This window comes from Mesoplodon mirus (genome assembly GCF_964341445.2).
Source record: "Mesoplodon mirus genome assembly, chromosome: 15".
NCBI lineage: Eukaryota > Metazoa > Chordata > Mammalia > Artiodactyla > Ziphiidae > Mesoplodon > Mesoplodon mirus.
In genome coordinates this window covers 82,538,344-82,591,517 of record NC_138991.1, presented here as the reverse complement: position 1 = coordinate 82,591,517, position 53,174 = coordinate 82,538,344, and the positions used below count along the sequence as shown (strand labels likewise).

The following is a 53,174-nucleotide window of genomic DNA, read 5'->3' as shown; positions in this document are numbered from 1 at the left end:
AGGGGCAGGCTGACTATCTGTATCTCCACCGTTGGCGCTTGAAATTGGTTACTACTGATGGATCCAGAAGGTTAGAGTCAACTTTTTCTTCGGTTTCTATTTAGGTATTTTTGTGAATAGGTTGGAACTGCAGTTATGCATACGTAGAAAGTAACATTTTTAGATCCAGGCTTTTCGCTTCAACAGGCTATAAAATTATTTTGTAAAGTAGTGTTGTTTGTAAAATATCATTTAAAACGATGTGATTTTCACATTCTGGAAGAATATTGCTAATGATTTGGCTGCAGTGACATTTCTGCCAAATACAAATTTGCTTAAATGTCTGATGGTGTGAAGTTTGCAATGTAAGTGAGGTTGGGCCGGTTCTGACACCTAATAAGACTCAGTTTCCTTAATGAATTCGCTCCTTCTCCAACCTCTGAAACGCACAGTTCACAGTCTGTTATCACACAAATATTTGGCCAAATCCAGATGTCAGGTACACTCCACCTGACCTACTAGATGTCCCCGCCTGTGTCTCCATGTGCCACAACAGTGCTCTGGAGGGAGAAACAGTTTCAAAATGTGAAAACAGTAGAAGACTGCTCTTTGGGAGACTAGCAGGTTCCCACCCTCTTGTTGCCATAGCATCCAGGAGCATTTTTATGTGAGTCTGAGATTGGTTGTGTGATTCATCTAAGAGAACTTTTTTTTTAAGTTTTTAACCTGTGGAAGTAAATGCTGCCCTCACAAAAGAAGTCACCTTGGGAGGCCAATCCAGGGGGATTACTGCTCAGACTCTTCCCTGAAGCACTGTCCCCCACAGGGTTCCTTAATCCAGGTAGATCCAGCTCCATTCTCGAAAGATTTGTCACCACGAGATACTGTTTTAAAATGGAAAGATACTTAAGGTAACAGACAAGTTACAACACTAAGTAACAGCAGGGTTTTTGAAATAAATTTCTTCCTGCTTAGAGATATTTGAGAAGTTTAATGTTCATTTGAACAATGCACATCCTGGTATATTGGAGCTGGCATAATTAAGTCACTTTCCTATGGTCACCCATCATTAGTAAGACAGAAAAGTTGTTAGAACCTTCCCAAACGGTTATGTTCAAGAATGTTAAGGGAAAGAAAAACTGAAACTGCCGTCATTTATTTAGAGTCATCCCGACCATCAGCCTTGACCCCTGGTGTCCCGCTTTCCTGCGTTTCCTGCACGGTGTTGTCTACAAGAATCATAACGCTCTTGGAGGCATTTCTAATGCTTTCCTTTTGTTTCTTTAGGTATTTCTGGGAAAAGCCAGCTTCTCTTTGCACTGGTCTTCACAACTCGTTACCTGGATCTTTTTACTTCATTTATTTCATTATATAATACGTCTATGAAGGTATGGTGTGGCATCCAATGGAATGTATTTTATCCATAATTCACAGACCTATGGAAACTGTTAAATTTATGTCACCTGTGCACTTAATTAAACATCTTCAAGAATAATGTCTAAATATGCTGTTCTTGATGTAAGCACTTTTAGACCACCTAGTACATATAACTAGGAATAGTTACCATTAAGCATAATTTTTTTCTATATCAAAGCAGTATCTATTTAATGAAAGTGCTTCACACTTAGAGATTTCCTAGTCTTAAGTTCCTCAACTATGATAAAGTTCTAAAGCTCTTGAAAACCTTATAAGAAAGAGCGGTGACTATTATGTTTTCAAGCAGTGGGAAATTATAGACTCCCTGGGAAACCCAGCAAGTTGGTTCAGAACGAGAAGCGAAAGCCGGGGCTTCTCGCCACACAGCCTTGTCCTGCTGCTCTGTGAGGGCCTGGGTGTGCCACCTGGGTGTTACTTTTGCTGTGCTTAAGCAACATCTGCACCATAATTTGCTTAATATGGACTTTAAACCTTTTAACTTGTCCTAAGTATTTATCCATGACACTTTGGTGTCATATATCCCCGCATGAAAACAAATGTCTAACTCTCAAAATACAAAATGTTTGTATACCACCTAGCCTCTTGCGTGCCACTGGTGGTACGCGCTCCACGCTTCGGGCAGCCTCAGTTCTTTCCCACGGGCACTGACCTCACACTTGGTGAGCACCGCCAGGGTGCAGTGAGGGCGGGGCAGAAAGCAGCAAGGAGCGCTCGGTCTGGCAGCGGAGAGCAGACTATCACAGCAGTCCTAAACGGATGACTGCGGTTTGTGATTGGTGCCATGAAGGAGAGTATGGGGCTCTCAGCATGTGTAAAGGATGTCTGATTTCATTCATTCATTCTTCAAATGCTTAACCACACCTGTGTGCTGGGCACTGTGGTAGGCACTTGGTTATTGGTACCCAGGGAAGCAACGTTCAAAGCCATGGGTGTGGTATTTAAAGCAACTCCCCCCGACACTTTGTGTTCAAAAGCATTTTTATAAGCACAGGTCAAAGTAGACAAAGCAAAATTTGAGCCTGTAGTCATTCTATTCTTTATTACTAAGTGATGGGAGCCTCATGATCAGGAAATAATTAGCTTCCTTACAGATGGCTGGGTCTGGGAATTCCCGGCAGTCCAGTGGCTAGGACCCTGCGCTTTCACCACCAAACTGCCAGGGGCCCGGGTTCGATCCCTGCTGGGGGACTAAGGTCCCACCAGCTGCATGGCGCTGCCCAAAACAGAAAGCCTGGGTCTTTGCTTGCTGTGCAGGCAAGTTAAAACTGTAGATACTGGAGGTGTATGAGTGAGAGTCCCCTTCCCCCCAGGACGCCTAGCTTTCAGAGGAATCCTTACTTGCTTAATTGTTGCTTCCAAACATAACGTCCTGAAAATCAGGGCAGTGAGAGCCAAGTTTTATGTGCTCATAGCTTTTTACTTTAAATGCCGAGCACTGGTGAGAGGAGAAAAGCAGCTGCTTTTCCCAGTGGCTGCGAAGCCTTTATGGGCGCAGTCTGGGCTGGCTGCAGGAGTGGGGCTGGGGAGGGACCCCCGGCTACCGTGTGCCTTCACAGGATGTGGGGGGGGGTTCTGTACATAGATGTGTGTGTATTTTGTTTATACATGTGGATTATGTGTTATTTTATTCATATACATATATGCATATATTTTCATGTGGAGAGAACTCCTCTGACAGTATGAGATATTGATCTTCCTTGATTTTGCATTGGGGAGGGGAGTGTGTGTATTACTTCTTGGTGTATGGGTGTGATCAACAATTTTAATATTGATACCGTGTTGACTATTTATTTGCAAATATAATTTCATGATAAGATGCCAGGGACAGTTTAGGTCTTTGTTTTGTTTTGTGTTTAAGCGTATGTGGACTGGATGGTTGCTCTCATTTTCCTCTGAAGTTGTTTTGCCCAAATGTTTTCCTAATCAGGTTTTACAAGTTGCCTTTCCTAGAGAGAAGTAGCACCAGGCCACGCGGCTGACATCCTGGTTGTGTATGTTTATAGGCTGGAATTGCCGCTTGCTTCTTGAGCCTAAAATTCTGCAGTCTGAAAATTGGTGTAATTTCAGAATATCAGATTTTTCCTTGGTTTCAGATGAATATATAGTGTTTTACCTTTTTTTTTTTTTTTTTTGCGGTACGTGGGCCTCTCACTGTTGTGGCCTCTCCCGTTGCGGAGCACAGGCTCCGGACGTGCAGGCTCAGCGGCCATGGCTCACGGGCCCAGCTGCTCCGCGACACGTGGGATCTTCCTGGAGCGGGGCACGAACCCGTGTCCCCTGCATCGGCAGGCAGACTCTCAACCACCGCGCCACCAGGGAAGCCCGTGTTTTACCTTTTGAATGTGAAAGACGAACATGTAGGCAGCAGTGTTTACAAATTACCACTTAGTTTGGTTTTGCTTTTGTTATGTTACCAGGCAAAATTTCATAGCAACAATATATAAGTTAAAACCATCATTGCAAAGTTTAACATGAGTTACATTGTTTATCTTATCTTTAGATAAAGCACTAGCTCAGAAATATCTTCATGCTGTAAGGAAGTGCCTTGGTTTTGAACTGCATTGAACTTCCCCTTCACTTTTTTTCTAAAGCTACTATCTAATAGTTTAAAATGAGATTAAAAATACATTCTTTGCAGTCTCTTATGTAAAGTTAAACTTAACACTTAACATATGATCCAGCAGTCCTACTCGTAGGTATTTACCCAAGAGAAATGAAAACTTACGTTCACACAAAAGCCTGTACACAAATGTTCACAGCAGCTCTACCCACCATCCCCCAAGCTGGGAACAACCCACCTGTCCTTTAACTGCTGGGTGGATGAACAGCTATGGCACCCAGACATGGGCTGTTGCTTAGAAATATGGGGGGACCAGTTCTTAATACACAGGACAACACAGTTGGATCTCAAATCGTGCTAACTGAAAGAAGCTGATCTTAAAGTTGACATATGGTTATGATTCTATTTATGGAATGGAAGTCTAGAAAAGGCAAAAACTGCAGGGACCAAGAACACATCAGTGATTGCCAGAGGTTAGGCTGGGGGAAAGGCTTGACTCTGCAGGGGCAGCATGAGGGAATTTGGGGTGGCGGAGGTGTTAGGACTGGTCTGTGTCTTGATTGTGGTGGTGGTTATATGACTTATAGAACGGTATATCCCAAAAAAGTATATATTTTAAATTAAAAAAATATATATATATATATACATATGTGTGTGTGTGTGTGTGTGTGCGTGTGTGTACATATGGATGATGTAGACAGCCAAGAGAGTTTGAGCAATTTTAAGATACTGATGACCCAGTATTTTTTTTTCTTTGTAGCTTATCTACATCGCCTGCTCCTATGCTACGGTGTACCTGATCTACATGAAATTTAAGGCAACCTACGACGGAAATCATGACACTTTCCGAGTGGAGTTTCTGGTGGTCCCTGTGGGAGGCCTCTCCTTTCTAGTCAATCATGACTTCTCTCCTCTTGAGGTTAGTTAAGAGGCTAGTTAGTAGTCCTGTCTGGTTCCCTAGGGAAATAGACCCGTTTGCAGGTAATGGGGCTCTGTTTCGGTTTGTTTTTTGGGGGGGGGCGGGGCGGTGGGTTGGCAGGCATACATGGTTTGGTGTAAATAAATCGTGGGCAGGAATTAAGCACCCAGGGTAGACACCCCTTTGGGTGTCTCTGACTCTCCTTTAGAATATAAACTTGGCTTCTGTGATTCCAAGCACAGTGTGCTGCCTGTCCGAGTGTCTGGAGCACACTGTCTTCTCCCCACTCCCACTCTTCGTGTGCGGGCTTCGCTCATTGATGCCATCTGCGAATCGCCTAAGCAGCGTTGCTTCAGTCCTCGTCTTTAGGAAGCGCAGTTTGCATGGTGCCCCAGTGCTCCTAAGCGCTCCGTCCACCCCTGAGCGTCCTGGGCTTGATTCAGTTACGCACTGATGGTGGTCTTCTGATGGTGCAGGGAGCGCCTGGGTTTTGAAACACTCCAGGGACTACTCACAAGTCCTCCTTTCATCAGCGTGAATAAAGTGCTGTGTTGGGCAGAGAGTTTGCACGATTACAACTCTGACTTCTTACCCCTTTGATTTAACCATGCTAACAAAGCCTGAAGGATAAGAAAAATAGTGAGACGATTTAAATAGCCTGGAAAGGAGACCCAGTTGGTGAGGAAAACCAGCAGTGAGGGAGTGGAAGGGCCCAGTCATCAGTCTTGTCAACCCTGGCAGAAAGCAGAAATTAGGGACCCTAGATTCGGAGTGGGATAAGCTGACGCAGGAGAAACAGCATATACATAGAGTCCCAGAAAATTGAAGAACGCAACGCTGGAGAGACAGGGTGATGCAAGTCCAAGAGGTAGAGGTGTCCAGGTTATCCAGCTTGTCACTGGGAGTGTCCGTGCCTTTTATCTGTGGCTGAAGTTTCTGTGATTTATTAAATTGCAGAGCTACTCTGTCCTGGGCTCTGATGCCAGATTCCCCTCTCTGTTTGTGCTACTTCATGGTAAAGCAAGAGTGTTTCCTGTGAACTCATGGCGGGCACTGGATGCTGACCAAAGCGTGCTGTTTCTCTTACAGATTTTGTGGACCTTCTCCATTTACCTCGAGTCAGTGGCTATCCTACCACAGCTCTTCATGATCAGCAAGACCGGGGAGGCTGAGACCATCACCACCCACTACCTGTTCTTCCTGGGCCTCTACCGTGCTTTGTATCTTGTCAACTGGATCTGGCGCTTCTACTTTGAGGGCTTCTTTGACCTCATCGCTGTGGTGGCCGGCGTTGTCCAGACCATCCTATACTGCGACTTCTTCTACTTGTACATTACAAAAGGTACATTGGGCTGTGTCCTGCCAGCTTTGTTCTACGGCCGTGTGTTCTTCTAGGGGCTCCCTTGCCTAGCATGCTGCTAATCTGACACTTGCTCAGAAAGCAGAACTGGCTTCAGAGAAACATTTTAATGACTGTCAAGTTAAATTCTGGGTCAGGGTTTTCAGTCTTTTTTTTTTTTCTTTTTCTGTAACTTTATTGTTTTCTACAATGGCACGTTTTCATTGTAAAATCAGTCAGAACTAATAATTCTGAAAACAATCACCCAGAATCCTACCACTCAGAGATAATCGTTGTTAATGCTTCAGTAAATGTAATGATTTAATGATACATGATTTCAACTGAACATGTTACTCTCTAATCTGCTCTTTTTCCCAGACACCTACATGATTTTTAATAGCGATAGAGTATTGTGTGGATTCCCATCATTTACTTACGCAGCCCTCTGTTCATGGGTGTTTGGGCTTAAAAATCCAGTGCTTAAATCAGCCTCCTTGTATGTGTATATTTTTGCATTTGTATGAATAGAGGGCGTGTGAACGTCACAGAAATCTGATGAAAGCCATGGTCCTTGCTGAGAAAAAAAATGCACAGTTAAACATATTCACACAAATATATGCGTAGAGTTTTAGGGAATTGAGGAGCTTCTGAAACCCAACCACAGATACCAGGCTAAGAATCCTGGCTATGCAGTAAAATTCCTAATGGTGGAATTGCTAGGTATAAGGGCATATGTATCTTATCTCCTTTTTTAACATCCAACATATCATAACAGTTCTATTTCAGTACATGTTAATTAGGGAAGAAAGTCATGATTAAAAATAAGCTGCTATGAATTTAGTGACAATTTCAATTGAATTACTATTTTTAAATTCAATTGCTGTGGCATCCAGATACATGAAGAAAATTCCAGTCTGTGTGTGCATGACATTTTCATAGTTCAGAGGGCTTTCTTTATTGACACCAAAATCAGATGCCTGTTGGTTGCCAGAAGCTTATTTCCTTGTACCTTACTATGTAGTATCTTGTATGACAGACTTCTGGGAATGGGAAGGAAGAAACTGTGAGCTTGTCAGGATCAGTAACCTTTTGTTTTTTCTCCCTCTCTTGAAAATTCTAGTACTCAAGGGAAAGAAGCTCAGTCTGCCAGCGTAAGTGCCAAAGACCATGACCAGCATCTGTCCTTCAGGGTGCTTGGACAGAATTCTTACCACAGCAAAGGCACAAGATGCTTCATATGGAAAATCAGAAACTTAACTCTTTTGTTGCAGATAGTCATCTATGGCTCTGTAAGAACCCAGAGGGAAAGAACCAGAAGGTTTCTGTTCAGTGCATCTTGCCTTATCTTTTTTTATTACTATGTACAAAGATTTTTTTACACAAAGAAACTTAATGCTGTATTAATAAAGTCAGTGTGTAGCTTCAATTGGGGTAGTTGCAAAAGTGAAGATTTTGTGAGGAATAAGTGCAAACTTTTTAAAAAATTCTTTGAAATTGTTGATTCTTTGTGTCTGCAATGAAATCATACTCCTTGACAGTTGGTAGATTATATATTCCTCCATCTATCAAACTTGCATTCCACTATATTTATTTTTTGCCAAAAGATGAGTTATCTTTGTTTGAAATCTGAGACACTGTGTCCAGTTTGGTACATCTGTTCAAATCACTTCCCACCTGATGTGGAAATCCTTCCTTGGACGTCACAACACTACATTTAAGGCTGGTAAGGGTGACTTGCAAGTCTTAGGTTTTCATTACCAAAATTTTAAGATTCTGAATGTCGATGGAGTCTCATTTAAGAGTCACCAAAGGTGCCTGCCCTCCTCCCCTGCTAAGAAGTGTCAGTTTGAGACTGTCCCAAGGCTGTTAAGGAACTCGGTGGGCAGGGGCTGTGGGCTGCCTGCTGTCCGAGCGTGAGGTGCAAGAAGCATTTGTGATTATTGTGGATCTAGGACTCCTCTGAGAAATGGAACACAAGTAGTTACCTATCACTTTAATTTATAGTTACAAAAGATGACTACAACCGTGTCTATGCTCAGATTCAATCGATTTTTCCTATCACTTTTGCATAGCAAAATGATTTACTTTTTTTTTTAACTGGCAGCACCAATTGCCATTCCTTTTACTCTTTTTTTGTTTTTTGTTTTGTTTTCACTGAGCTCTTGCATGATTTATCTTGTGTTACCATCCTAAATAAACATTTTACTAAGCATAGAATAAATTGTCCTTTTTCTGAATTAGGCTTTTGGAACATCCTATGTCAGGATGGGTTTTTATGTTTTTCGATTGGCAACAAAAGCTCTACATAGGGCTGCCAACATTTGTTCTCCACTTAATCTAAAACCCTCTGTATTTTTTAGAAAATTTGGAATTTTCCTCCTGATTTTGCCATTGTATTGGTTTGCTGTGTTTTTTTGATTTATGCAAAAGCATTTGACTTTGTTTTTATGTGACGCACCATAAATGTTAAAGTGTTGAATACTAACAGTGCTTACTACAAGAAGGATGTCGTCTTCTTGCTTGCTGCATTAAAATATCTTGTGGAATGCCGCGGAGCGGCTGGGCCCGTGAGCCGTGGCCGCTGAGCCTGCGCGTCCGGAGCCTGTGCTCTGCAACGGGAGAGGCCACAGCAGTGAGAGGCCCGCGTACAGCAAAAAAAAAAAAAAAAAATCTTGTGGAGGAAGGGAGCTGGATGGGTTTTACTTTTATCTAGTGTGTCTCGTAACATGTTTCCAAATAAGCAGTGTAACTGCCTAGTTTAACCTCCTGTCTTTCTCTCATTCCCACCCCCCGACCCGCCGCATGTCTTTGCTTTTGTGTATCAGAGTACCTTTCTTTCTGGCATCGTAGTTTTGTTTCTGTTTTCGTCCTCCTTGGAAGATTCTGATAGTGTGGAGGAAGGGTAGGAAGTAGTGTCCTCAGTGGAGCAGACTCCTTGCTGCCCGAGCTGGGGATGGGTGGGGGTCTCACACTTGTTTCTGGGCACGTAAATCAAACACAGGCTGGGATCATTCGTTGGAGAGCGCAGTGCGTAGAGCGAGGATCTGGGACTTCAGTGCCACCTGATTCATGAGTGTCAGTGCCTCCTGCGGTCATTCTGCCCAAGTAACTGTAAAGCTGGCTAAGATGCTGCCACCGCCTTGTGGCCCACCAGGATGACATCTTAACAGGTGCCTTAGGGGAGCACAGCACGGGGCAGCATCCTTGCACACGCTGGAAACAAAGGCATTGTCTGATGCGTCTCACGAAGCACTGTTTCAGAATTACTCTCACTTCCTGAATAAAGGTTATCAGGTAATTCATACTTTTTATCAAGCTGTTTTATTTGTGTGAATTTTTTTTTAATGTAAACATACAGAGAAATAAAGTTAACCAATTTGCCCACTAAGTAACTCTGAAAAGCCGCTGGCTGTTGGCTGCTTACAGACACCAATCCATTCCCTGTCCAGTTCAATCACAGGGTTTGAAGAACGTTTCCCAGGGAGTTCCCTGGTGGTCCACTGGTTAGGACTCGGTGCTTCACTTGTGGTGGCCTGGGTTCAATCCCTGGTTGGGGAACCAAGATCCTGAAAGCTGCCCAGCATGGCCAAAGAAAAGAAGAAGAAGAAGAGGAAGGTTTCCTGCTTCTTTATAGTCTGGTCAAAGAGAGAAATGGCTGGAGAAAACAAAAGTGGCAGGTGGACGGCCTTGCCAGGGAAGATCCAGCCCAGCCTTTCCAAAGATACCAGTTGGTTGGACAGTTTCCTGGAAAGATCAAGCAAAGATTCCATTTCAATAGAAATCGTAAGTGATCTGTGGGAACGCTAGGAAAAGCACAAGCTTTGGGGTCAGACTTGTGTTGAGTCGTGGCTCCCCCACACTCTAGCTCTGACCTTGGATTTAACGTGAGCCTTGGTCCCGCTCAGTTACCAGCAGAGACTCCTGCCACAGGACTTCTGTGAGGTGTAGATGAGCCCATGTCCTGAAGCTCAAAACACAGCGCTTGGGGTACATCAAGGGCTCAGGACCTCAGGGGCCGTCTTGCCCCTCCCGTTCTTTGTGCTTAACTTGGGACAGCTGCCTTGAAAGCTGGCTGGAACCAGTTCAGCCAGAGTTCCTTTGACCCATTTGATGACTTTAGTAGTTTTGCCCTTGTTAGAGAGCTTGCATCTTCAGAAACTGACTCCCAGGTACCTTGCAAAACCTGCTGTCAGGTCTGATGCGGGCTGATTGGATTGGGGCTCCATGTGGGTTTTTCTCCTGCGTGCTTCACCATGTGGTGGCTGAATGTAGAAACTCCAAGGAACCTGCACTCTGCCCAGCAACCACCGCTCCCTCCCCTGCCAGCTGATCTGGGTTAGCCTTTGCAGTGTGGAGTCTTGTGCAGGTGCTGGGCAGGGCATTCTCTTCCAGTTCTGAAACAATTCCCACTTTTGTCCCTGCAATTTAAAAGCAAGTTGCAGCATAATATAGCATAGCACTAGTCCTTTTAAACAATGACAAGGATACTTTTTTATACTACCAGAACATAATATTCCAGATTTCTGACCTAGTGTGACCTTGGGTACTTAAAAAGTGAGTCTTCAGGCAAACACTATATACTGACTCCATTACCAAAATGGAATGGAAATACAGAACCTATTTACTCATAAGTTTTCTAAGACAATAAATAGTTCTGTAATAGGAAAACTGGTGTGCCCTAAAACTAAGTGATGTGTTTACTTCAAGTTCTGAGAACTGAAGATCTCAGGACTTTAAAGATGCTCAGAGAAACAACTATCCAACTGATGGAAAGCTCACCTGGCTAAATCCCCCATCCCAACCCCTATCTGACACAGACAACAGAGCAAACATTAAATCCAAGGATATTAATCTTATCCAGAACACAGGGGTTTACTCAAAGAAAAGCCAGTCCTAAAGGGAGAAATAGAGGAAGATGTGAATCAGTTTGAAACACAGAGTAAAGATCAGTTTCTTCGAGTTAATATGAAGAGAAAATGAAATGCCAAGAAATCGCTGAAGAATACCTGCTGTTATTTGCAAATACATAGTGAAATTAACCTGAAAGAACAAGCAGGGAAGGATATCAAAGATCTCCCCCGCCACCACCAAATTCAAGATGAAGCAAATATGGCAGGATGTTATCCCTTGTTAAATCGGATGGTGGGGTCCTTAGGTATCAGACATCTCTGTATTTGAAAATTTTCATCATTTAGAAGTCATGATGGGTCATTCACCTTTTCAAGAGCTATGCTTGGACTTGGATATCTCATTTTGGAAGTAACAAAAAACAGTTATTTTTTAACGTTGATTTTTAAAAACTTTTAAAATAGCTATTTTTAATAGAAAACTTAAAAAAACTAAAATAAGGGGCTGTCTATGCTTTGTATGACATACCCACATGATGGCACAATATATTGTTTTAAAATAGCTCCAATTCAGGACTTCCCTGCTGGCACAGTGGATAAGACTCTGCGCTCCTGATGCAGGGGCCCTGGGTTCGATCCCTGGTCAGGGAACTAGATCCCATGTGCATGCCGCAACTAAGAGTTTACATGCCACGACTAAGGAGCCCACGTGCCGCAACTAAGGAGCCTGCCTTCCGCAACTAAGACCTGGTGCAACCAAATAAAACAAATATTAAGTAAATAAATACAATAGCTCTAATTCAATCAATGGAATACTGTTAACGTGGAAATGGCAGAATATACCTGCAGTGATTAGAACTACACAAAATACAGGGAATTCCCTGGTGGCGCAGTGGTTAAGAATCCTCCTGCCAATGCTGGGGACACGGGTTTGAGCCTTGGTCCAGGAAGATCCCACGTGCCGTGGAGCAACTAAGCCCCAGTGCCACAACTACTGAGCCCGTGTTCTAGAGCCCACGAGCCACAACTAATGAGCCTGCCTGCCACAACTACTGAAGGCGGTGCGCGTAGAGCCTGTGCTCTGCCACAAGAGAAGCCACTATAATGAGAAGCCCACGCACCACAACGAAGAGCAGCCCCTGCTCGCCGCAACTAGAGAAAGCCCGCACACAGCAACGGAGACCCAACACAGCCGAAAATAAACTAATTTTAAAAAATACATTTACCTTAAAAAAATTTGTTTACTCTTTTTTAAAATTAATTAATTTATTTTTGGCTGGATTGAAGACCCCAATGGCTGAAGACGAGAGGAAGACAGCCCTGGAAATGGTCCAGGCAGCTGGGACAGATAGACACTGTGTGACATTTGTATTGCACGAGGAGGACCATACCCTGGGAAATTCTCTTCGTTGCATGATCATGAAGAACCCGGAAGTGGAATTTTGTGGTTACACTACAATCCATCCTTCAGAGAGCAAAATTAATTTGCACATACAGACTCGAGGTGCCCTTCCAGCTGTCGAGCCCTTTCAGAGAGGCCTGACTGAGCTCATGAACAGACGTCTGCCAACATGTGCTTGACACGTTTGAAGCCAGCATAAAGGAACATAAGGATCAAAAAGCCAGCAGAAATGAAGCCACATTCTAGTCCCTTATGCACTATACAGGGAGGACTGACCTCTAAGATATTCTATTCATGTTCTTGCAAAACCCAGAAGTAAACGTTTGTGGTTACAACATTACCTGTCCTCCAGAAAGACTTCCTTCTAGCTCTTAACCCACTTCTGCTGTTGGAGTCCCCGTAAGAAACTGTATTCTTCTAATAAATTCCCTCTTTTATTTAAACTGGAAAAAAAAAGAATGTTTGTGATCACAGGCACAACATTCTAACTTCTGAATCACGCTTTTTCACCTTAATTGCTACTCTTCCTCCAGATCTCATTTTAATATCTTCTTCAGGGAAGTCTTCCCTGACCTCTCTAATTAAGTCACTTCTGGCCATACCAAGTGCCCAATAAATATTTATTTTATGAATGATTGAATGATTCTCTTTTTCTATAAAAATCTCATAACTTCCTTGTTTACAATTCCCTGTACCATTTTCACAACCGTCAATACAGTTTCATTATCATTTTTAACTCTGAAATTCTGCCCTTTAGAAGACCACTGACGGTCCTTCAGACTTGGAAAAATTTGACATTTAATGTTTGTCTGTTCATTAATCAAGTATTTAGTAAGTGCATTTAATGTGCTCTATTATGTGCATTGCAGTGAACAAGATGGACAAGGTTTCCAAGCTCAGGCAACTTAACACACTCAAGGTGGGAGGAGAGCGGTAACACACGTGATACAATGTCAGGGAGTGATTAAGAGCTGTGAAGGAAACAAGCTGGGCAAAGGAACGGGAAGCGATGGGTGGGCTGTTTTAGATAAAGTGGCCAGGGAAGGCTCTTGAGGCAGTGACACTTGAGCTGAGGGCTGAATGAAGTGAGAGTGACAGGGGAATAACCTGCAGGAGGAGCGTCCCTGGCAGAGGACACGGAGACTTTGAAAACCTCGGGGCGAGAATAAGCTTGATGTATTTCAGGGGAAAAAAGGTGGCAGGCAGTGGAGTGAAGGAGGGAGAAAGTAGTAACCCTAACCCGGGTAGGCAGATAATCACGCATTTACAGACTTATGCTGTATGACTACCAAGGAAAAGCTTCTCTAAGGGTTTGGAGTGCAGCCTTGCAAGATACTAAGCTGATGGGCCTGGTTTGACGGTTCAACAAGGTCACCCCAGCTGCTGTAGGGAGAACGCATCGTAGGTGGGGTGGCAGAGGTGGGGAGAGCAGTGTGGGGAGACCGGGTTAGGTACACGATGAAGGGCTCGGGCCAGGGTGGAGGGGAGTAGAGGGGCTGAGAAGTGGTCAGAACCTATGACCTGCTCGGGAGGAAGGAGGGCAGATCAGGCTATTCCCCACTCCCCAGCACAGAGCTGCCCTGTGGCTTCAGGCCCTGACCCAGGGAATGGTCCTAAAGAGGCACTCCTGACCCCAGGATCGGTCGGGGCTGGGAGCAACTTCGTCATAGGCTTGCAGCCCCACAGACCTGGGTATGAACTCCAGATCCGCCACTGACTGCTGGGGGTCTCTGGGCTAGCTAACCCTTCGGGTCAGGAAGACTCCTTATCTACAAAAAGAAAATAGAACAGACTTAACACCTGCGAAGACCCTACGAGGCCCACCTGCGTCTTCCGGGTCAGCTCATCTGCGCAGGCGCAGAAGCCCAGCGGCCGCTGCGTGGGGCTCAGTGCGCGTGCGCCGGTCTCGGTCTCTCACTCTCTCCCCCCGCCCCCACACGCACAGACAACCGCCCCCGCGTGCGCCTGCGCGGAGTCGCGGTTCAGCTGTGGAGACCGGAGGGCGCGGGGTTCTGAGTGGCAGCGCGCTCGCGGCGAGCCGGCCCGAGCCCGGGCGGCGGGTTCTTCGCCATGCCGGGGATGGTGCTGTTCGGCCGGCGCTGGGCCATCGCCAGCGACGACTTGGTGTTCCCGGGGGTCTTCGAGCTGTTCGTGCGAGTGCTGTGGTGAGGGCGGGCTCTGCGGGCAGCGGGCGGCCGGGGCGGAGGCGGGAGCGGGGCCGAGGCGGTCGAGGGCAGGGACGGTGTCGCCTGCCCTGCGTTCTTGTACCTGGTCCTCTCCACCGCCCGAGGAGGTGGGTGCCGCTGCCGTCCCCGTTTACTGACGGCACACGGCGGTCCAGAGCGGGAGCGCCATGCCCGGCGTCATGGGGTGGGCCCGCCGGCGGGACGTCGGCGCTGCAGGGCACGGGCACCCCTCCGAGGCGTCGGGACCCGGGCCAGGGAGCCGCCGGGACTGTGCTGCCGCCCAAAGCCATGGCCTCGGGACCTCCTGCCTCGAGCCGGGAACAGTCCAGCGTTCTGCATGGAAACGCACTGCATCTTGTCTGCCAAACGCAGGAATGGCAACAGTACCGTTCGTGCCGTTCCTGAGCCGGTTGTGGCTGAACCCCTCGACGAGCACACAGGACTGGCATTTTCTCTCTAGTCTTTCAAAATGTGGAATCCGTGGGAAGTGGAATTGGGTGCCTGAAAGTCAGTCCCAGAGGGTCTGGGCGAAGAGTACTATCATCGTCATTAAAAAGTAGATTCTTAAGGGGAGAGGAATTTAAAAACGTGAAATTATGAGCTGCTTCTTAGTTGTTTCATAGTTTTTAGAGCCAGTCTTTCTGAGATCATTTCCCGTTATTATTTCTAGACAAGGATGTAATATCACAAAACTGACAAAAGCATAAACAGTTATCTAGTCCAGTTCCTCTTCTGGCCTTGAGTCTCTAATACCGCGTTCTTGTGAAATGGTTCCCTGCCGGATTCTGAAATAACTAGTGAAGAATCATTGCTCTGTCCTGAATTACAAAATGTACTAATGAGTCTGCAATCCTTGTCCTTTCAAGTTGATCAGTGTTCACCACAGAACATCTTTCCGTAGCTTGCTTCCCATCCCCTTGTTTGTGTACTGCACCCAGCGGATTACGATGTGCGTTTGTCAGTTTCTTGTTAATCCACAGAAGTAAAAGTTCTCTTGCTGATGACTGAACAAGCATATACTTTGTTTACCGGGTGCATATCTTGGAGTCATGATGGGGCTGCTTTCCAGCAGTTCACATTATATTTGCTTGCTTATGGCTTTAAATGTATTACAACAGGCACAGAATAAAAACAATGATGTAGGGCTTCCCTGGTGGCGCAGTGGTTGAGAGTCCGCCTGCCGATGCGGGGGACACGGGTTCGTGCCCCGGTCTGGGAAGATCCCACATGCCACGGAGCGGCTGGTCCCATGAGCCATGGCCGCTGAGCCTGCGCGTCCGGAGCCTGTGCTCCGCAACGGGAGAGGCCACAACAGTGAGAGGCCCGCGTACCGAAAAAAAAAAAAAATGATGTAAGCTTAGAAAGTATAAAACTCACTAAAAAATTTTTAAAAAGCCATACTCTTTAGTTGACTTAGTAAATACTTTATTGAGGAAGATTCACTTCCAAAGTGACCCTCGCCTTGTTTTGGAAAGTATTAACTCCATTTACTTCCTTCCATCGTGTTTTTCAAAGCGGCTCCTTGGATTCCATTTCTGACGCTACCTGTGTCTCGGCAGGTGGATCGGCATCCTGACGCTGTATCTCGTGCACAGAGGGAAGCTGGACTGTCCTGGTGGCGTCCTGCTCAGCAGTTACCTGATCGTGCTCATGGTTCTGCTGGCAGTTGTCATATGCACCGTGTCAGCCATCGTGTGGGTCAGCATGAAAGGTAAACACTGGTCTCTTCTGTTTGACACCTCTTCTTCCTCTTCTTCTTTTTTTGGCTGCGCAGCCTGCAGGATCTTAGTTCCCAGACCAGGGATGGAACCCGGGCCCCCTGCAGTGGGGGAGTCCTAACCACTGGACCACCAGGGAATTCCCAACACCTCTTCTTTTTTCATCGCTTTTTTGAGATATAATTCACATACCATACAATTCATCCATTTAAGTGTACAATTCAGTGAATTTTCGTATATTCAGAGAGTTGTGCAACCCTCCCTGCAATCAATTTCAGAACATTTCATCACCCCAAAAAGGATTTCCTTTACCCACTAGCAATTACTCCTCATTTCTCTCCAACTCCCTCAGCCCTAGGCGTCCACTACCCTACTTCCTGTCTGTAGATTTGCCTGTTCTGGACATCATATAGGTGGACTCATCCACGATGTGGCCTTTCGGTCTGGCTTCTTAAACTTGGGATGACGTTTTCAGGGTTCATCCATGTTAGAGCATATGTATCAGCACTTCTTTCCTTTTTATAATTGGATAGTATTGCACTGAACGTGTAAACCACAGTTTGCTTATCCATTTGTCAGTTGGTGGACATTTGGGTTGTTTCCACTTTTTTTTTTTTTTTTTTTTTTTGCGGTACGCGGGCCTCTCCCTGTTGTGGCCTCTCCCGTTGCGGAGCACAGGCTCCGGACGCACAGGCTCAGCGGCCATGGCTCACGGGCCCAGCCGCTCCGTGGCATGTGGGATCCTCCCGGACCCGGGCACGAACCCGTATCCCCTGCGTTGGCAGGCGGACTCTCAACCACTGACCACCAGGGAAGCCCGGGTTGTTTCCACCTTTTGGTTGTTACAGATAGTGCTGCTTTCAACATTCGCATACATGTTTTATATACCCTTATGTTTTTATTTCTCTTGGATATGTACCTAGGGGTGGTAGTGCTAGATCACGTGGTAAACCTGTTTAACTTCCTGAGGAACTGCCAGACTGTTTTCCAAGCAGTTGCACCATTTTTCTTTCCCACCAGCACTTTATAAAGGTTCCAGTTTTTTCACATCCTCACCAACACTTATTGTCTGACTTTTTGATCGTAGCCATCCTGGTAGGTATGAAATGCTGCCCCATTGTGGTTTTGATATGCATTTTCTGGATGACTAATGATATTGAGCATCTTTTCATATGCTCAGTGGCCATTTTTATATTATTTTTAAAGAAATGTCTATTCAGATTCTTTGCCCAATTTTAAATTGGGTTCTTTGTCCTTTATTAATGAGTTGTAAGAGTTATATCTCTTCTTGATAGTTTTTTTCTATATGTTACCATTTTCTGCCGACAGTCGTTTAGCTGAGAATGTCTGAAAACGTTGGAAACCTTCCCTGTCGATTACTGTGGTTTGTAGGATGAGCTGAGCATTCTTGAGGCTGATAAAGAAATGCATCAGTAAATGAAAACTCATCCGTCAAAGGCAGGGCTGCATGGCATGCTACCATCCAAAGTGTTTTATCACTGCTTGAATCGGGATGTAGGAGGGAGGCTTACAGATTGTAGATGATGATGATAAAAGTGGGAGGGAGGGAGTAGCTGATACCCTGGGTGACGGAATCAGGATCCTGACAGGGTGGAACGTTAGACTGAAACTTAATAGATGGTAGTTCGTGGGGAGAAATACAGAGAGAAATGTTAGTGGCAAAGTGTTTCATGAGAAAAAGGCTTTAGGGTTTGGATGACCAAGAAGCCTGGCGCATGCCCACGTACTGCAGTAACATAGAAAATAGAGCTCTGGATATTTTAGTTTACCTCTGAAAACATGAATGCATGGGGTCTGGTTCAAAGACGGTCCCAGTTCTTTGGTCTTTGTCAGACCCCATTGGATTGTCTGGATTGTCATTGGTCCTGATGCTGAAGGAAAGGAAGGAGCTGAAATGTGTGCGATGAGGACTTAGCACTGTGAGGTCCTTACTGAGCTCAGATTTTCCGAAAGATGGTGTCATTTCAGGTACAGGGTGTCTAATTTAGTTTCCCTGTCTGTTCACATCCCATTCTGTTTAGCACACCAGGTTTACAACTGTAATAGTGGGTTAAGTATAAGCCTTTTTTTCCTTAAATGTTTTTCTTCCAATATTTTTGGCGGTGTCAGGGCACAGTCACACCCCTGCGGTGGATGGATGGCCGCACGCCTCAGGCTTCTCCTCGCAGGCACCGTCACACGTCAGAGTTCGGCAAACATCTGTCGGTTGTGTGGGGTGTTCTGGGTGGGTTGCTTATGCAGCAGCCTTCTCCAGGCAGGACTTCCCCCCACCCCTCACAGAAACCGGCCCTCTGCCCGGTGCCGGATGGGTGGTTGGTTCAGGACTGGACATGTGCCCTGATTCGGGCCAGTGAAATCAGGGAGTTTCCTGGGAAGTTCCAGGGAAGTCCTTCCCTGCTCCTCTGGGAAAGATCCAGAAGCAGCATATGGTTTTCCTCCTGGATGGCCCTGTGCATGAGTGAGCTGCTGAATTCCTGCTCAGTCTCCTCCACTCACAGCCGAGGAGGAGCTGAATACAGAGGAGGGCAGGGCTGAGAAGCAGAGGACACCCTGGTGCCAGTCCTGGCCCTGCATTTCCAGTCCCTTGAGTCAAGACAGGTCCTGCTTGTTTTTATTTTTTTAAATTTATTTATTTTATTTACTTATTTTTGGCTGCGTTGGGTCTTCATTGCTGCATGCGGGCTTTCTCTAGTTGTGGCGAGCGGGAGCTACTCTTAGCTTCTCATTGCGGTGGCTTCTCTTGTTGCGGAGCACAGGCTCTAGACACATGGGCTTCAGTAGTTGTGGCACATGGGCTCAGTAGTTGTGGCTTGCGGGCTCTGGAGCACAGGATCAGTAGTTGTGGCGCACGGGCTTAGTTGCTCCGCAGCATGTGGGATCTTCCTGGACCAGAGCTCGAACCCGTGTCCCCTGCATTGGCAGGTGGATTCTTAACCACTGCACCACCAGGGAAGCACCCTGTTTGTTTTTAAACCAGTTGGAGTTTGATTTTCTGATACTTGTAGCTGAAGATACCACAACTGAACTGAAGACAGTATTTTATAAAAACATGTTAGTTTAATTGCCAATTTGTTACAAATCAATAACATCATATGCTTTATTTTAAAGATTATGTAAATTTCAGTGAAGAATACCATAAAGTGAAAAAAAAAGACAGATGATGGTTAGGGTCAAATAAGAAGAGGAATAACCATCAAGCCAACAGTAGATGATGACTGAAGATTATCAGTTAAGTAATACATTTGGATGAAGTCAGAATTTCTCTTAACAACCTAGGGGTATAATTTCAGAGCAGTAGTGGGGATACAGCTCATTATCTTAGTAGAAGCCATAAGGTTGTTTTCATTTTCTTCTGATGAAAATTAACCTCTACTACTAAAATAAATAATAGAATCTATAATAAATGTCAGAATTGGCTTATTGGTGGATTTAATCCACATTTTAGCAGTAATTGATCATTGCTTAACGGTGTCACATTTGTGCATCAGTTCAGGTTTGAAATGAAGCTGCTGTTACAACCAGCCTTTGCTGTAGCATGCATACCACTGAACCTGTTTGAAATAAAGTTTCTCTCTTATTTTTTCAAAGAAAAAAAAGACAAATGGGAAAAAATATTGTAATAGATGAGACTTAGAGCCAATCTCCTTAATATAGAAGGGCTCTACGATAAGTAAGGAAAAGACCAATAGTCAGCGCAAAAATGGGCAAATATGGTGAACAATAAAATAAGTAAAAGAGATTTTTACATATATAAAAAAACATTCAGCCTCAATCACAGTAAGGAAAATTCATCAAGATGATACATTGGGTTGGTGAACCTGTGCAGTTGTGAGACTGTTGCTTCTGGGTCTTTCCTGGAGCAGGGAACGCCTTCCCCAGAACCTCCCTTCTGCTCAGGCAGCTTATTTTGTTGGTGGGCATGTAGATGTGTTGAATCTCTTGGAAGCCTAATTTGGCTGTGTGTGTTGTGTACATGTGGGTATCGGTCGGTTTCTTCCCTATATATTTGCATGTGTGCAAAATACTTGGAGTTTGCCACAGTGTTGCTTGCAGGCATGAAAGATTGGAAGAAACTCGGTGCCTGTCAGTAGGCCGCCGGCTTAAGTGTCGCTCGTTCATATGATGGGCTCCTGTGCACCTGTTAAAAAGAATGTGAAATGCTTTGTGAATGGACAAGGAGTGATTTCCAATATGCTAAGATACAGGACACTGTATGTAGTTTGTTACTTTTTTGTAAAGGGATAAACTTACCTGTTTGGTTTATGTGTGGACTCTCTGTGGGGGTACATGAGTGACTAGTTTACTTTGAGGGAAGGTGACCGAGGGCTGGGATTCAGTGGTGGGAGGGAGGCTTAACATTTACTTTATACCCACTTGAGCGCTTTGAACTTTTCACCCTTTACCTGTATTGCCTACACAGAATCAGAGTTTTTTACAAGTTATAAACTTTACGTACATCTTTTAATAACCGTGAACCCCTTGGTAAACTTTATTACTGATACGTGGATAACTCCCATCACCCCTTCTGTTTCATAAGTCATCTCAATAATTAATCTGTCATTTGAACGGAAAGGCCCTGTTTCTGGAGCTTTTGGCTGATCCACCTCTAAACGAAACAGCACACATTGTAAGGGTGCATTTGGAACAAAGAGAATTCAGTCATTTTATCCAGAAAACTGACGCTTGTGCATTTACCTCTTTCTTGGTCTTCACTGTAGAATCCTGATATCGTGGTAGTTTCTAGTTTTGATTTGAGAACCTCCCTGATGAAATCCTACTGTTTTGACCACATGGGAGGTTTATTTAGGGAAGATCCACCCTCGTGACTATCGTGTTTCAAGAGAACGCCCTCAGCTTCCAAGGTCAGCCCTTCTCTGTGTTTGGTTTGGATTCCGGGACATCTTGCATCGCCTCGGCGTTTGTGTCTCAAGAGCTCCTCTCGTGCCGGAGAAAATCACCGCAGTGGCTAGAGGTGTCAACTCCCAAGATTCTGTGACACAGGCCTTCCTTGTGTGGCTCTCATGTCATTGGCTCAGCCACGTGAAGGGCAACAGGGTTACTTCCTGAGACAGCGTCAGGGGTATTACGATCGGGGACGTAGCCACGCTCATGCATTCCGGGGCGTCAGCTTTGTGACGGTAGCTGCAGCGCCAGATCCACACCGGCAGCTCTTTACCTCGAGGAGAAAATAAAGGTCTGAGTAAAATAAAAACGCTTTTCTAGGCAAGCATAAACATAAAAAGGAGACTTTTTCAGTATCTCATGTCTTTTCTGGACCCTTCACCAGAACTCCGTCTAATGCTTCCTTACCTCTGAATTTGCTTCATCCGGTCAGTGTCCCGGGCTGGAGCCTCCCTGCTCCAGCAGCCTCTTTGGAATCCTAGTCCTCCAGGAGGTAGGGTGTGAGCAGGTGCTGTTTCCTGTTTCTCTCTGCTGGTTGACTATTGTTATATAATAATACACTCCCGGGCTTCCCTGGTGGCACAGTGGTTGAGAGTCCGCCTGCCGATGCAGGGGACACGGATTCGTGCCCCGGTCCGGGAAGATCCCACGTGCTGCAGAGCGGCTGGGCCCATGAGCCATGGCTGCTGAGCCTGCGCGTCTGGAGCCTGTGCTCCGCAACGGGAGAGGCCACAAAAAGTGAGAGGCCCGTGTACCACAAAAAAAAAAAAAAAAAAAAAACACTCCAGGTACAGGACTGATTTTTACATACCTGCACTCATTGTCCCTCAGGGAGAGAGAGAGGGTGCTGTTTCAGTTATCTTAGAACATTTTGTCTTTGTGCCAAAAATAAGGCTGGATAGTGTCTAATTTAAAATATGACTCTAAGTAATTCATTCTAATGGAAGGTAGCTTTTGGAATTTAAAAGCTATTTCCTTATCAAATTATTATATATATATTTTTTGCGGTACATGGGCCTCTCACTGTTGTGACCTCTCCCATTGTGGAGCACAGGCTCCAGACATGCAGGCTCAGCGACCATGGCTTACGGGCCCAGCCGCTCCGCGGCATGTGGGATCTTCCCGGACTGGGACACGAACCTGTGTCCCCTGCATCGGCAGGCGGACGCTCAACCACTGCGCCACCAGGGAAGCCCATCAAATTATTTTTTAGATCTTAGATACTTTTTCAGTCACTGTTTTTGTTTTAATCATGTGACATTTTTATGTTGCTTAAATTGGTGTTTATCACAACTTTTTCCCAAAGGGAGAGAGTTGATTTACACCAAGAATTAAAGTACACAGGCCTCTAATGATACTTGGATTTGTTTTACAAAGTTTTATTTATTTATTTATTTTTACAAATTTATTTGTTTTTATTTTTGACTGCGTTGTGTCTTCATTGCTGCGCGCGGACTTTCTCTAGTTGCGGCAAGTGGGGGTTACTCTTCGTTGCAGTGCTCAGGCTTCTCATTGTCGTGGCTTCTCTTGTTGCAGAGCACGGGCTCTAGGTGCTCGGGCTTCAGTAGTTGTGGCACGTGGGCTCAGTAGTTGTGGCACGTGGGCTCAGTAGTTGTGGCACACGGGCTTAGTTGCTCCGCGGCATGTGGGATCTTCCCGGGCCAGGGCTCAAACCCGTGTCCCCTGTATTGGCAGGCGGATTCTTAACCACTGTGCCACTAGGGAAGCCCCAAACTCAGTTTTAAATGTTGTGTCTAAATGGTGGGCTTCTGCAAGTGGTCTCACACATCAGAATGGTTCACTTCCCAAAAGTGCGGACCACGGCGCATTGGTGAGGCAGAGAGCCCTCAGCATGTGAATCTGGATTATGTTTTAGAAAGTGGTTACTAAGCTCTCTGAGCCTCAGCTTCCTCATTTGTAAAATGTGATGGTGACTATGTCACAGTCATTGGGAGGATTAAAGAATAATGGGCCCGTGCTGTTTCAGGTGGTGCCTGGATTTTCCTGGCTGTGAGAACCTGGGTGACTGTATATCTCTGTTTGCTTGTGACAGTTCTGTTTTTTGTTTGTTTGTTTGTTTTGTTTTGTGGTATGCGGGCCTCTCACTGTTGTGGCCTCTCCCGTTGCGGAGCACAGGCTCCGGACGCGCAGGCTCAGCGGCCATGGCTCACGGGCCCAGCCGCTCCGCGGCATGTGGGATCTTCCCGGACCGGGACACGAACCCATGTCCCCTGCATCGGCAGGCGGACTCTCAACCACTGCGCCACCAGGGAAGCCCAACAGTTTTGTTTTATGTTGGTTGTCCCAGCATTATTAATAGAGCCTCCTTTTGCTCTCAGAAGTATCCCAATTTGGACAATGATTTTATTGTCACTCTAGTTAGAGCCCAGAAGTGTTTTTAAATGCTGGCAAGTCTAAGAAATGAATCTGAGGCTTTTTGTCATGTTTCCCATCCCTCGCTTTGTCTCTTGCTCTCAAACTTAGGCATTGATGCCCAAGTACAGGCAGAAAAGTCAGGTGGCGGGTGTGCCTATGGGACACATATGTGTGCTGTGACAGCTGTTTTTTGTGGAAGGGCAACTACTCATCTCTGAAGGGGCAAGTGACCAGTTTGAACATTTTCTGTGTTTCAGGGACCATTTGTAATCCTGGACCACGGAAATCCATGTCTAAGCTGCTCTACCTGCGCCTGGCACTTTTTCTGCCAGAGATGGTCTGGGCATCCCTGGGGGCCGCCTGGATAGAGGACGGTGTTCAGTGTGACAGGATGGTGGGGAATGGCATCATTGTGACTGTCGCGATCAGGTGAGGTCTCCAGTCTTCTGCGGTTTCTTGTCCAAAATGCACTCGAGATGGAGGTAAACAAATACCTTCTGAATAACTGAGGTGGCCCAGTGTCATGCAGGCTTCCTAATATAGTTAGAAAGGGATCTTTTTGAGTAAATCATAAAAATGCAGAGGCACTTGTTCATACATGAGGAATAGTTCATCTCCCACTATGCATTTATTGATGTAGTTTCCTTTCTTACCGGTTCTCATTTTTCTGCATTCCCTCCCTTCCCTTACAAGAAGGAAGAGACCTGAAGACCAAAATAGGGCAAAAACTAAAAGTAGGATGTGAGGAAATATAGTCTCTGGAATTGCTGCAGGAAATAATCTGCTGGAATAAGGTTTATGCCCTTTCCAGACGAAAAATCTTACAGATGATCTAGTCACATCCCCTCATGCTGTAAATAAGGGGATGGAGACTCCCGCTGCCCTGCTGAGCCTCTCGGTAGAGGCCGTGGCAGCCCTTCCTGGGCCACCTTCCAGGAGCACACGTGCTCATGGACCCAGGGCGCCTTGCGCATGGTGGACAACCTAGAAATATTGAAACGTATGAATGAAAGACCTGTGAGGGTATCCCGTGGCACAGGAAGCCTCCTTTGGTTTTACTGAGGGGAACCCTGAGACCCTGGGGAGTAGGCCTGGGTCAAGGTCAGGGACTTCCATGCCCAGGCCAGGCTCTGCCCACCAGACACTTCCCTTTTCCTTTTGTGGCTTTTGGGGCTCTGATCTTTGTCGGGCCTGGGTTGGCCATGGGCTCATAAGGAACTTTCTAGAAGAAACAAGTTGCCCGCCTCCACCAGGTTCTGGGAGATCCCCATCTTCCTTAGTAACAAGAGCCACAAGTTGTACAGATGCAGAGAGTGACCCCATGGGTCACTTCAGGACTGCAGCCCCCAAGCCTTTTCCTCTCTCTGTGTCGCAGCTGGATCATCATCGCCTCCACCGTGGTCACCATTGTCATCGCCTTTGACCCGCTGGGGGGGAAGATGGCTCCGTATCCCCCTGCGGGCCCCCATCACCTGGATAGTCGTGAGTCCAACCAGTTACTTAATGGCCTCAAGACGGCAGCTACAAGCGTGTGGGAAACGAGAATCAAGTTCCTATGCTGCTGCGTCGGCAAAGACGACCGTACTCGAGTTGCTTTTTCGAGTACGGCAGAGCTTTTCTCAACCTACTTTTCAGTAAGCCGACGGGGTGTGCTCTGGTCTCTTTCTTCTGTTTAAGTAAACACTTCTTTTGAGAAGATGAGTTCTCTGCATTTTGAACCCTTCTCCGTGTTGACATAAAACACTTCCTGAGAGTGAGTCCCCTGTGGGGGCGGCGGGTGGAGGTGTGCCCTGGGGTGAGCGCCCAAGCGCTCCAGGGAGCAGGGACCCAGGGCCCTGCGCTCACAGACCCCATGCCCTGGTCGGCGCACCCTTGTGTTGACGCCCGTCTGTTACACAGTTAAGATTTTGAATTAGTTCTTAAGGAACTAAGTAGTGGAACCTGTACATTTTGAGAATCATTTGCCCGTCTTTTCCTACATTCTTTGTCCAGCTGGTTCTCAGCAGATGCCAGGTCCCGGAAGTGTCACGCCTCCGGGGTAGTATCAGACCCTGGTTTCTTACAACTTTATGGCATGATGGAAATGAGAGATGATTCTCTTTTTAAAGACAGTTGCAATGCAAAAGGGTGTCGTGGTTCTAGAGCAGTTTCTTCTAGAGCAGATTTGGAAACATTTGTTTTTCTTTCACATCCAAGTTCTCTTATAATGATCTCTGATAAACTCCTATTATGTTCAGTACTGCAACCAAGTGAGAGAGAGGAGTTCTCTTGAGGTCGTGCCCACCTGCCAGTCTTTTTCTCACCTCTCTGTGGTGTCCAGGCCTCCCCTGTTCAAGGCTGGCTCCGTAACCAGCAGCCTCCACATAGGGATGAGAGAAGTGTGTCCCCTAAATAATTTCAGAGGGGCACTTCACCCTGGTCTTAAGATTGTTGAATAAAGGAGGAAGAGAATCTGGCTATTCTTAGAGGACATCTTAACCTGCATCGTGGGCAGAACCGATGGCTCAAGTGGCCGAGTGGCCAGTACCTGGTTTCCTGTGGAGTCCCATCTGCTTCGTGTCCCTCGTGAAGGAGAGGGTCAGGTCAGGCTCTGGACACTCACTCTGTTGCTTTCCTAGTTTGAGGGTCTTTTTGAGGCTCGTTCTGCCCAGTGAGTATAAGTCCAGCCTCATACATCTCTGCCGTGGGCTCTTTCAACAAAACCTTCTCAGCATCTTGAGCAGGAAGAGTGTAAACCTGGGCCAAAATCAGACGTTACTCCAAAGAGGGCGAACTTACCCATTTACTCACCCACTTTACAGGCGATGTGAAGTAGATTACAAATAGCTGACTCACTTGACGTGAAATCTGAGAACAGAGATCAGTAAAATATTTACGTTCTCGAGCAGGTTTGTGTGAGGGCAGGATAGTGAGAGACACGAAGCTCACATGCAGGAGTCCTGAAAGGGAAATATTTTTAAAAACACCTTTTCACATGTAACTGTATGTGTGTGTGCATGTGTGTGCGTGTGAACTGCGTAAAACTGGACCCTCGGGAGCTCGTGGGCTCGTTCCCGCTGGGTTTATGATAAGCCGCTGTGGTTTCCCACCCAGGACACGGACCTGGTGCCCAGCGACATTGCAGCAGGGCTCGTTCTTCTCCATCAGCAGCAGGACAACATCAGGAGCAGCCAGGAGCCTGACCAGGTGGTCAGCCATTCCCCGGGGCCCTCCCAGGTAAGCCCGTGTCTCTGTTGAGTTGTACAGTTGTGACATTTACACCTACTGGTAAATTAAAAAAAAAAAAAGCAACAGTTTCAGGAGCAGTTGATTGGAATCTGATTTGTGGCTTTTGCTAGTTGTGGTTTGTCACCTGTCCGGTGAGGCATGTCCTCATCACCTGGAGTTCAGGTAGAGGGAGCCCATTCCTGGCCCTTTCACCACCCATTGTGGGGTTTTTTTTTTTTTTTTTTCTGAGATTCTCTTTTAGGAAATTGGCTGTTGTCTGCATATCGAAAATTCCCCCTGGGGCGGGACCTGGTTCTCCCAGAGTGTGTCTGCTCTCTTCTCTGGGTCTGGGGAGCAGATACAGTTCAACTTTGCTTGATGATTGCTTTCCCGCCACAGACTTCTGTGTTTTTTTTTTTTTTTTTTTGCGATACACGGGCCTCTCACTGTTGTGGCCTCTCCCGTCACGGAGCACAGGCTCCAGACGCGCAGGCTCAGCGGCCATTGCTCACGGGCCCAGCCGCTCCGCGGCATGTGGGATCTTCCCAGCCCGGGACACTAGCCCGTGTCCCCTGCATCGGCAGGCGGACTCTCAACCACTGCACCACCAGGGAAGCCCGACTTCTGTGCTTTTGAAAGAGAAAATTGCATATAGATTGTGTGTCTATCTCTGCACCTAGTTCCCAGCAGCCCATTTGTTGCAGTGGCGTCTGCACCTGCATCCAGTAGGAAGTCACAGGCTTATTTCACCAGGAGTCAGAAAAGTCATTAGGGATTTTTGCTGCTAACTTCTGCATTCTCCTAAAATGAGGGGTTCATCTGTCTGTATTTAAGGACCAGTTTTCCCAGTGGAAGTCCTCCGAGAGGTCTATTCCCTGAAGAAAGAAAGGGAAGAATCAGGAATTTGAGTTCAGGTTTAAGATCATAGTGTGTTCTACTATTTATCAAATAGATAATCCACAAGGACCTACTTTGTAGCACAGGGAACTCAATGTCTTGTAATAACCTATATGGGAAGAGAATCTGAAAAGAAATAGTATAGGTATATGTACAACTGAATCACTTTGCTGTACACCTGAAAGTAACACAACATTGTAAACCAACTATACTCCAATATAAAATGAAAATCAAATTTAAAAAAAAGATCATAGTGTGTTGATCCTCTCCTTAATGGGTTCCCCTAAACAAAAAGCTTTTTTTCTTCTCTTACAGGAAGCTGATTTGGATGCAGAATTAGAAAACTGCCATCACTATATGCAGTTTGCAGCAGCTGCCTATGGGTGGCCTCTCTATGTTTACAGAAACCCTTTTACAGGGCTGTGCAGGATTGGTGGTGACTGGTAGGTCGGCACGGTCTGAGGCCTCCATCCTCATTCCACTCCGGATGTTGCTTGCTATGGTGTCCGTACTTTATTTTCTAAAAATAATCACATTTCCCTGTTTAAAAAAACTTCCTATTTTGAAATATTTCAAAAAACCGCAAGAGCAGTGCTAAGAACGCCCATGTCCTTTATCTAGAATGACCAGTTGTGACTCAGTTTTGTCCCATGCGCTGTATCACTCTCTCCATAAATACGTGTTTTTCCCCCCAGAACCATTGGAGATTCAGTTGCGGGCATCATGCCCCTTTACCTCTAATTACTTCAGCTTGTATTTCTTAAGAACAAGGTCTTTCTTTGCCATAAATTACAGTACAGTTATAAAATTCAGGAAGTTTATCATTAACCATTAGCTATTCCAGTTTTTCCAGTTGTTCCAGTAACACCCGTTGTGGCACATTTTCTTCCAGTCCAGGAGCGTGGATTGCATTTAACTGTCATGTCCCCTTAGTCTCCTCCAGTTTGAAACAGTTCCTCAGTCTTTTTTTTTTTTTTTTAAATCTTTCACAATATTGACATTTTGAAAAGGACAGTCTGGGTATTTTGTAGGCTGGCCCTCACTTTGCATTTGTCTGGTGACTTCTTCACGATTAGGTTCAAGTTACACATCTTTGGCAGGAATGCTCCGTGCGGAGCGTGCATCCTTCTTAGTACATCGTACCAGGAGACACCTGATGCCGGCTTGTCCCATTCCTGGTGATTTTAGGGTCTCTCCTATCCTTGTTGGTTTATTTTTTGAATATGTAAAGCATTGATAAAGAAGTCAGGCTGTAGTAAGACGTGTACACAGAAGTGTCATTTAAAGGCCACTATACGTTCGCCAGACTGAGCTGTGCAGACTTTCAGCGGGCGCCCTCAGGTTTGTTAGGAAACGGGACGGCAGGGTGGGGTCTTCCTCGGTACGTGGCTCTGGTTGGCGCGGTAACGCCTCTGCCCCCGTTTTAGTTGCAGAAGCCGGACAACCGATTATGACTTGGTTGGAGGTGATCAGCTCAGCTGTCACTTTGGCTCCATCCTGCAGACGACAGGGCTGCAGTACCGGGATTTCATTCACGTCAGCTTTCACGACAAGGTAGAGTGAGCAGTGCTTCCTGACTTCCTCTGGGTCTTGGAGTCCTTCGAGATTCTGGTGGAAGTTATAAACTGTTCCCCCGGAAAAATGTGCGGAGACGCATACACAGACACATACTCACCTCAAGGTGAGCGCACTGTCTTCGAGGTTCACAAACGCTCTTGAAGCCCCCCCAGGTTTAACATAAGATGGGGCAGAAAGTCTTCATCAGGGGGACTATGCTGTGGAGAGACTGTGCTGGGTTTCACCTGAGCCCATGTTTAGTGAAGAACAATGAGTTGCACTCGGCATTAATCCCACACAGGTGTCCGGGGTTGATCAACCCTCGTCTCTGGGTCTGAGCTCTGTCCTATTAGTGCAGTGCAGTGGGTCTCACCCTTGGGAGGGTCCCAGAATCGCAGGGCTGGTTAGTGAACCTGCGGAAGCCAGTCTGTCTGGCGTCAGGGACCCCTCCGTCCTGCATTGCTTCGTGGCTCCCCACATGGTCCTCACAGGCACCGGGAGCCCAGAACCTGCAGCCAAGCCCAGCGGCTCTCACATCTGCTGTCTACTGGGATCTCCTGGGGAGCTTTTAAACCTCAGAAGCCCAGGCCAGACCCCAGATGAATGAAGTCAGAATCTGTGGCGATGGGACCCCTGCTCAGGAGCCCCCCATGGTTCCAGCGTACAGACAATTCAGGGAACCCCTGATGTCCTGTTCTTGACCCCCCTGGCTCCCAAACTGCTGCATTTTAGACTCACCTGGGAGGTGTAAAAGTCACACCCCATCCCACCGAGATCAGAACGTCCAGGATCTTGTTTTCACGTCCGCAGTGAATCTGGTGCCCAGCAGAGTGCAGCAGCCCGTGAGCCCTGTGCTGCCCTGTCACTGAGCGGTGACGAGAGAAAGAGTGGGTGGGGTTTAAAGGTGGTGCTTTTCCACGGAAGGCTCGTGGCTGCTCTGGGGGCTCTTTCAAGGAGCCCCCCACAAGGGCATCAGTAGAAGCCCCACTCCTGCGGAAACCAGGGCGGTGAAGTCGGCAGCCTGTCCTCTCCTGCTGGCTCCAAACGCACGACCGTTCACCACGCACAGGTGGCCGTCCCCGTGGTGTCACACCAGCCGGAGGACAGCACACCATGCTGTCCTCCTTAAAGATGAGGAAATGGGGTCGAAGAGAACTTGAGACATTTGCTTGGGGTCCCACGGCAGGTTCTGATGCAAGTGGGTGCTTACAGGGCCCAGAGCCTGTCACCCGCGGCTCACACTGACCCAGAGTGGAGGCTCTGGGCTTGCCCACTGAGATAGCTCCATCCCCTGCCCCCGAGGGTAAAAGGGTCTTGGGTTTAGAGAGCCTTTCATCACTGAGAATCAGAAGTCACACTGTCTACTGAGAATGAGCAGAGATGGGGATCAGTGCACCCCTCCGCGCTGTGCTCAGAAGCGCTGTTTGTTAGACGCTCTGGGCTGGCCCAGCTGTGTCCGCAGACACCTGTGCTTATGCTCATTCCTCTCTCCCAGGTGTACGAGCTCCCCTTCTTAGTGGCCCTGGACCACAAGAAGGAGTCGGTGGTGGTGGCTGTGAGGGGAACCATGTCTCTCCAGGTACGGAGCCTGGTGCGCTGGCCCAGGGACCTGGGGGCGGGCAGTCAGCAGCTCAGACGCCAGGAGACCCAGCTTTCCTGGAACTGAGGGGAAGCCTTCGTAAGTGACAGCCTCAGACACAGGGAAACACCGGGCGTGGAAAACAGGGAGGCGGGTCCAGGGCTGTCAAGTACTCCCTTTGAAAAAGCAGATAAAGCCATTTCCTTTTAACCGAGAAATATTGGAAACTTAGACGCTGGCAGGGCTGGCCTCCCCTACTCCCGGGCGGGTGCCCGCTGGATTCCCTGGGCCCCCAACCCGGGTGACCGTCCCCTTGAATTTTCTGCACCCAAAGCCAGAAAGAACAGTAGGTTAAGTCATGCAGTCCAAAGTCAGCCCACTCTTAGGTACCGCCCACCCCACTTCCCCAGTTCCCGTTGGGGGTCTCAGCCGGCCCGACGCGCCTGCCTCCGGCTCCCCTGGCCGCTGCTCCCCCGGTGCCGTGGGAGCCGGCACTGTCCAGCCCCACCCAGCGGTCCCCTCCCATCCTGCTCGGTCTCTGCCCCACGAAGACACCTGGAGACTTTCTTCTGTCCTGTGTTGTGCTTTTTGGTCTCTTCTTGGCTGTTCCTCAGTCTCATTTCCTAGTTCTCTCTTTTCTCCTGACCCAGGAAATGAGACTCCACCCTCTTCTGCTTCCCGCGCCCCACCCCCCACCTTGCGCGGGCCGCCTTGCCCCTGCCTCGCCAGGAGCCATCTGGGTCTGCCCGGGCCCCTGCTTCTGGGTCTGCTCTCCCGTCAGGGCACCGCCCGCCCCAGTAACCATGCGGCGCCCCCTTGCCCACCAAGAAGCTGCAGAGCTGAAGTCGTCTCTGGCTCTCTCCTCACTTCCTGCCCAGTCTGTCGCGTGTGGTCCTGCCCGGCCCCTCTCTGGCCCGTCTCCTCCAGTCCCAGCACTGCAGCCCTGGTTCTGGTCCCAGGCCTCTCTTTCCTGGGCCAGCGACAGGTCCTCTACCTCGGTCCCTGCCTTTCGTCTCGCGTCCTCCCAGTCTGTCCTTTGTACTGTCCAGAGGACTCTTTCTAGAACATGGTCAGACCTGCCACTGCTCGCAAACCTCCAACAGTTCCCGCTGTGTTTTATACACGGTTCCTGGTTCTTGTTGAGGCTCTGTCGGCACTGTGGGGCACAGGTCCCAGCCCTGGCAGCGCCAGAGCCACCTTTGGGGCCCCTCCCCCCGCAGGTGGGCCTCCCCGGGTCCCGGGGACACACCAGCCTCCCAGGCTCTGCCCGCGGCCCCTCGATGCCTCTAGAGTCGAGTGCCCATGAGCCCAGCCCACCGCCCGCTTCCCGTGCTCAGATGCCTCTGCCCTGGGTCCTGCTGCTCCCCTGGGTGAGGATGCCGGCCTCTGTTCTCTGCTTCCTGAAAACCAGCTTTTCCATCAGGCTCTGGCTCAGGCCACCTCCTCCAGGAAGCCCCCCGTGCCCTGCAGCGCTCACCCCTCCTCTGCTTTGTGTGACGTGTCTCTTACCCTCCCTTAGGTTTCAACCATCCGTTGACTGGGCCCCTGGAGGACGGGAACCATGCTTTGCTCAACACTCTGGCCCAGGGCTCTGTGCTTCGTGGGTGCTTAGATGCTGTGTGCAGGGAGTGGGGGCAGAGGGTGCGTCTTAGACGTGTCCCCTCCCCAGTCTTCATGTCTGATTGCGCCGTGGGTCCCTCAGGAGCTTCCTGGCCACCTGGCATCTCTCCCGAGTTCAGGCACCTGGGGTCCAATTCTCAACAGCCTGACCTGGGGGACTGTCCCACACAGCCACCCTCAGCTAGCCCAGCCCAGCTGACGGCCTCTTCCCACGCACTGTTTCCAGGACATCCTGACGGACCTGTCAGCAGAGAGCGAGCAGCTCGACCTCGAGTGTGAGGTGCAGGACTGCTGGGCACACAAGGTAGGAGCCGAGGCCGTGTGGTCTGGAATGTTCTGTTAAGGGGAACCTCGAAGGCGCTGGAGTATTTTCAGCTCGGGGTCTCCCGCGTTAATGCTGCTGTGCGCCAGGTGCTGTCCAGCAGGACTTCTCACCACAGCCCTGAGGTTACTTTTGGGTTTTTTTGTTTGTTTGTTTTTGTTTTTTTGCGGTACGCGGGCCTCTCACTGCTGTGGCCTCTCCCGTTGCGGAGCACAGGCTCCGGACGCACAGGCTCAGCGGCCATGGCTCACGGACCCAGCCACTCCGCGGCATGTGGGATCTTCCCGGACTGGGGCACGAACCCGCGTCCCCTGCATCGGCAGGCGGACTCTCAACCACTGCGCCACCAGGGAAGCCCTACTTTTGTTTTTAAGAGAAAGAAGCAGGTTCATAGAGATTGCATCACTTGCCAGTAGCTACACAGTTACCGGAACAAGTGTCAGAGTCGGCATTTGAATGCTTTTCTTCCTGTGCAATTAAAGTAGTACTTTCTCATGGTGAAAAAAAAGCTTTAGTGCAACACAGTGCGGGCAGACCCTCCCTGAGACGCAGACGCTCAGCACTTTCCTGCATGTCACTGCATTCTCTGCATATGTCACAACACCGTGTTCCTGTTTCACTGTTACTGTGCTGGGAGGGGGCACGGGCTGCATAAGCTCCTCCCAAAGGGATGATGGGAGGAGCACGGCCTGCTCAGAGCAGAGTTATTTCCCTCCACCAGCCTCTGGGAACCACCATTTTACTGTCTGTGAATTTGCTTATTTTACGTTCCTCATATAAGTGGAATTATACAGTATTTGTCCTTTCATTACTGGCTTATTACACTGAGCACATGTCCTCAAGCATCATCCATGTTGTAGCATGTGTCAGAATTTCCTTTGACTTTTGTAAAATTGCCATGAGCATGGGTGTGCAGATAACTGTTGGAGTCCCTGCTTTCAGTTCTGTGGGGAATATACCCAGACATGGGATTTCTGGGTCTTCTGTTATTTCTCTGTTTAACTTTTTGAGGGACCAGCAAGCTGTTTTCCAACACAGCTGCACCATTTTACATTCCCACCAGCAAAGAACACGGGTTTCCATTTCTCCGCATCCTCATCACTTTTCTTTCTTTTTGAACATAGCCATTCTAATGGCTGTGAAGTGCGTATCTCACTGTGGTTTTGATTTGCGTTATCCTGATGCCTAACGAGGTCGTAGAGCTGAGCGTTTTAACATTTGAGGGAAAGTCTGGGATGATTCCTTCCCTAAAGGTTACAGCGGCTGCTTCTGGGGAGAAGGGTGTCGGGGGTGGAGGGCAGTGGCCTTCTACTATTTTTATATACTTCGTGTGGTTTTTAACCAAAACATGTATTACTTCTGTAGTAATAGTTCTTTAAATAGAATGCTTAATTTTTATAAAAGCACGTGTTATTGCCAGAGTGCGGTGCTGGTAATTGAACCCCAGTGTCTTGTCTGGACAACTTTTTTTCCTTCCAGGTTTTTTTGTTATTGTTGATTCTTGGGTTTTTGGTTTTTTTCTGTGCCTGGACACTTCAGGGAAGAGCCAGAGTGGAGGCTTTTGGTTTTTGTTCTGCCACCAGTTAGGAGCTTGACAGTCCTGGGAATGTGAACTTTTTTCCTTTATCTCTTAACTGTCTTTTCATACCTCAATTCACTGACAAGTCCAGTTTAACTGGGTGTGCATGAAGAAAAACAAATAAGAAATTTAAAACTTATTATAGAGACGCATCAACTAGCCAAGCACAGAATACCCTCAGAGCCCTGTGGGCTCGGCTGTGGCTCTGGTCTTAGAAGAATTTGGGCCGCAGTCCAAGGCTTTGTGCCTCCACAAGCTGCGACCCTGCAGGCCTGGACGGCTCTCAGCGGAGGCCTCCTCCAGCACCGTTTCGTTCAGTGACAGCTCTTGCCCTCCCGCCGGGAAGACAGCTGCTCAGGGCCTAAGGGCATGGACTGTTCTCTGCTCTTGGCCTTGGTACCGAGTTTTGGCTCTGATGCTGTCCACGGTTGTTGGAGTTCAAAGCTGTGCAGCTGAAAACGGTCTTGGCGTTTCACCTGTAACACTTGTGCCAGGGAGACTCACAACCGGCCGAGTTGTGGTCCAGATGCCGAGTGGCTCTGGCTGCCCAGAACCAGACACGCGGTAGGTGCCTAATAAATGTTGGCGGAAGTCGGCAGCATCGTGTGGTAGGAGGGGGAGGAAAGGGAGATCTGGCGGTTTGTCCAGAAGTGCCGTCAGACTGTGCACAGCATGTTAACCCTTCAGACCTCCTGGTTTCTCACATACGAGGCCAGGTTCCGCATTCTGCTCACAGGGCTATAGAGCTATTGAATCAGGAACTTGCAGCAGCTTTAAAGAGGAGCAAAACAGTCTCCCGTCTTATGTGGGATTTCTCCCACTTCATCCTGTTGGAGGTTGGGCTGCAGGGGCCGGTGGCCAGGCCCGTCCTGTGTTGTCATGCAGGAAGCACTCCGAAAATGTTTTTGGTTGACAGGGTTGTCTCTCCTCCATGGGAACTACTCAATTTTCAAGAAGTCTGTTTCGTGAGATAGCTGTATTTGTTAGGAAGTTTTACATTCTATTTTTTGAAATTAAACCAAAGCCTGACCTCTCTAGAACTCACTTCCGATGGTTTTAGTTCTGCTTTTGCAGGAACAGTGGCTACTTAGTCACTGTCACTGATTCAGAACTTTACATTTTAACATATTTGTAAAAGATCAGCCATTTATAATCTAAATGTGATGGACCATGGGGACTTGGCTAAAGTAAATTGTGGGACGTCCATGCAGCAAAATACCCTGTAGCTACAGAAGAAGCCTTAGAAATATCCATTGACGCGGAAAGATGTTCCTGACGTCACCTATTCGCTCATGGAAATATTTTTTGAGCCCCTGCCTCATGCCAAGCTCTGTGCCAGGTGCCGGGAATACAGCAGTGAGCGGTAGATGTGCCCACTGATCCCAGGTTGCCTTTCCTGTCTGGGGGGACAGAGTCACCGATAGGAGACACCGTGTAGGCCTGCCCTGTCTGACAGTCACCAGCCACCTCTGTGTCTGCACTTTCAGGGGATTTCTCAAGCTGCCAGATACGTTTACCAACGACTCATCAATGACGGGATTTTGAGCCAGGCGTTCAGCATTGCACCTGTGAGATTTTAATTCTTCTCTTTCGTTTTCTCTGCCATTAGCTATTTGTTTTCTTAACCTTTACTCATTCCGCATTTGTCCCCTAGGAATACCGGCTGGTCATCGTGGGGCACAGCCTGGGGGCAGGCGCCGCGGCCCTGTTGACCATCATGCTCAGAAACCCATACCCACGAGTCAGGTGTTACGCCTTTTCCCCGCCCAGGGGGCTGCTGAGGTACTTGTTTGTTTTCTTTCCTGTAAGGTGCTACTCACAAGTCATTTGGTCAAAACTGGTCTCTTATCTGCAGGTTAGTTAACAATTTCTCATCCCCAAGAGAAGTTTGTTTCAAAGCCCTGTTTGGTTGAAAAAAGACTGGATAGCTTTGCACAGGTCTCTCTAACCATAGCTTTGATTTGCTTTGATTTTTTTAAACTGAGGTATAATTATATTAGTTTCAGATGTACAACATAACGATTCGATACTTGTATATGCTGTGAAATGATCATAATAAGTCTAGTTAACAGATAGTTACAGAACCATTTTTCCTTGTGAGGAGAACTTTTAAGATTTACTTTCTTAGCAGCTTTCACGTACGCAGCACAGCATTATTAACTGCAGTCGCCATGCTGTACGTTACATCCCAGTAACTTATTTATTTTATAACTGGAAGCTTGTACCTTTGGACTCCTTTCACCCATTTCTCTGCCTCCCCTCCCACCCCAGCCTCTGGCAGCCCCCAGTCTGTTCTCTGTATTTGTGAGCTTGGTTTGTTTTTTCAGTTTTCACATGTAAGTGAGATCCTGTGGTATTTGCCATTCTCTCTCTCATTTCACTTAGCATAATGCTCGTAAGGTCCATCCAGGTTGTTGTCCACCCACAAATGGCAAGATTTCGTTACCTTTTATGGCTGAATAATATTCTATCTCACACACACACACACACACACACACACACACACACACACACACACGTCTTTGTCCATTCATCCGTTAGTGGACACTTAGGTTTTTTCCATGTCCTGGCTATTGTAAATAATGGTGCAGTGAACATGGGGGTGCAGGTATCTTTCAAGTCAGCGTCTTCATTTTCTTTGGATAAATACCTAGAAGTGGAATTGCTGGATCATCATATGGTAGTTCTATTTTTAATTTTTTGAGGAACCTCCATACTGTTGTTTTGTAGTGGCTGCACCAGTTTACATCCCCACCAACAATGCACAAGCATTCCCTTTCCTCCACATCTGGCCAGCGCTGGTTATTTCATGTTTATCTTTTTTGGATAATAGCCATTCTGACAGGTGCGAGGTGCCATCTTGAGCTTTGCATTTTCATTTGATTTGCATTTCCCTGATGATTAGTGATGTTGAGCATCTTTTCACGTACCTGTTGGCCATCTGTATGTCTTCTTTGGAAAAATGTCTATTTAGATCGTCTGCCCTTTTCTTTTGGACACGCGGCATGTGGGGTCCTAGTTCCTGGACCAGGGGTTGAACCCTGCAGGGGTCACGCCCCCTGCAGTGGAAGCTCGGCGTTTCAACCACTGGACTGCCAGGGAAGTCCCCGTCAGATTGTCTTATTGCTATCGAGTTGCATGAATTCTTTATGTATTTTGGTTTTAACCTCTTATCAGGTATATGATTTGCAACTACTTTCTTCCATTCAGTAAGTCGCCTTTTCATTTTGTCAATGGTTCCCTTTGCTATGCAAAAGCTTTTTAGTTGGATGTAGTCCCATTTGATTAGGCTTTTGTTGCCTTTGTTTTTGGTGTCAAATCCAAAAAATCATCACCAAGACCAATGTCAAGGAGCTTACTGCCTATGTCTTCTTCTAGGGGTATTCTGATTTCAGGTCTTATATTCAAGTCTTTAACCCATTTTGAATTAACTTTTGTGTATGGTGAAATAGTGGTCCATTTTTCCCAACATCATTTATCGAAGAGACTGTCTTCTCCCCACTGTGTATTCTCAGCTCCCTTCTTAATTAATTCACCGTAAGTGCATGGGCTTATTTCTGGGCTCCCTGTTCTGTTCCATTGATCTGTGTGTCTGTATTTATACTAATCATCATACTGTTCTGATTACTCTAGCTTTGTATTATATTATGAAATCAAGGATCACTATATCTCCATCTTTGTTTTCTTTCTCAAGATTGCTTAGGGCTATTTGGGGTCTCTTGTGCTTCCATATGAAGTTTAGTGTCGTTTGTTCTATTTCTGTGAAAAATGCCATTGGAATTTTGATTAGGATTACACTGAATCTGTAGATTTATTTGGGTAATATGGACATTTTAGTAATGATTCTTTTAATTCATAAGCACAGAATACCTTTCCATTTATTTGTGTCTTCTTCAGTTTCTTTCATCAGTGGCTTCTAGTTTTCACTGTGCAGGTCTTTCACCTCCTTGGTTAAATTTATTCCTAGGTACTTTATTCTTTTTTTTTTCTTCAATATTTATTTGTTTGCATTGGGTCTGAGTTGTGGCACACTGCATCTTCGTTGTGGTGCATGGGCTTCTCTCTAGTTGTGGTGCATGGGCTCTAGAGCGCACGGGCTCAGTAGTTGCGGCGCGGGCTTAGTTGCCGCGCGGCATGTGGGATCTTAGTTCCCTGACCAGGGATCAACTTGCGTCCCCTGCATTGGAAAGCGGATTCTTAACCACTGGACCACCAGGGAAGTCCTATTCTTTTTGATGTAATTATAAATGGGATTGTTTTCTTAATTTCTCTTTCTGATAGTTTATTATTAGTATATAGAAACGCAAGTTTCTGTATATTAATTTTGTGTCCTGCAACTTTACTGCATTTGGTTACTAATTCATTTTTTGAGTTTGAAAATTATTTTTCTTTTCTGATTCAACATACTTAATCCTGTATAATCTTTGGCCTGATGATAGAAGAAATCTGTACGACCATTAAAAAAAAAGAAATAAAAAATGAAAGGGGTAAAAATTAAATTTGTATCCATCGTAGAATTTTTGAAAAATATAAATAAGTGGAGAGGTCAGGATCTACCCAGAAATCATCATTGTAACTATTTAGGTTTGCTTTCTTCCAGCTCTTTGTGTGTGGATATGTGTTTTTCTAATACTCTATATACATTATATCCTTAACTATTCTTTGAGAACATGTTTTTAAGTTAACTTAGTTTTCTGTCATCTGGTTATACCACTTTTATTTATTCCCATACTGATATTTACATTCTTTTCATTTTTTCATTATTATAAATCTATCAATATCTTTATACATAAATATTTGTGTACCTTTAAAATTTTTAAAAGCTCTTTTAATATTAAAACACATATTTATTCATGTAAGACACGAAAGTGACTTTTAAAAATAACTGATTGTTTTTATTCAGTGAAACAAAGATAAAACATGTTTTTGAGGGTAATAAGCAAACATCCATACAACTTGGATGCATTTTGCTGTGTGAAAGAAACCTGACACAAGAGACCTTACTGTGTGATTTCACTTATATGACATTAAAAAAAATTTTTTTTAAATAAATTTATTTTATTTATTTTTGGCTGTGTTGGGTCTTCGTTGCTGTTTGTGGGCTTTCTCTAGTTGCAGTGTGCGGGCTTCTCATTGTGGTGGCTTCTCTTGTTGTGGAGCATGGCCTCTAGGTGCACGGGCTTCAGTTGTTGTGGCACGCGGGCTCAGTAGTTGTGGTTCATGGGCTTAGTTGCTCTGTGGCATGTGGGATCTTCCCGGACCAGGGCTCGAACCCATGTCTCTGCACTGGCAGGCGGATTCTTAACCACTGCACCACCAGGAAAGTCCCTATGTGACATTTTAGAAAAGACAAAACTATAACAACAGAAAGCAGATCAGTGGTTGCCTGGGGTTGGGGATGGGATATTGCAGAAGGACACAGGGAGCCCTGGGGGGTGATGGAAATGCTCTACGTCTTGATTGAGGTGGTTGCTAAACAATTATATACATTTGTCAAGAGTCATCAAATTGTACACTTACAATGGGTGTGATTTTACTGTTGTAAATTACACCTCAATAAAGCTGATTTAAAAATAGTCACATACCTCTGCACCCACCCAAGTGGAGAAATGAACGTTGCCGGTGCCTTAGAGAGTCCCTGTGTGTCCTCTCCTTTCCTGTTCACAGGGAATCACTGTCCTGATCTTTGTGAAAATTCTTCCCTTGCTTTTTTTTAAATTAAAAAATAACCTGTTTTTAAATTTTTGGCCGCACTATGCGGCCTTGCAGGATCTTAGTTCCCCAACCAGGGATCAAGCCCATGCCCCCTGCAGTGGAAGCACAGAGTCCTAACCACTGGACCGCCAGGGAAGTCCCTTCCCTTGCTTTAAAAACTAGTTTTACCACCTGTATACATGTCTCTACATAGTTTGGATTTGCATGATTTTGAAATTTAGAGAAAGGGAATTATACTTTTTTTGTTATTTTTTTCCCACATTGTTTGATGTCTGAAATGTTATTGTGTAAATTCTCATTATGTTTCATCGTGTATCACAAATTATCTGTTCTGCTGGTGACGGACATCGGGCTGTCACAGACGTGCTGGGTCATGGAGTGTGCACATGCTCGCGCTTCGCGTGTTGTGGCTGCATCCATTCACACCTTACCGGCAGCGTGCACACCTCTCCACATTCTAACACTTAATAGTGTCCAATTTGAACATTTTTGCCAATCGGATGGGCGTGCAGTGATGTTTCATTGTTTAATTTGCATTTCCATGATGAAGTTGAGTCTCTTCATATTTTTATTGAATTTCCACTCTCACGAAGTTCCTTTTGCCCATTTTTCTATTGTATTGTCTTTTTTTCTCACTGGTTTGTATATATATTCAGTACATCAGTTCTTTGTTGGTTCTAAGTATGTGTTGTAAATATACTCGCTCCTTGATGTGTCTTTTTACTTTCTTTGAGTCGTCTTTATCAGTTCTTAATTTTAACATTGACTAATTTGTCATTATTTTTGGCTGTGTTGGGTCTTCGTTGCTGCGTGCAGGCTATCTCTAGTTGCAGCGAGCGGGGGCTACTCTTCATTGCGGTGCGTGGGCTTCTCACTGCAGTGGCTTCTCTTGTTGTGGAGCACGGGCTTCAGTAGTTGTGGCATGTGGGCTCGCGAGCCCTAGAGCACAGGCTCAGTAGTTGTGGCACATGGGCTCAGTAGTTGTAGCTCACAGGCTCTAGAGCGCAGGCTCAGTAGTTGTGGCACACAGGCTTAGTTGTTCTGCGGCACGTGGGATCTTCCCAGATCAGGATCGAACCCGTGTCCCCTGCGTCGGCAGGTGGATTCTTTTTTTTTTTTCGCGGTACGCGGGCCTCTCACTGTTGTGGCCTCTCCCTCTCCGGTTGCGGAGCACAGGCTCCGGACGCACAGGCTCAGCGGCCATGGCTCACAGGCCCAGCCGCTCCACAGCATGTGGGATCTTCCCAGACCGGGGCACGAACCCGTGTCCCCTGCATCGGCAGGCGGACTCTCTACCACTGCGCCACCAGGGAAGCCCGGCAGGTGGATTCTTAACCACTGCACTACCAGGGAAGTCCCAGGTCTTCGTTTTAAGAAATCTTTCTCTGTCCCAAGGACATGGAGCTAGTCTTCTATCGTATCTTTTAAAAGCCTTTTAGTCTGACCTTTCTCCTTTACCTAGGTCTTTAATCTATGTTTAATTCGGGGTTTTTTTGTGTACAGCATGAGGCAGAGATTCAGTTTCATCTTCCCGCTCACACCTTGAGTGCTTTATCTCAGCACTGTTTAAGAGCCCATCCTTCCCCTACTGTTGACCTGCAGTACCACTCCTGCCCTGTCGGAGGCGTCCATGCTCACTCTTCCCCTGGCTTCGTCTGACTCTGCTGATGCCACACTGGGTTAAGTACCTTAGTTGCCTACCCAGTGCTGACATCTAGTAACGCAAATCCCCATGCCTTTTACTTTTTCAAGAGAATCTGGCCAGTGAGTTGCTCTACCTGGAATCTCTTACTTCTCTTCCCCTTTAGAGGGTGGAGAATAGAGTGGAGTTCTGTGGACACTGACCTCTTCCTAACTTGGTAGTTACTTGCTTTCTCTTGGAAGCCTTCTGTGGGCAATATAATCACTTTTTTTTTTTTTTTTTTAATTTCAGCAAATCCCTTTATGAATACTCTAAGACCTTCATCGTGTCACTTGTTCTGGGCAAGGATGTGATTCCCAGGTGAGTCTGCTGGATGCCCTGCCTGGGCTTGGGCTGGCGGGAAAGGCAGAGTTCTGAGCCTCAGTCTGGTCTTTTGCTCAACAGGTTAAGTGTGACCAACTTGGAAGATCTGAAGAGGAGAATCTTGCGAGTGATTGCTCACTGCAACAAGCCCAAGGTAACTCGGTGAGGAGGGGGGCCCGGAAGAGGACCTGCAGGGGTTAGGGCCTCCCCACCAGGCTGTTTGTGGCCTCGAGAGGACATTTCTAAATTCAGAGCCTCATAGCGCAGGGCACTGACGCTGCTAGAAGCTCTTCGACCCCCGGCACAGACTGTCGGCTGCTGCTCTGCAGAGGCCGCCTGAGAAGCAAATGGCTAAACCATGCGCAGGGAAGCTGCAACTAGAACATACTATACTAGAACCATCCCTGTTTGGTTAAGTGATTTGTTTTTTGTCATACTTAGTCCTGTCGTGACTAACAGCGTTCTGATGGTTTTGGTCCCAAAGCTTAGAAAACAAGGCCGCCAGATACAGAGTTTAGGAGGCGCTGGTATTGCTGGGCTGTGGAACATTACAGTCGTTACAAATATAAATGCATTTACCAGTAGAGAAAAATACCCATGATGTTTTGAAGAGTTTTTTTTTTTTTAAACGGCAGGATTAAAAATGCTTCTTAGAGGGCTTCCCTGGTGGCGCAGTGGTTGAGAGTCCGCCTGCCGATGCAGGGGATACGGGTTCGTGCCCCGGTCTGCGAAGATCCCACATGCCACGGAGCGGCTGGGCCCGTGAGCCATGGCCGCTGAACCTGTGCGTCCGGAGCCTGTGCTCCGCAACGGGAGAGGCCACAACAGTGAGAGGCCCGCGTACTGAAAAAAAAAAAAAAAAAAAAAAAATGCTTCTTAGAATATAATCCAAGGCAGGGGTAGGTGACGAGGTATATATATAGCTTTCACCAAAAAAATACACCAAAATGTGGTTTTACTTAGATAACGGGACTAGAGATGATTTTTCACTTAACATCTTTGTTTTGTGACTTTTGTGTTTTTGTTGCTAATTAGAAAAAAATTTTTAATTTAAAAATGAACTTCCTCCTTATCAGCTACACTCCCCCCAGATTAAAAAAAAAAAATTCGTATCTAATGTCTTTAAGGGTAAAGGGTAAAACTGGTTTACAGAATTGCCTAAAAAGAATTAAGGGTAATTTTTCCTCAAAATCTGCCTGAATTTGGTTTTTAAATATTGCTTCAAGTGTGATGGCGTCACTGCCCCAGAGAAACCTGAGTTTCGGCTCCTGACCTCCACACTCCTAAGGTCCATGTTGAAAAACAAAGCAGCCAGGCTTCTGTGCTGTGGGGTTGCCGCCACCAGCTCACGGGTCGCAGGTCTCTGGGGACTGTGAAAGCCTCACGGAGTCACACGCATGCCGTCTTCTCGGTCTCGCCCTCAGTACAAGATTCTGCTGCGTGGGTGCTGGTACGAGCTGTTTGGAGGGCACCCCGAGGACCTGCCGACGGAGCTGGATGGGGGCGACCTGACGCAGCCTCTCCTTGGGGAGCGGAGCCTGCTGGCGCACGGGTCCCCGGACTACAGCTTCTCCAGCGACTCCCCGCTTGAGTCCCCCACCAAGTACCCCCCTCTCTACCCTCCCGGCAGGATCATCCACCTGGAGGAAGCGGGCACTTCGGGGAGGTGAGTGCGGCGGGCCTGAGGTGGTCAGTCACCCACCAGTGGAGAAGGGAGGCTCACGGGGGTGAGACCTGAGGAGATGCTCGGCTTTTCCTCTTTCAGGTTTTCCTGCTGTCCTGCTGCTCGGTATAGCGTGAAATGGTCACACGAATCAGAATTCAGCAAAATACTCATCGGCCCAAAGATGCTAACAGACCACATGCCCGACATCCTGATGAGAGCCCTGGACAGCGTGGTGTCCGACAGGGCCGCCTGTGTTTCCTGTCCGACTGAGGGAGGCTCCAGTGTGGACGTGGTGTAACCAGGGCACCTGGGAGCTGCTCGGGCCGTGGACACCGCTCTTGTTCCGACAGTGACTTAACACCTGATTCCCATGATGTCAATACCTGGATGTCCATCGATCGGATTTCAGTGGTCTCCTAAATGACTGAGTAATTTGAGAAATACTTCTGACCACAATATTCACACAATCAGGAGCCAGGAGGGCACTGAGGTGACCCCCCCCCCCCCGAGACTGAGCGGGCGTCACGCCCTTTCCCGTAGGCCTGCTGATTCCCGGGAGTCCCACAGCCAGGTTTAAGGCCCTAATGGATCTGTAGGCGCCCCCGCCTCAGGCCACCTTTTCAGTGACAGGGTTCTGCCTTACGAGTTGGCACACAGGTGTGCAGTGTATTCTGCAAACTGGACTTTACTGCCTGCACAAACTCAGTATCAGTTGCGAGGGTGCAGACTGGGGTCTGTCATGGGTGACATTAAGGGAGGGTCAGCCCTGAGTTCTGACTGGGAATCAGACGAAAGCAGGTCGGGGAAGCGAGCAGAGACTGCTGCTCCTGCCCTCCGGGTGCCCCGTGCCCTGTTCACGCTGCTTGCTTCACCAGCCTCAGGGTGCTGGCCCAGTTCTCGTGGGATACTCGCGGAGGTTGGCCAGTGGATTCAGAGTGAGTTAGTTAAAAAAAAAAAAAAAAAAAAGCACTTACGTATCATGAGTGCCTGCACAGCCATGAACTCTTCCAGTGGGTGTTTCTGGGAAGGTCTGTTTTACTGGGTAGTTTTACAACAGTCCTGTTTTAAACATCTTTTTTCTGTCCACTATAAACAACAAAATGGAGTCTTAAGTTTTCCTGGAGCTCTGGCTAAAGACTGAAGATTGCCCAGGCGTCTGACTGCACTCCACCCCCGATCCAAACCCTGTAAAATGACGGTAATGGGATTCCTTTAGAAAGCATAAACCCACAAGGACGGGGGGAAGAAGAGACAGGACAAATGAGATGGCCAGAGGTAAGGGGACTCCTGGGTGAAGTGGGGAAGGAAAGACAAGGATAAATCCGGTCTACAAGCCAGATGCCCCAGGCACCTCGGACCCGGGCGTGAAGCAGACAGCGGGGGACCGGCCAGAGTGACAGCTGGAAGAAATATGTCTCCTCGCTTGCTTCAGGGTAGAGGGGGCGCTGGACACCAGCGCAGTAGAACACTTGGCTCCCAGAACCTTCAAGAAGATGCTCCAAGGAAATCAGACCTCTAGGGGTACCTGCCCCCTCAGGGCCTAGTAGCTGTCACAGCCATACCACCTTAGCTTTTGAAAACCTGTAAAGGTCTCTGACTGAAATGCCGTGGTTAACATCCAACTGCTACAAGTTTCGTTTCTAAACATAATTCCTGTACGTTCCTAGCGGCAGAAAGGAAAGTGATCCCAGCACCTTGAACCACACTGCCCAGGCGTGACCCACCTATGTGCTCAGTGTCCGGTCTGCTTTTTAGTTTTCAGTGTTCAAGCACGAGCCAGGGATTGCCAGACACTCGAGGAACAAAGAACCAAAAGAAACAGACACGGGAGAAGCTACATACACCTTGGGAACAGACTGCTGCAACCACAAAACTGATCCACAAGGCTGAACAATAGTATTTAGAGGAAAAAGAACTCCTGGACATGAAAAGTATAAAAAATGAAATCAAAAGCAGCTGGGAAAGGGATACCTGAATAATGGGAGACAAGCTTCCAGACAGAACAAGCCCACCAAGCACAGGGTACGGGAGACAAAGATCCACCCAGGACATGAAGACGCAGGGCAGACCCCATAAGACGTGGAGATAAACGTACCGCCCCCCTGCAGTGCAAACGGCCAAGACGACGGGGAGATCTGCCTTCAAGAAGCCGAAGAGAAGTTACTTCCAGCCTGGAATTTCAGACCCAGCCAAAAAGTATCAGGTTAGAATGAAGTTATTTTCAAAGATACAAGTGCTCAAAAACATAGATGACCCACATACTTCTCAGGAAGCTCTTGGAGAATGTGTCCATCAAGGTGAGAAAGTAAATTAGAAAACAAGGAGTTAAGACGTAGAAAATAAAAGATCAACACGTAAGAGAAGTGGTGGTCAGAGGGCTCTGTGCCTTTAGGGAAATGAAAACTGATGAAACACATGATACATCCGAATGTCCTGAGAGATTTAGACAACAGGTGGAAAAGTCACAGTTAAGTTAATCAAGTACCCAGAAAACTAACTAGTACTCCAAAAGAAACCAAAGTTGTGCAGGAAGGCAGATTCTGTTACTACATGGCTCAGCCCTGAGCATTTACGTGGCAGTGGTAACGCAGACACTTGAGTATCAGCGCCAACCCAAACGACTGTACTGAAGGGGCGGGAAAGATGTGTTGAGGCTGGGGTTACAGCTGGTTAAGAGCTACTGCATCCCCACCGGGGAGGGGACGTCATTGGTGGTGGCTGGAACTGAAAATCCAGCGGAGCACACAGCTTAGCCGGAGCCCCGGGGAGGGGAGGGGCTGACAGCTCAGTCAGTCACCAATGGCCAGTGACTGAATTCAAGCCTCCAGAAAATTCGAAGGGACCTGGTTTGGAGAGCTTCCGGGTTGGGGAACACATGGAGATGTGGGGAGAGCCGTGCACCCAGGGAAGCGCCCAGCCCTTCCTCCATACCTTGCCCTCTACATCTCTTCCGTCTGGCTGTTCCTGAGTTACATCCTTTTATGATAAACCAGTGATCTGGTAAGTAAAAGAGAACAAAGCAAGCATATGCTTTAGACATGTGAAGACAAGTATGAAGAATTACCTAAGAGAACTCAAAATGGGTGCCTCTGGGGAGGGTGCGAAGGGGGAGGACTGTTTTTGTAGCAAACCTTTAGATTTGGTCTTTAAACGGCATCATTTATCTTTGGTTAAAAAAAAAAAAAAAAAACTCTTCCAAGCAATAAAAAAAGAAAATTTTAAAAACTGCTTCTAACATGGAACTGTTGATAGTGTAAGTTTAGGCTCCAGAAAGGATCTTAAAGTCATATCGTCAGTCTCCACCTTACCAGGCTGCCAGCTCGGGTTCCAACATCTGCATCTTCAGCCCAGAGCTCTGGCCCGAGATGCTGACACACGTCCCCGCATGGACATCACGAGTCTCGCCAACATTCGCCAGGTCTCAAACCGAACGTCACTCAACGCCCCCTCTTTGTTTGCTGGTTCCTCCATCTTCTCCCCGTAGAGGGGCCGCTCCCTGTCCCCACCACCATGAAAACGTGCGTTGGAAATGAACATCCAACGACCCAGGGTTTTACAGGGAGGCAAACACACACATACCCCAGCAGGTGGTTCCCCAAGCTCTCAAGAACTCCAGTATTACCGATCATGATTCAAGGATTTATTAAGTCATACATGCAAAACACTGCTAATCGCATTAGCAAAAGATCCATGTAGAAACACTCCACAATTCTGCAACTGTCAATTTAAAAAATGTTGTTCTGGTGGTTGAAAGGTCCAAGCTCGTATTCTTGCCAGTGGGTAAGTTGTACAGAGCTTCGTTAGCACGAGCACGGGGTTGACAACCTCACAGACCCCAAGGGACATCGTTAGGGCAAGGACAGGAAGCGTGTGCACGCTGCGAGGCAAGAGGCGGTCAGTGTGATTAGTCCAGGTGCAGTGTCGGTGATCTGGCAGGGTTTACAGTTTAAGAATAAGTATTTTAAAAACTGTAAAGCTGCAACATAGGATTTTTACACCTAGTTACTAGAAAACCAAGGAAAGCGCTTACTAGCTTTGGATAAGGTAACATGAAAACAGGAATGCACTTTTACTAATCTACAAAAAAAAAATTTCTAATGCATATTCAGAACGATTTTATAATACAAGGAGGCATATTGCTCATTAAGAAGGGGTTCTATAAGAAAAGCACTTACTAATAAGTTAGCAACTATGAGAATGATGAGGTCAAAGATGGATTAAATGCCCAATTTCAGGAGGGATGGGCACGTTTAAGGAAAAGGAAAAGCTTAAGAAAACACTTACTGATAATACCGGCCTTTCTTCATCATCTACTGCATTTGACAGAAACGAACCTTTTAAAACGTTTACCCGTGACACTTTTAATAGTTTAATTATTACGTATACAATGTAGTGTAAATTAATCTCCATATTTTGTTAAAATACTGTCTTCACCCTCTGATCACAAGTGTTCCACACACTCCACCCAGTGCACCCACGGCCAGAGCAGAATGCTTCATCGGAGGGAACACGGGAGTAAAAGCTCTGTTCAAAATCTCACAAAAGCTAATACACTAATTTGTTTTAAAAATCTCACTACGAAATCAAAAAGATTGATCCAAAGAGCTGAGCTGTTACACTCGTTCATTACGACGTACAGTACAGTGTTAGGTAGTGAACGTGGGCTGGTAAGTCAGGATGCATTAAATGGCAACGTTTCAGGAAGGAGGCTGTACTGCTCTTCGCGTCTGAAACTCGTTAGCGAGCGTCTGCATCTCCTGCCTCAGAAGCTAGTCTCTTCCAGACAAAGGTCTTTGAACAGTTTAGTGCTTAGTGTTCTTAGCCCAACAATGCAACTTAGTTCACAAGGTATTTTGGCAACTCTTAATCTGAGCAAGAATAGGGGCTTTGAAAAATAAGGCTTTAAGGAAGCTTGTCGTTTTAGGGCTAAACTTTAATAGAATGTGAAAGTTTGAACTCTTACACTTTAAACAAACAAAACCTAGAAATTACTGATTGGTTCAAAACGGTTTTATGGAAAAACTAATCTGTAACAAAAACTTGGCATCGAGTGCGAAGGCTCCACCGTTTGAGCAAAGCGTACAAAGGGTCCTGGGGGACGGGACAGGCGGGAGGGGCCCGGACGTTCACAACAGCAGGCATTTTCTCTTCCTCTTCTTGACGGGGGGCGGGCAGAGAACCGCCCGGATAGCTTCATCAAACACCGTCTTGAGACCTCGCTGCGTGAGCGCCGAGCACTCCAGGTATTTGACGGCACCTGTGGGAAACACAGCCTCACCCTCAGATCAGAACGGGGGCGCCCCCCACCCTGACAGGGCACCGAGGGCCCTGCTCTGCGGGGTCCCGAAAGGCAAGCCAGACCCCGAGTCCACTTCCCCAGGCGGGATTGCAGCCTCCATCACGAAAATAAAAACGTGGGCAAAGCAGACATGACAATGGGGGGTTCCATACCTATCTCCTTGGCCATGGCCAAGCCCTGCGGGTAGGTGATGGGTGTCAGCTTCTTCTCCTTCAGTTTCTCAATCGTGTCTTTATCATCCCTCAGATCAAGTTTCGTCCCCACCAGGATGATAGGAGTGTTGGGACAGTGGTGTCGCACTTCAGGGTACCACTAGGCACCAGCAGAGGAGGCAGTCAGCCTCTCCTTGGGAACCGCCCTCGCCTGAACTGTATCCACACAGGTGCCCAACTGCATCAACCACCCCCTTGGTCACCACGTCCCCCTGCCTAGCTCACACCCTCCAGAACCACCGACTGGCTGCGGTGTGTGCCTAGCCAGCCTGGAGCCCAGGACTCACGCCCCTACTGACAGCTCTACTTGTCCGTGAGAGAGGAGAGAGGAGGGACGCCCCCCACCCCCCCGCCCCCCACCAGCTACTTTGTTTTTGGTAAAACAGGCCAGGTTCTTAGGTCATCTCAAAATCCCTTACATATTCAAGGATGAGACTAAAACTATCTGGACCCAGGTCTCAGCTCTGCTGCCATTACCCCCACCAGACACGTCCCAGATCCCAACTGAAGGGCCTCTCGCCTGTCATTTTCACTACGTTCATGAAAGATGCCGGAGTAGAAAGTATGGTCATTATTTTTATTAGACCGACTCCGAAGTGCTGCATTATTTTAACCAGGAACACGGCACTTCTGTATCAGACCTTGAGACTTTAGAACTCTGCATACTCAAGTCATGTACCCAAAAAACTGATTACTTATGTAAAAAATTACCTAAGTAGTAGAATTACTAAAATCAACTTAAATAACTGAAAGTTTCTATCAGTAAATGGTATTTTATTTTTTAATGTTTCTTCCTGAGAGTGACATTTATGTAACAAAATATTTTCCTAAAATATCCCACTTACCTTTGCACGAACATTTTCAAATGACGCAGGACTCACAAGAGAAAAGCAAATCAAGAATACATCCTATAAAAAGAAAACAGGGAGGTGTTTAGAAAACAGTCTTACAGTGAGGAATGCACTTTGCTTCCTGAGTGCTGCTGGGAGGGAAGCATGGGACCAGGGCATACGCCTTCTCCCCGACACCCCTGCAGTGTAGTCAGACACTCCCAGACCAGAACCAGCATGTGAAGCACCAGTTACCAGTGAGAAGGGGAGTGGAGGACGAGATACGCTCTAAGTTACTCGAGGCTACAGAGAGGCATCAAATCTAGACCCCTGGGAGGCCTCTTTTCCATCCTTCCCAACTCCCACTGGGAACTAACTTAATGCTCTGTTACTACACGGGGACAAGAACGAGTGTCAGGTACTATGGCGATATTTCTATAAAACTTGGTTTCAGTCCGTCAAAAGCAGATTCAAATTAAAAACTGTTATCCTCAAATGGTATGCTTTTCATTACGCTCCCATCAGAATCTTAAGTACAAACATTTTTAGATGGTCACTGGGTTCCAATTCAACTGCTTCTTAAAGAACTGCCGTCAGAGTCCCAGGCACAAAGCCGGGTCTCAAGAATTCGCTAAACAGGCACGTCCCTCTGGGAGGGAGGACCATCTGGTATGTAAGTGGCGTCTTGCCAGCTGTCAGCTTCTCAGACCCAAGGAGGGCCTCCGGAAAACTCGCGCCGTATTGTGTAAAAAGTGAAATTTGGGACTTCCCTGGCAGTCCAGTGGTTAGGACCCCACGCTTCCACCGCAGGGGGGGAAAGGTCTGATCCCTGGTCCAGGGAACGAAGATTCCGCATGCCACGAGGCATGGCCAAAAAAGCAAAAGTGAAATTTAAATATTTACCCGTGTTAAAAAATGCCTACGAGTTTCTAAAATGCTAGATTTATGAAACACTTTCCCGGAAAAGGGCAATTAGGCTACTCTGTGAAATGCACACAATTCCCAAGTTAACACTTGCGATCATCCAGCTGGTATCTTGCACCTGAAAGGGAAGAAACATCCCACACAATAGTTTTTCGTAAATGACGCTGGAAATGCTAGAACATGCACAAGCTTGGCCAAGAACCACCACAGCATCTCGGCACCTGGGCTGATCACAACATCTCAAAGCAGGGGTGGGTTAGCTCACCAGCGCCGTGCAGCCTCGCCCGCCAGGCCCTGCACACCGGACACCAAAGCGGGAGGAAGGAGGGCCCGCAGCGTAGTTAGTCCCGCTCCCGCCAAGCACTCGGGCCACGTGAGCTGCAAGGTAGAGCCTCCGCACTCCTTCCCCAACCAGCCTGGACAGGGGCCCTTTCACGACAGCCCCTCCTGTCCCCTGGGAGGGGGAGGAAAGCAGTTCACACACTGCTCTGATTCAAGCCAGTAGGTAAACTGTCAGGCAAAACCCCAACCTTGAGTGCGTTAAATATAAAACACTCAAGGAACGTGAGGCTCAATAGGAAATCCTAGGAAAACTAAGTGAAACGAGAGAACAGATAAAGCTCGAAACTGAAGTCGACTGAAAGTTTTACATACGGCAATCGGCTTGTCTTTGCCCCTGGAGGGTATATCCTTACCATACGTTTCTCCAACCTAGTAATGCATGAGAACTTTGTTTGAGTTTAGTAAAAAGCGAGAAGAAAAATCAATATAACCAGTTACCTATTCTTCATCTGACTTTCGTCTCAACCCTCCCAAGGGATCTAAAAGCAGATGAAGATCTAGCGGGTCTATAACGCCAGGTGCTGCTGAATCGCTCCGTCACCCTGTGAAGGTCACAGATGGTGGAGGCCGAGGCACGCCTTCAACCCGTGGCGGCACAGGTTCCTTCCCCAGCATGAAGCCCACGGCTTCCGCTCAGCAAGGACGTGTCAGAGCAGTGTCCCACCCTCAGCGAGGGCGTCCATCAGCAACGACACACCTCTCAAAGCTCTCCGGCCAAGTTCTCAGACAGGAGCCCAGCCGGAGCCAACAGGAGATGCGGCCGTCTGCACGGCAGGCCTCTCGGCCGAGACGCCATCCAGGAAGGCGGCCGGGTGTGAGGGCTGTGACCTCACAGGAGTGCGGCTCAAATTCAGGGACCCGCTCTACTGAGAGGACGGCGCTGCTCCCGCCCCCCGTGTGCGTGGAGGGGCCGCCCGCAAGTGCCCGCACGTCCAGCGTGGATCGCTGTGCTTTCAGTTCACTCCGCTGCTCCAGTAAGAACTGAAGACTTGCTCTTCAGCCACAGAGAACCTGGAATTCTAGAATCAGGAGAACGACAGGCGAGACGACTATTTTAATTTCTTCTCACTCAAGCTTCTCCGATTTACAGCTTAAAGCGAAATGCTGAAGTCTCTCGAACTATCCTGATTTAATCTATGGGCTATTTTTGAAGCCTGGTCCTCCCGAGACCTTGAAGCGATGCCAAAGCTTCACTGTGATACAGGGACTCGTGGGGATCGGCCACAAAGACTCAGCTTCAACATATCCTTTAACCACACCTGTTCTACCCTTTGCATCTTTCAGAACGTCTTTCTGACGGAGAAGAAACAGGCTTCCCGTCCCACGTTAACGTGACACCGTCTGCCTGTTCCTTCCTCTTCCTTCTGCCCCTGGCCCAAACACGGCTCGAAGCAAACGCCTCCGCGCCTCTGACGACTAACCGCCAAGCGTCCGGCCCCTCCCGCCTCTGCTCTCCGACCTGACGCCCCAACACGGCGTGCGCGCTGTGCTCCTGTCCTCAGCCCTCCTCACAGGGTCACTCCCGTGTCCTGGGGCGGCGTCATTCCTCCTGAGCTGCTGTCTTGGGTCTCAGGCCCATCTCCCCTTAGGTCTGAAGGCTACTCTCCCTCCGTGGTGGCCTGTCCTCTCCCCACACCAGACGCCCCTGGGCCTCCACCGACCTCGACTCCTGTGCCGCAGCCCGATCTCCCTCACAGGCCCCGAACTGACAGCAGCCCGTGGCGCTCCCGCCCG

General features: G+C 47.4%; 3 protein-coding genes across 4 annotated transcripts in view; 2 read left to right on the top strand and 1 right to left on the bottom strand.

Annotated features, from left to right (window-relative positions):
- The window catches only part of KDELR2 (KDEL endoplasmic reticulum protein retention receptor 2), a 16,054-nt gene extending 8,394 nt beyond the window's left edge, over positions 1-7,660 (top strand). Inside the window, exons 2-5 of the mRNA XM_082645712.1 lie at positions 1,267-1,367; positions 4,737-4,895; positions 5,985-6,237; positions 7,355-7,660. Coding sequence (XP_082501838.1) covers positions 1,267-1,367; positions 4,737-4,895; positions 5,985-6,237; positions 7,355-7,389 — 548 coding nt within the window. The 3' untranslated portion in view covers positions 7,390-7,660. The remainder of the gene's footprint in view (positions 1-1,266; positions 1,368-4,736; positions 4,896-5,984; positions 6,238-7,354) is intronic.
- A 6,807-nt stretch (positions 7,661-14,467) lies between these two features.
- DAGLB (diacylglycerol lipase beta) lies at positions 14,468-44,774 on the top strand. Of its 2 annotated transcripts, XM_082645510.1 has the most exons (15): positions 14,468-14,648; positions 16,229-16,380; positions 23,944-24,115; positions 25,062-25,320; positions 26,780-26,902; positions 28,106-28,233; positions 29,218-29,344; positions 30,843-30,926; positions 32,773-32,850; positions 35,935-36,015; positions 36,102-36,229; positions 42,096-42,164; positions 42,249-42,321; positions 43,592-43,833; positions 43,933-44,774. In XM_082645510.1, the coding sequence occupies exons 1-15, from the start codon at positions 14,554-14,556 to the stop codon at positions 44,129-44,131; spliced, it is 2,010 nt and encodes a 669-aa protein (XP_082501636.1). In that variant the 5' UTR covers positions 14,468-14,553; the 3' UTR covers positions 44,132-44,774. The 2 variants fall into 2 exon arrangements, with proteins under 2 accessions (XP_082501636.1, XP_082501637.1); XM_082645511.1 differs by lacking the exons at positions 25,062-25,320; positions 28,106-28,233.
- A 2,684-nt stretch (positions 44,775-47,458) lies between these two features.
- Positions 47,459-53,174, bottom strand: part of RAC1 (Rac family small GTPase 1) — a 21,048-nt gene continuing 15,332 nt past the window's right edge. Inside the window, exons 4-6 of the mRNA XM_082645512.1 lie at positions 50,190-50,252; positions 49,285-49,444; positions 47,459-49,090 (exon numbers count right to left, since the gene is read on the bottom strand). Of these exons, the coding sequence (XP_082501638.1) occupies positions 48,960-49,090; positions 49,285-49,444; positions 50,190-50,252 (354 nt within the window). The 3' untranslated portion in view covers positions 47,459-48,959. The remainder of the gene's footprint in view (positions 49,091-49,284; positions 49,445-50,189; positions 50,253-53,174) is intronic.

What these genes read in the sequence shown, in the direction of transcription:
- DAGLB (XM_082645510.1), top strand. Translation starts at nt 14,554, where the DNA reads ATGCCGGGGATGGTGCTGTTCGGCCGGCGCTGGGCCATCGCCAGCGAC. An exon ending in AGGCGTTCAGCATTGCACCT is followed by an intron (nt 36,016 to 36,101) that starts GTGAGATTTTAA and finishes TTTGTCCCCTAG; the next exon opens with GAATACCGGCTGGTCATCGT. An exon ending in CTCACTGCAACAAGCCCAAG is followed by an intron (nt 42,322 to 43,591) that starts GTAACTCGGTGA and finishes TCTCGCCCTCAG; the next exon opens with TACAAGATTCTGCTGCGTGG.